Raw genomic sequence first — 72,089 nt, 5'->3', positions numbered from 1 at the left:
GCTAGTCTCGACACGGGTTGCGAGTCGAGAACCCACAGTCTCGACTCGAGACCACATCACCAGCACACACAAACAACAAAGCTCGAGACCACGGTTGCGAGTCTTGTTGCGACTCGAGACCTGAATCGAGATCACCCAGTCACGAGTGATAAAAGCATAAGCCGAGACCTCCTTAGTTGTGACTCGAGAACTCCAAGGCTACAACTCGAGACCGCGCAGTCTCGACTCGAGATCTCTAGTCTCGACTCGAGACCATATAACCGAATATACTGTTTGGACTTGCACACTGTTACGAGCCTAGGTAGTTGAGCCGCATGCTTGGACTTTGCTTATTTACGTAAATGATACTATTGGATGTGTATGTGCACTGTTGATTAACTGAAATATTGATAAGTGTGTGCCATGATCAATACGTGTATGCAACTAGTTAGAATATGTATAGAAAACATACGTGCACTACCTGAATACGAACCTGACTTGTATGGTAAATATGTTAGGACGTGGGTGACCACAATATAGCTTGATTGACCTTTCTGTGTATCTTCCGAGCAAACCAAGGTGAGTTCACACTTTTCCAAGGCATGGGATTACCGGTGGGTTGGGAATAGGATTTGTATGACTACCCGTACTTTCATCACTACTAGACTACTTACCATCGTCCTCGGTTTGGGAAGGACACAAGTGCCAAAACCTATGTAAAACCTACGTACAAATGTCCTCGGTTTGGGAAGGACACCAGTGTTAGAACCTACGTAAAACCTGCGTACAAATGTCCTCGGTTTGGGAAGGACACCAGTGTTAGAACCTACGTAAAACCTACGTACTAATGTCCTCGGTTTGGGAAGGACACCAGCGCTAAACCTACGTACTCGCTACGTACTGTCCTCGGTTAGGTAAGGGCACTTACGTAAAACCTACGTAAACTCATACTTACCACTGTTCTCGGATTGGGAAGGATACCTATAGATACAACTAGTCTAGTACATACAACATGGGAAGCCCCCGCTTATTATTGTAAAGGTTGGGAAATAAAGATACTGGGTAACGCATGGTTACGAAATGAATTTACAATTTCTGACACGAACTCATTAACTGAACCATCAACTGTGAACTCGCTCAACTTTGTTGTTGACTCTCTGCTGCAGGCCTCGCAGGACGTTAGGTACTCATGGAGCTTGCACTGGGAGGCGCAGTCATTGTGGAACATGGATAGTGATGCCATACTAAAAACATTATGATATTTTAGAACTTGATACTTATGTTTGGGTTTTCACATTTATGCTTCCGCTAAACACTTAACTATGTTTTATTTTGAACACCTTTCGTATTGATGGGTTGAACTTTATTTATTACTTACAATGTTCAATATGATTGGTGGCTTGATCCTGTTCATGTCACGCCTCCAAGCGGTGATACTCCGCGTGTGGATTTTGAGGGTGTGACAGCATTTTGCACACATCAACCACCACGGAGAAAGAACTCTTAGCCGTAGTTTTTGCTTTCGACAAGTTTCACTCGTACCTCGAGCTATCCAAGACCATAGTTTTCACCGACCATTCTGCGTTGCGTTTTCTTTTTCAAAAGAAAGACGACAAACCCCGACTCATTCGGTGGATTCTATTGCTTTCCGAGTTCGACATCGAAATTAGAGACAAGAGAGGGGCTGAAAATGTAGCAGTCGATCATCTTTCACGTTTAGAGGACCCTAGGAGAGAGGAGATTCGTGAGGAGGAGATACATTTCCTCACGAGTCTATTGAGTTTGTAGAGGCCGAGAAGGAGGGATTGCATTGGTTTTGTGATTTAGCAAACTATCTTTCTAGTGGCAATATTGTGAAGGGGATGACCACACAACAAAGGAGGAAGTTCCTTAGTGAGTCGAGGAAGTATGTGTGGGATGATCTGTTTCTCTTTAGAATAGGGGGAGATAGGATACTTAGACGATGTGTCGTGAGAGGAAGGTTTGAACATTCTTAAACATGTGCATGAGGGTCTAACGGGAGGCCACCAGGGTGCATATGCTACCGCTCAAAAGGTGTTTGATTGTGGCTTTTATTGGACTAATGTACTTCGTGATGCCGTTGAGTTCGTGAAAACATGTGATGCTTGTCAACGAACCGGCAACATTTCAGCCAAAGATGAGATGCCTCAAAACCCGATCCAAGTATTGGAGGTTTTTGATGTTTGGGGCATTGATTTCATGGGACCCTTTCCCGTCTCAAAATAGAATCGTTATATAGTTGTGGAAATTGACTACGTATCTAAGTGGGTAGAGGCTCAAGCTCTTCCTACAAATGAAGCCATTGATGGAAAAATTGCTTGCACGCTACGGAGTCACTCATCGTTTGTCTACCACATACCATCCACAAACAAGTAGTCAAGTGGAGAACGCAAATCGTGGTATCAAATGTATCTTAGAGAAAACCATTGGTAAGAATAGGAAGGATTGGTCCGACAAGCTTGACGATGCATTGTGGGCGTTTCGAACCACCTACAAAACGCCTTTAGGAACCACGCCATTTATGATTGGTCCGACAAGTTGTTTGCGGGGAAGTTGAAATCAAAGTGGTCGGGACCGTATATGGTTCATTACGTGTTTCCTTACGGAGCGGTGGAGATTATGGAAGAGTCGGATGGCCAGAGTTGGAAGGTGAATGGCCATCGTTTGAAGCACTACATTGGAGGAGCGATAGACAAGAACGAGATGGAGGAAACTCCTCTCGAAATTTCATCAAAAGCCGCCACTTAGTGTTTTGGGTGAAAACCTAAGTGTAGAGTATGTACCGTTTGTAAATTTCGTTAATTTTCGTAATTTTTTCGTAGTTTTTCGTGTCTTTGTTTTGTGTGTTTGAGTAATTTTGCAGGAATCGTACCATCAAGGAGCTGAATTTGCGAAGAAGACGACATTCCAGGTAAGTCCCAACACTTAGAAAAATTTGGGATGGTTTGGGGAAGGTTTGGTAAGACTTAGAATTTTTTCTAAGGCGTAGAACTTAAATTTTCACGCAACCTTCTGTTATAAAGAGTCATTCACGTGCCGCCACCACAAAATCACCTCACCGTGGCGCTACGTGACCCCCAGGTCCAAAAATGCAATTTGAACTCACATGTGGCGTCACGCGGCCGTAAAGAACCTCACCCATCGCGTCACGCGACCCCCTAAACTGAACCCCCTCTTTGGCCATATCTGTGGCGTCACGCCACGGCTAAACCATTCCTTCATCGCGGCACACGACCGCATGCCAGGTCGATTAAAAGCCCTTTTTCATCAGTCTTCCCTAAAATTCACACAAACCCTTCTTCCCAAAACCCCATCGCCGAATACACCTCCACCCACCATTATTCCACCGTAACTCCACCATATTCCACCATTTTTAGACCCACGTGACCAGATTTCAACCCTTAACAAAACCCCCCCAACAAGAATTACCTTTAACAGCTGGAATCTCTTCGATTTGGGACCCTCCATTCACCAAAAATCTTAACTTTTCTAGCAAACTTTCAGCGATTCAGGTATGTTTTCCGCATCATTACCTTGTAGATATTGTTTAGTTTCTTGTTTGGGTCCGTAGGTTATTAGTCGAGTCATTTGGTGATGATTTTTGTCGGGTCAGTCAAGTCAATTTTGTCGATTCGTGTCGAGTTAATTTTGTGTTTTCTACGTTGGGTCAGTCAAGTTAGTAGCGTGTTGCGTCCGGTTGTTTCATGTCATTGATAGGGTGCGGGCGGTTGTGGTTTGGTTTTGTGATTGCGAGTTGTTAATATTGAAGGATATGTCATTGTTTAGGAATGAGGTTTGACCCATGTGTTTTGAGATTGAGTTCAACTGTTTTTAGTCTAATACATGGGTGTGGTGTGGATGGTTTGGTTTGGGGCTTGATTTGGAGCTTGTTAAGGTTACAATGCCGGTTATCATTTAAAAAGTTTCGAGTCTTGTTATGAAGAGGCTGTTTTAGTGTCGTATATGGGTGCGGGTGCTTGTCGGTTTGGGATATTGAATGAGTTTGGTTGTTGATTGATTGGTATGCTAGTATATGGCATAAAGTTTCAACCTTGCATTCCAAACGGAATTTTTGCAAATGATAAACCCTCCTTTAACTAGGCGGACTTTTTCAAGCGTGAATAATTTTGTTTTTAAACTAATAAACGGTTGATTTCTAAGCAAGGTTGGACTTCAATGTGTTGGTTACGCACTAGAGTTTAATTGCGGACAATTAATGTGCCGAGAGGGGTAGTGTACACTGAATCCAAGTTAGGGTCTTTTTAGTCATTTTTTGTCTAGTTCAAGTCGTATTTTATCGGTCTTGGGTTTACTTGCACGTACAAGTGAATTAGGCTCGCTCGTACTCAAACTCCATTCGGGCGAGTTTAATTATCACTTAGCATTTGTAGAAAGGTAACCCGGTTTTTAATTCAACTTTATTTTTCAGAATTAACCGCAAATGAGATGCTATACGGCTATTCTAAATTTTAGAAAAATTTATAAAAATCCAAATATATATATCTATATATATATAATTTCAAAAATTAAAAAAAATAAAAAAATTAAAAATATAAAAAAAATAGTTTGTTATTACTGATTATCTGCTTGTTTTGTCTTGTTTAATATCTATTTTGCAGACATGGCAGCTGCAGGTAGCAGCTCACGTAGTGGTAGGGCCCGGAAAAGGGGTGCGGATCAGACAGCACCACAGCAGGATCCGATTCCACAGGAGACCCCGATTCTACAGATAGGTGCTAATGATCCAAGGTTGAGAAAAATTAAGTATCAAAGGGCTCATGAATGGATTCCAACAAGCAAGGTGATTAGACTCGACCACCCGTTATTACAGTTCGAGCCGAGTACATCTGAGTGGGATAAAGATGATAAGTTGAAGGATACAGACTTGCTTCAGCATAGGGGGATAGATTGGACTTGGTTGGAGGAAATAGGTTCAAGGCAGGTAGTGTTGGACCTCTTGGATCCAAAGTTGTCTGAGGCACTGGATTGTGGGCATGAGCAGTATGAGGAGTTGGTGCTGGAATTTCATAACACATGGAAACACAAGGAAGGAAAGTTTGATAATGACAAGGTTGTGTCTTTCAGTTTGGGGAGGCAAGTGTTTAAGATAAATATGGTGAGGTTTGCTATTGTTTCGGGTTTTTATACTGAGGAAGGTGAAGCAGTCGGGGTTTATGACTAGTCTAGAGGTGCATATACTACTGATAGGGAGCACAGTGTTGGAGGGGCTGAGCTACGTCGTTTCTGGAAGACGATTACCAACCATCCATTCACAGTTACGAACCTGTTTACTTCGGTTTGTAACCCAATTTATCAGTATGTTTTGAAGATTTTGTCGACTATGTTGGTGGGGCGGAAATCGGGTGAAAATAAGGGGAACTAGATTGAGTTGTTCATTCTCATGTGTCGGGTGGAGAACAGGGAGATGAACTTAGCTACGGTGTTAGCGGACTCATTCAGCAGGGGGCGTAGACTAGGGATGGAAATGGGTCGGGTTTGGGACGGGTTTAGGTAATCCTAAACCCAAACCCGGTTAGATAAGCTTGTCCCAAACCCGTCCCAAAACCCATCGGGTTTCTAGCGGGTAAATACCCATCGGGTATCGGGTATAACTGCGGGTTTCGGGTAAACCCGTTAATTTAAAATGATTACTCGTTGTGTATACTCATCTCAAAACCCATTGGGTATCCATCGGATAACTGTTAACCGGTTACATTTTGTATTGTCATTATAAAAATATATATCAAATAACTACAACGTATACGGAATACAATACCTATATGTGTAAAAAAATGGATGTATCGTATATATACATCTTTAATAATATAAAAGAAATTATATCGGGTATACAATTGGATAAACGGGTACACTTTATCGGGTAATTGGGTTGGGTAAACGGGTATATCACTAAATCCCAAACCCGTCCCAAACCCATGAAAAAAATTAAAACTATTCCCAAACCCGATTAACAGACCCCAAACCCATCCCAAATGTGTTGGGTTTCGGGTTTACCCAATGGGTTCGGGTTTGATTGCCATCCCTAGCGTAGAGGTGGTCATCGAGCTGGGTTGGCTATGGGCCCATATATTACTCGTATTGCACTGAGTTTGGGGGTATGTGACACGTATGTTCCCCAACTTCTACATGAGGGGCCGAAGACGATGACGTTTGGGATTAAGGAGTTGCAGCAGGCTGGGATAGTGTCGTATACGGAGCCCAACAGCTGGGAGCCAATTAGGCAGGGCCCGCAGGAGCAGCCGCCAGAGGGACATCCGGCTGAGGATGTGATGATTCAGATTGACCTTACACACTGCCAGCGGCTACCACAGCGACACGAGTGGCCAGCGCCTCAGTACCCGCGTAGGTAGCCACCACCTGAGCCTCTTACTTTAGAGTCGTTCTCTGGCTATGTGGAGCAGAGATTCGACAGGCTGGAGCACCTCATTCAGATGGGTCAGGAGAGGCAGGAGGAGGCTCTCCGGTACATGATGAGCACGCATAGTATGGGGATTCCAGACTTCTTTCAGCCGAGACAGCAGGGTGGCTCGGCTGGTGCTAGAGAGAGGTTTGATCCGGCTCCCCCGTTTCGTGTATTTGGTGAGGGTAGCTCTGGTGCAGGTGGACGACTTGAGGGCAGTGAGGAGACTGCCAGCGAGCATGGTGAGGATTAGTGTGGGGATGATGGGGATGAAGCAGCAGCATTGATGGACCGTATCTTTTGTTTATTTTTCTTTTATGTTGTCTTCATTCTCATATTTTGGTCTGTACTGATATACTTAAAACAGGTTGGTGGGCTTATGGGGTTGGTTGATATACATTGCTGGATGGTTTATGTTTGAAACTGATATTTTGATGATATATACTTTGATATTTTGGTAGTTTGTTTATGATGAGTGATAGGTTGATGTTTATGCCGCTTTCGTTCGCGTGTCCGAGAATAGGAGTTGTTTGCTGAGCGCGTTTCGAATTGGAGGGCTTATGTGGAAACGACTGGCACTTTGACAGTCTCACATATTCAGCTAAGTCGTTTCCCTTATATTCTTTTGTATGTATTTATTTATTTAGTTTTTAGTTTTTCATTTTTAGGTAGTTAGTGAGTTGTATTTCCGTTCTTGCATTACGGACAATGCAATCTTTAAGTGTGGGGATGGGATACATGTAAATAATCGACTCATAATATGAAAAATACAAAAAATTAAAAAACTTTAAAATCCAAAAAATTGAAAAACCAGAAAAATGTGTTTCGATTAAAGAAGTTTGCAAATTAATATGGAAAATGGTAGAAAAGATGAGTTTTTGCTCGGGTTCAAATAATAATGATATGAGATTAAATAAATTGAGCTTGTGTCTAGTTAGGGATATGTGAATAGGCCCGTGTTTGGTTTTAAGTCCCTTTGAGTTAATATACCTTAATTGTCGGTCTACTAGTGGGTTTTCGCCTGGGAAATATGGGAAATTGAAACCGCCAGTAAGAGTATAAGGAACACCGTTATAAGTTAAAACCGCTAGAATTTGTAATTAGGAAATAATAAAAAAAATGAGCTAGAAACTGAATGAAAGTAGCGCAGGCCTATGTAATCTTGGTTGGGGATAGCGACTCTCCAACTGGAATACCTCTAGGATGTGTGAAATCGAACTTGCAAATAAAAAAGTACCGAAGCCTAAGTAATCCAAGTTGGGGATAGTGACTCTACAACCGGAATGCCTCTGGGTTAGGGAAAGCAACGTCTATGCTCATTAAAAAGAAAAAAAATGAAAAGAAAGAAAAATGCTGAAAAAAATGGGAAAGGGGGGTTTGATTTAAAAATTCTCTTGGTTTTGATATAAGACGGTTGGGAATTGGTCCAGTGGTCGTTCCTTTTGTTCTATAAGCTTGAGGTGGGATTAGGTGGACCGTTGATGCTAGCGTGTGACCCTAGGTAGATTGACCGCACTTAAACTAAATTCACATGATAAGGGCTTAAGATTGGATTTGGGTTTAAATGGACAAATATATTCGCAATCGCGGCTAACGCAAGCTTTGATTTTAATAAAATATAAATAATTTTTTACCCGAGTTTCTATTCATCTCTGATTCCATTGCATAATTCTTTTTCGAGGACGAAAAAAGAGTAAGTGTGGGGATATTTGATGTATTGCAAAATACATCTCTTATTCGTGTACAGTTTGTATAGTTTTCCTTTATATTTAGTTCTGTTTTCGTTAGAATGTGCATACTATTGATTAAGTTGAGTTTTGCAGGTCATTAATGTTGAAAATGTTGAAAAACAAAGAAGAATGAGCTGATTTTGGGAGTTAGAATTATTTCTGGGATTTTGGAAGGCTGAAGCTGATCAAAAAACGAGACAGTCTGTGAAAAATAAGTTGTCGCGTCATGCCACAACCTAACCATCATCATAGTCGCGCTACGCCACAATTAAAATATGAATTTCTGGAACATTAAGGCGTCGCGTCATGCGACCTCAAGACCATATACCCGCCGCGCGATGCGACGGGGTAGTTTGACAGCAATTCTTCGTTTTCAGCTAGGGTTTGGTATAAAAACTTAAGAAATCATAATTAAAACCCTAATTACGAATTAAGGACATTGAAGGCGATTTCCAGAGCAATTATTGAGCTTATCGGAGCGTTTTTGATCACCGGAATCATTGGTACGAGTTCGGGAAGAAGATTGAAGACTTGCACGGTTTTCCAATTCCTTGTTTGTTGATTTCTCTTTCGAAACTCGTTGTCATGAATTCTTGTTTGAACATTTTTGCTTTGTTTTCATTCGTTAATTGCATATCTTTTATGGATTGATTAGGTATTGTAAAAGGTTTAGTTTATTAATTTGACGTGTATGCGTACTTTAATGTAGTTCATTATTTTCAATTGCTTCGTGTGAATCTTGGTGGTTGTCTGCTACGGAATAGGTTCATGCTAGATCTTTGACCTTGTGTCTTTGACCTTTAGGGATAATTGGCCAATAAACCCTAGAAGTGATAGTTAATAATTTGCTAGATTTCAGTGTTCTACTAGTCCTAATAGCTGGAAGGTGCAGGGCTATTGGTAGGTCTTACCCAGCGAATTGCTTTAGACAGTCTTTGGAAAAAGTCATGCCTTAGTTGCCCCATCGGTTTATTATTCTATCAAGTCAAATTAAGAAACCCAAACTACCCTAGATCTATAATTGGAAAGGAGTAGATCAATATAGGGTACTTATACAATAATTAGATAACCGGAAGGAAGTCTAATAACCGATAGGATTAACGGCCTAGGTAGTGCCATAAGTTTCACCTCGAGAAGGGTTGAGGGGCTTAGTTGGTGTCTTTATAGGTTTAGTACCATAAGATCCCGGTTCCATAAATCATGCAGTTAACTTAATTGGTAAATTCTTAAAATCAATCCAGGATTCTAGTCTAGGTGGTCTTCGTTATCATATAAGAAAAGTCTTCACCTTAGTTCGTGTTAGCTTAATTCTAGGTTAATGATTAGTTTAAATAGATTACCTTAGATTTTCAGTAACCCCCCCCCCCCCAAAAAAAAAACAATTAAACAAGTTTGAGTCGTGTCTGCCAGCCTCTGTTAGAGTCTAATTAACGGGATTAATAGAGTCTCGTGGTTCGATATCCGGACTTCCATAGGTCATACTACAGTGATCAGTACACTTGCTGATTGTGTGGTTTAGGTCGAGTCTAGATTTAAAGCTTTTTAGTGTCTAGCTTAGAGAGTCTAAAGTAGTTAATTTCAATAGTTTGTTTAGCACACATCAATTAACTTTTGTGGATTAAATGCCTAAGAAAGAGTCTTTTCCGTAAAATGTCTAACCGAAGGGTAAAATTTGGAAATAATTGGTTTACTATGTTAAATCCACCACAAAGCATTTGTGGTGGAATATAAGTAGTCATTCAAATATAGGAATGCGAAGTGTGAAATGAAAAGAATGAGTTGGATGCTTAATGCATAAAAATCCTCCAAATGGGTCGAAATGAAATATTGCGGCACAACTTGGTTATTAGCCGTGTAATTCACAAAAGTTATGAATCCGGGATAATGATTTTGAGTTAATTACATTTGTGCATGAATTATGATTAATCAGAAACAAGTTTGAGGTTTTAACATGAACGGGTCAAAAGTTTGATAATTGAAATTTAACCCGAGGGCTTAAATTATAATATTTTATACATTCAGATGTTAAGTTTTGAAACCATTTGAAGGGAAATAAAATTACGATCACGTAGAAAGAAAGGGATCGTAAAACGGATACGTAGTTCGAAAGATATGCACGTTTTTGTGTCTAATAGGATTGAGTATTAGAGCTGGGAATCTGCAGCTCCAAAATAAATAACATTCTGTCGAAATGAGTCCGTCGTGCCCCGCGACGGAGTAGGTGAAGGTTGTTGCGCCCCGCCACGGGTTGTCCGGCCCGCGAGAGATTAAACCAAGTCTTTCGCGGCCCGCGACAGACTACAGAACTGGATTTTTTTTGTTTCTTGTTCGATTTTGTATTCGGACTTGATTCAAGTACGATTATAAGCTCCTATAAATAACTATTTCATGGTTATGAAATGCAGGTCTAACTGTGGAAGCCGGATGACGATCAAGCTCAACGAAGAACCGAACACCATCAAGTTAAAAGCTTCCGAACGTTGTTTTGTCATTATTTCTAAACGATGTACTTAATCATATTATGAAGTATATCTTTTAAATTGTAAAAGATTTTAATAAACCCGTATTTTCATAAGTATGTGTAGTCGTAAATACACATTTATTCGTCGGTATTTATATGAAAATCGTTAAATATTAGTAAGGGTGTTACAGTCAACCACGTCCTATTATGGTTACCAATATTGGTCAAGTTTTGTATGCAAATAGTATCACGTATACACGTATTAACATGTAGCACATAAATCCATGTTTCATCCATACACACATAGTCTGAAAATGTAACATTCAACTGTGTGGCCCAATAGTCAGTAGCCCAATAAGCTAATTGGACTATATCAGTCGAAATCGTGAGGTCTCGACTCGAAATCAAGAGATCTCGAGTCGGAACCAAAAGGATCTCGAGTCGCAACTAGAAGGTCTCGAGTTGTACATTGTTAGTCAAAACCTCGTGGTTTCGAGTCAGGCTTTGAGTCGAAACCATGAGATCTCGACTCGCAACCACTGTCGAAACTTCTAGAATCTTATCCAATTCATCATAAGCCAATCACAATACATTAACATGTATTTTATCCGTACAGTTCCCAAATCAGATCAAATGCATCATATTTCAAATATTTTTATAACATTCAAACAGTTCATCAGGGTTTTATCATAACATTATCCTCCTAAACAATTCATCAGGTTCATCATTCGTCAAATAGATCTACTCATGATGATATCTAGCACTGTATCCTTAGAACATAATGACACATTCACTTTACACTAAAACAAACATCACAACAGATGTAATCTTTTCATGATAATGTGCGGATTGTTTTATGGAGCTGGTTTACTAACCGGTACAAGTAGAGCGAGAGGGGTGTAGTGTCACACCCCAACCGATGGCGGAATCATCGGGGCATGGCACTGAGCGAAACAGATTGTCCAGAAGTTTCCACAACAACTATTAATACTATTTAGTTAAATGATACATCCCATACCGTATCCCAAATAATACAATAAATTATTACAGATAACAACTAGTCAAGTAATTCCGTTCCGACAACTCAGATTTAAATAAAATATAAATATTGTTTGTTTGCTTCTAAAGACCCCTATCTTGACCAAGACAGACAACTATTTGTTGGGGGCTCTAGACGCTTTATTCTAGCCTCGCTTCCATAGCAAGAATGCATCTTAAACACCTGTCACATACGTTAAAATAAAGTCAATACATATAATGTAAAGGTGAGCATACAAGTTTGATATTAGCATATAGAGTTCGAAATGGTTTACGCATAACCAGCACGTACACAGAGGAAAACGAAGCATGTTAATTACCGAAATGGATCTATCGATACCAATGACTGCGGTTTGACTGTCCGAGACAGTTCGCAATACATGATTACCACCGTAATCCATGCAAGTAATTATCCTTAACAACCCCCGTGTGAACGGGTGCTGAGTCCAAACTATAGTACTACGTCGTTAAGGCAGGTAGACAGCATTCCACGTGTAAACATAACAACAAGCATTCATTTAGTCACGTAATACATGCAGAACGGTTAGCGCATAAAGTATTGAGTAGTGTGATCGATTGTGATTTTGATAAGTAACGTATGTAACACCCAAAAGTGCTAAAGCAAAACGGGTTCGAGTATACTCACAGCGATTGATTGATGGATTGAAGGGAACGCTTGAGAGTAGGGTTAGCCTGAATAGTTCGATAGCATAACGGTGAGCAATGCGTAAAATGGAAGCAATGTAATTGGGTCGAACAGCCTGGTCGATCGAACTGCAGGTTCGATCGATCGGGTCGTTCGTTCGGTTTGAAAGTCCGTTTGGACAGTCTGTTCGATCGGCCGGTAGGCTCGATCGGCTGGACTGTTCGAGTGGATTGTTTCTTCCTTTGAGTAGGATGTGTTTGTGTATGATGGTTTGACCTTTTGAAGTTTTCGTTGTAGTATTTGAGAATATTGAAGTGTTCTTACGTTTCAGGTCGTTCGATCGGCTGGCTTAACCGATTGGAAGGATTAGTGAGCTGGCTCAAGCTCCGTTTCTACCGGTTTGAAGGCATTGAGTGTAAAAGAGTTGAAAGAAAGTTGAAAATCATCTTTCAATCCTTCACATCATGCAATTGTTTAGATCTGAAATAGATCTTTGTTTGTTTTATGTGGAAACCGGTTAGATCCAGGTGATTCTTGGTGGAATGAGGCCAAAACATGGAGTTCTTGAAGAACACCATGATGACATCATCCTTGAATACTTAGATCTTGATGATTTCACGGTTAGAATTCAAGTTTTGAAAGATAGAAAGGGGTAGGAGCATGTATTGATAAAAAACGTACAAGTTTTAGGGCGAAATCTTATCGGGATTGAGAGAAATCTGAGAAAAGAAGGGGAGCACGAGCTGGTCGGTCAGAGAGTTTCCAAAAGTGGAAAGAATGATAATAACAGGCCTATTTATAGGCTTCCCAAAGAGGAAAGGGCTGGCCGATCGGCTAGGCATCCCGATCGGACAGCCTGCTCGATCGGACAGCTTGTCCAATCGGTTGGGCTGTTCGATCGGCTAGGAGCCTGATCGATCCACAGCCTGTTTCGAGCGTTCGGTGCGACGAGTTCTGATATTTCGATTTCGATTGAAGACGATACGAATACGATTGAGTTCCTAATCAAATTACTTTCAGTCCCAACCGCTATATCTACATACAAGCATCTATATTCCGTATTTGATTTCGATTGAGATTCGAGTTTCGATTGATTACCACACAAAAGATAAAGTAAGCACGCACAGGTAACACATAAGGCACACACACAAGCAATATAATAGCAAATTCGCATGATTCGAGTTTCGAGTTTGATTGATGATTCGAGTAGCTTGATTATTGATTGATTAACTTTATCGCATTGTTACTTCCTACTATTCAAGGTCGATAAACATTCGTATTGATTAAACATTCGATCACTTTGATTAGACAACACTTACTCCACATAATACAAATATGAAAATAGACTAAATAGAGTCAAAGAAGTCAAACTTTGACTTTGACTTTGACATTCGAAAACACGGGGTGTTACAGCCTCCCCTTGTTTAGGGAATTTCGTCATGAAATTAGGCTGAAAGCTGCACAACACCGTGAATTATTTTACCAATTTGATGCTTCAGATCTTCATTTAAACAACTGCGGGTACTTGGCCTCCATGTCGCTTTCGAGTTCCCAAGTGAACTCTGCGCCTCGTTTGCCTTCCCATCGGACTTTTACGATAGGGATGCGCGAGCGTCTGAGTTGCTTGGTTTGGCGATCCATGATTTCGACAGGCTTTTCCACGAAGTGTAGCGTTTCGTTCACTTGAAGATCGTCGAGCAGTACGATTAAATCATGGTCAGCTAGGCATTTTCGGAGGTTAGAAACATGGAAAGTCAGGTGGACATTACTAAGTTCCTCCGGTAGTTCTAGTCTGTAGGCGACTTTTCCAATCCTTTCCAGAATCTTAAAAGGTCCCACATATCGTGGCGCTAGTTTCCCTTTCTTGCCGAATCTGACCACACCCTTCCAAGGTGATACCTTTAGGAGTACGTAGTCGCCAACGTCAAATTCAAGGGGCTTGCGTCTTCTATCGGCGTAACTTTTCTGTCTATCTCGAGCTTTGACCAAATTGTCTCGAATTTGGAGGATTTTGTCAGTCATTTCTTGTAGAAGCTCGGGACTGGTTAATTGTGAGTGACCGATCTCGTGCCATACAATAGGTGATCGACATCTTCTTCCATATAAGGCCTCGAATGGTGCCATCTGAATGCTGGCATGATAACTGTTGTTGTACGAGAATTCGACTAGTGGCAGGTGTTTGTTCCAACTACCACCGAAGTCTATGACACACGCACGGAGCATATCTTCAAGAGTACGGATCGTTCTTTCAGTCTGTCCGTCGGTTTGAGGATGGAATGCGGTACTTAGATTAAGCGATGTACCGAGAGCCGCTTGAAACGTTTCCCACAATATCGAAGTAAACCGAGCGTCTCGGTCTGAAATGATGTCACGAGGCGTACCATGATTACAAATGATCTCGTCGGTGTAGATTCGGGCTAGTCGTTCTACCTTGTAGTCTTCCCCTATTGGCAAAAAGTGGGTTGATTTGGCGTGAGCGGAAGTTTGGTTATGAAATCCATAGCTATACTTTCTCACTTCCATATAGGAATTGGAGGTTGTTCGAGTAAGCCAGAGGGTCGTTGATGTTCAGCCTTAACTCTTGCACAAGTCAGACAACTTCCAACATAAAGAGCGATATCCCGTTTCATGCCCGGCCACCAGTACTTGTAGCGAAGGTCCTGGTACATTTTATCGGCACCGGGATGAATAGAGTATCGGGACTTGTGGGCTTCGGTCATTATAATCTTTCGCAAATCGGTCCGCTTAGGAATCCATATTCGGTCCAGATAATAGAAAATCCCATTTGCTTTGCTTACAAGCTGAGCTCCGTCGTGGTAAATCCTCTCTTTCTTCAAGGTGCGCTCGTTAAAACAAGCATGTTGGGCTTCGCGGATGAGGGTTTCGAGATTATGCTGGGCTTGAGTATTGCGAATGTTGAGCATGTAACTCCGTCTGCTGAGCGCGTCGGCCACAACATTTGCTTTGCCTGGGTGATAACGAATCTCACAGTCGTAATCGTTAAGAAGTTCTACCCATCGGCGTTAACGCATATTAAGTTCCCTCTGATTAAAGATGTGTTGTAAACTCCTGTGATCGGTGAAGATCGTACACTTGGTACCATACAGGTAGTGTCGCCAAATCTTCAATGCAAAGACAACTGCGCCTAGATCGAGGTCATGGGTTGTATAGTTCTTCTCTTGGATTTTGAGCTGACGAGATGCGTAAGCTATAACCTTGTCTCGTTGCATAAGAACACAACCAAGACCAAGGTTGGAAACATCACAAAAGACAATGAAATCTTTGCTTCTGTCGGGCAGTGTGAGAACAGGAGCATTGCAAAGCATATGCTTGAGGGTTTGAAAGGCAGTCTCTTGTGTAGTTCCCCAAACAAAAGACTTGTCTTTATGAGTAAGGGCGGTAAGCGGCACAGCGATTTTAGAGAATCCTTCGATAAATCTTCGATAATAGCCCGCTAGTCCGAGAAAAGAACGAACTTCGGACGGGTTCTTAGGCGTAATCCAGCTCTTAACTGCTTCAATCTTCGTGGGATCAACATGAATACCTTGACTATTAACAATGTGTCCCTAAAATTGAACCTCCTCCAGCCAAAATTCACACTTGGAGAACTTGGCATAGAGTTGATTCCCCTGGAGTAACTCGAGAACCAAACGTAGATGTTGCTCGTGTTCGGCTTTCGACTTGGAATAGATCAAGACATCGTCGATGAACACAATGACGAAACGGTCTAGAAATGGCTTACACACGCGATTCATCAGATCCATGAAAACCGTGGGTGCGTTGGTTAAACCAAAAGGCATAACAACGAATTCATAGTGGCCGTATCGAGTTCGAAAAGTGGTTTTGGGGATGTCTTCCTCTTGAATGCGCAATTGATGATAGCCTGAACGTAGATCGATCTTCGAGAAACACTTAGCACCTTGCAGCTGATAAAATAAATCATCGATTCGAGGCAAAGGGTAACGGTTCTTGATGGTTAACTTATTCAACTCCCGATAGTCGATGCACATCCTGAACGACCCATCCTTCTTTTTAACGAAAAGGACTGGTGCAACTCAAGGAGAGGTGCTCGGGCGAATTAAGCCTTTTTCAAGTAACTCCTGGAGTTGATTCGAGAGTTCCCGCATTTCGGATGGAGCGAGTCGATAAGGGGCTTTGGCAACAGGGTTAGCTCCAGGAATAAGGTCGATACGGAAGTCAATATCACGACTTGGCGGTAGTCCAGGAAGATCATCAGGGAACACCTGAGGAAAATCACGAACCACTGGAACGTCTTTGACTTCAACCTTCCTTTTCTTTTCCTTCTCCGTTACTACAATGTTGGCCACGAAAGCTCTATATTCCTTGCGGAGATACTTGTTGGCTTGGATACACGACATGAGCTTGAGACCTTTCGAAGCTGTTTCACCGTACACACATAATAGATCACCATTCGCGAGCGAGAATCGAATCATTTTATCAAAGCACACAACTTCAGCATGGTTTTCGCGAAGAAAGTCCATGCCTACTATGACGTTGAAACTTCCAAGTTGCATGGGAATAAGGTCGATTGGGAAAATATGATTGTTGAGCTCGAGAGTACAATCACGGAGAACAGAGTTAACGGCGACAGTTCTTCCTGTAGCGACTTTGACTTCGAATGTCGAGGGGAGATAAGAGCGCTTACGACTAAGGAGCTTCTCGAATTCAAACGACACAAAGCAGTTATCGGCTCCAGTATCAAATAAACATGATGCATAAATACCATTCACAAGGAACGTACCATTAACCACGTTGTTGTCAGCCTGAGCCTGACGGGCGTTGATCTTGAAGGTTCGGGCACGGGCTGCTTGCTGCTGTTGTTGAGGCCGCTGCTGCTGTTGGGGCTCTTGTTTCACAACCCTGTTCGGGCACATATTTGCAAAGTGGTTAGGATCACCACATGCAAAGCAGACTCGAGCATTGACCGCGGGTGCTTGAGCTGCAGGTTGGCCTTGCGGGGCTGGGAGTAGAGCTTGATGAGCAGTGGCTTGAACTGGGGCTTGACGAGGACCATAGCGACAATTCGCAGTGAAGTGACCGTAGAGGTTGCAGTGAGCGCAGAAATGACATGCGAGTCCCACCGGATGATGATATGAGCATGTTGGCCAGAGCGGGTGGGGACCTGTGTATGCGCGCTTTGCTGGCGGCGCTTGAGTGGTCGGTGTTGGTCGGTGGTGCAACTGCTGCTGAGCCGGTACGGCCTGCAGAGGGGCAACAGTTGTTGTGATAGCACAGTTCTTGTTGCTGGAGCTGCTGTTGTTGTGCTTCTTCTTGCGGCGTGATGACTTGGATGGCTGAGCAGATGAGTCGGTAGTTGTTGCTGCGATAGCTAGATGCAGAGACTTGGAGGGCTTATCCCAGAAACCAGACTTTACCCCCTTGTCATTGATCTCGGCAGCGAGCAAGTAAGTTTCTTCAATCGATGCGGTTTTGGAGGCATGAACAAAATCGGCTACACAATCTGGCAGAGCTCGAATATACTTCTTGATGGCCATGTCTGGGGTCTTGACTTGATCGGGGCAAATAATGCTAAGCTGCTTGAAGCGAGCAGTTAAAGCGGCGTTGTCTCCGTCCTTCTGCTTGATGTTCCAAAACTCGTCCTCCAACTTTTGGCGTTCATGGGGAGGGCAGAATTCGTCCATCATAATGGCCTTTAGCTCTTCCCAAGTCAGCTCATAAGCTGCATCATTTCCGCGTTTGTTTCGTTCGGCCGTCCACCTGTCGAGAGCTCGAGACTGGAAAACGCCGGTTGCATTGAGGGTGCGGAGATTTTCCGGACAGCCGCTTTGGTGCAGAGTAACTTCGACCGAGTCAAACCATTGGAACATAGCGGTAGGGCCATCTTCCCCGGTAAACTCTTTGGGTCCGCATGCTTTAAACTGTTTGAAGCTGAAGACAGTCTTGCTAGCATCTTTAGGAGCGTCGGTTTGGGATTCCTCCGACGATTTGCTGACATTCTCATACACTTCACTCAAGGCTTTAGCCACTTGCTTGGCGATGATGGCAGCAAGACGACGGTCTCTCTTTTCTTGGCGGGTAAGAGGGGTTCGGTGTCTAGATGACGACATGGTCTGAAATAGACATCGTCGTAGGTCTCAGACACAACAATTCGAATCTCACCTCACACGTCTACTACTTACTAAAGCTCAGGAACACGATAAGGCATGAATCACATAAACGCATAGGCACAAAACCACAGATTCACGTAATCTCAGAAACACAGAAGCATATAGAGCACAGAAGCACATAAACACATAAACACATAGACATTTAATCACAGATGCAGTCAGAATACAGAAACCTATTATTCAAAGCTCACGCGTCGTTCGTATGAGTAGCATAGTATAATCGTATAGCGCGTCGAATAGTTTGGCATAATTGTATATAATGTTGTCTAGATCGCATCGACTTGTTAGCGTATTGAGATAGAATAGCAATGCGAGTCGTGTGTGTTGATCGAAGCGATAGCAAAAATCGAGCGAACATCAAAATTAAACACATAAGCAGGCAAACACACTTAAAACATATAAAATCGACAAATTTATCAGAGTCTGCGGTTGCGGGCTCAGAATCGAAACACGTAAAATCGAGAAATAAATTGTCTGCGGCTATTAGACATCGACTACCCAAAGCGGTTCGACCATTCGCAGTAGACTTGTCGTGACTTTTCGACTTTCGGGTTCGTGTTTCTGCCTCGATTCTTGGGCATTCAACACGTATTCCCTAGGTCATACTCGTGAGTTCAGGTCGTTGGAGTCCGTCGAGGCTTTGGTGAGATGAGTAAGGGTTGGAATAAGTTGCCAAGGTTTGGGTTTCACCCCTGGCTTAGCAATTTCTTCCTTGTTTTAGCAAAATTTGAGGAGATTATTCATCAAAATAGGGATTTCACTCCTGATTTGGTATAATTCTCCTCGTTTGTTGTCGAAAATAATGAGGAATTCATTGATAAATTAATAAAATCAGCATTAATCAAGCAATTTGGTCAAGAGTTTGCGGTTTTCACACCTAATCTTGACTAAATAGCTTGACTTCAATTGGAAATTTCGAGTGCTGTGATAGTGCAGGAAATGGCGATAGGTAACACATAAACTTGGTCTGTTGGTTCCTAACTATAGTCTAGGTCTCTAAGACAGCGACCCGGACTAGGTCGTGTCCAGCCTAATTCCCTATAGTTATGGCTCTGATACCAATTTGTCACACCCCAATCGATGGCAGAATCATCGGGGCATGGCACTGAGCGAAACAGATTGTCCAGAAGTTTCCACAACAACTATTAATACTATTTAGTTAAATGATACGTCCCATACCGTATCCCAAATAATACAATAAATTATTACAGATAACAACTAGTCAAGTAATTCCATTCCGACAACTCAGATTTAAATAAAATATAAATATTGTTTGTTTGCTTCTAAAGACCCCTATCTTGACCAAGACAGACAAATATTTGTTGGGGGCTCTAGACGCTTTATTATAGCCTCGCTTCCCTAGCAAGAATGCATCTTAAACACCTGTCACATACGTTAAAATAAAGTCAATACATATAATGTAAAGGTGAGCATACAAGTTTGATATTAGCATATAGAGTTCGAAATGGTTTACGCATAACCAGCACGTACACAGAGGAAAACGATGCATGTTAATTACCGACATGGATCTATCGATACCAATGACTGATGGTTGACTATCCGAGACAGTTCGCAATACATGATTACCACCGTAATCCATGCAAGTAATTGTCCTTAGCAACCCCCGTGTGAACGGGTGCTGAGTCCAAACTATAGTACTACGTCGTTAAGGCAAGTAGACAGTATTCCACGTGTAAACATAACAACAAGCATTCATTTAGTCACGTAATACATGCAGATCGGTTAGCACATAAAGTATTGAGTAGTGTGATCGATTGTGATTTTGATAAGCAACGTATGTAACACCCAAAAGTGCTAAAGCAAAAAGGGTTCGAGTATACTCACAACGATTGATTGATGGATTGAAGGGAGCGCTTGAGAGTAGGGTTAGCCTGAATAGTTCGATAGCATAACGGTGAGCAATGCGTAAAATGGAAGCAATGTAAATAGGTCGAACAGCCTGGTCGATCGAACTGCAGGTTCGATCGATCGGGTCATTCGTTCGGTTTGAAAGTCCGTTTGGACAGTCTGTTCGATCGGCCGGTAGGCTCGATCGGCTGGACTGTTCGAGTGGATTGTTTCTTCCTTTGAGTAGGATGTGTTTGTGTATGATGGTTTGACCTTTTGAAGTTTTCGTTGTAGTATTTGAGAACATTGAAGTGTTCTTACCTTTCAGGTCGATCGATCGAACGGGTCGTTCGATCGGCCGGCTTAACCGATTGGTTAGACACTTTGGTAGTAAGTCCTCAGCTGGGTGTCACCTGATCGAATAACATGTTCGATCGAATGGCACTCCATACTACGAACGAGTTGTAAAATTGATTTATGGGTTGAAGCATAGTATCTCACGATGAGTAATGTTATCAAATAGCTCGTTCGATCGAACATCACCTCGTTCAATACTATACTTCATGAAATTGTCAAAGTGTGGGGCCACTTGCTAGCCGATCGGCTGGCCTGGTCGATCGGCTGACATGTCCGATCGGTTGGGCTGTTCGTTCGAACAGCCTGTTCGATCTGTCAGCATCCTGACATGGTCGGCCTGTTCGTCTAACACTTGGCTGCTCTGATTGTTTGACGTTATTTCGAGATATTTTGACAACGAGTTGAACAATGGAACCTTCGTTCTTACCTATTCCTCCTGCTCGGACAGGAATCACCCAAGTCCGGCCGGTGAACGGTTCGAAACGGTGGTTTAATGTTTAACCCGAAATCGGTGAACCTCGTGGATAGAATCCGAATCTTGAACCACACAACCATTAGAAGGATTAGTGAGCTGGCTCAAGCTCCGTTTCTACCGGTTTGAAGGCATTGAGTGTAAAAGAGTTGAAAGAAAGTTGAAAATCATCTTTCAATCCTTCACATCATGCAATTGTTTAGATCTGAAATAGATCTTTGTTTGTTTTATGTGGAAACCGGTTAGATCCAGGTCATTCTTGGTGGAATGAGGCCAAAACATGGAGTTCTTGAAGAACACCATGATGACATCATCCTTGAATACTTAGATCTTGAAGATTTCACGGTTAGAATTCAAGTTTTGAAAGATAGAAAGGGGTAGGAGCATGTATTGATAAAAAAACGTACAAGTTTTAGGGCGAAATCTTACCGGGATTGAGAGAAATCTGAGAAAAGAAGGGGAGCACGAGCTGGCCGGTCAGAGAGTTTCCAAAAGTGGAAAGAATGATAATGACAGGCCTATTTATAGGCTTCCTAAAGAGGAAAGGGCTGGCCGATCGGCCAGGCATCCCGATCGGACAGCCTGCTCGATCGGACAGCTTGTCCGATCGGTTGGGCTGTTCGGTCGGCTAGGAGCCTGATTGATCCACAGCCTGTTTCGAGCGTTCGGTGCGACGATTTCTGATATTTCGATCTCGATTGAAGACGATACGAATACGATTGAGTTCCTAATCAAATTACTTTAAGTCCCAACCACTATATCTACATACAAGCATCTATATTCCGTATTTGATTTCGATTGAGATTCGAGTTTCGATTGATTCGATTGATTACCACACAAAACATAAAGTAAGCACGCACAGGTAACACATAAGGCACACACACAAGCAATATAATACCAAATTCGCATGATTCGAGTTTCGAGTTTGATTGATGATTCGAGTAGCTTGATTATTGATTGATTAACTTTATCGCATTGTTACTTCCTACTATTCAAGGTCGATAAACAGTCGTATTGATTAAACATTCGATCACTTTGATTAGACAACACTTACTCCACATAATACAAATATGAAAATAGACTAAATAGAGTCAAAGAAGTCAAACTTTGACTTTGACTTTGACATTCGAAAACACGGGGTGTTACATGTAGAAAAGAGTATGAGATGGAGCTCCTGATCGATGGTTTCCGGCTGCCTTCACCAAGTTGTTGCTGCCGCAAAAGGAGGGGATGTGGTGTGTGTGTTTTAGGGTTATTCCTAGAGAGAGAAAGTGGATAAAGGAGAGAGAGAGGGGGATGAGAGAATGTTTGGGGATTGATGGATGATGATTGCTGCCAAAAATGGAATGTCAGCTGATTGTGAGGGTTTTATAACACCCTCATGGTGCCACATCCTCAGAGGGTTTCAAGTGGTTTCGAGTGGGCCTGTTACATTAGGCCAGGTCATGAATGCATGACCCATTAGTCTAGGAAGGAGGGGTGTCGGAACTAGGGAACCCGAACTCGAAACTATGGCGTCTCGACCCGAAACCTAGGGGTTTCGAGTCGGAACCGAACATACATTCATACTTACGTCACTATACATATATTATCACATAATAATTACACATTATCACATAATGCACATAATACACGATAATTAAAACATATGATTTCATTTAGTCATACAATAAAGTTGTGCAGGAAAACCCAAAGTGTCACATTATCCCCAAGAACTTTCGTCCCGAAAGTTAGAGCGCAGCCACTGACAAACTAGTCTGTTAAAATGTTTTCGCAGGGTGTCACATCATCCCCGTGTTAGTTTGGAATTTCGTCCCAAAACTCAGCTATAGCCTCAGTGTTAGAAGTATTATTTGCAAACAACTGGAAATAAAATGAAACATCAGAGAGTAAAATGATTATTTTTAAAGAATTGAGTCAAAACCGTTAAAACGATCGAATACATCGAATACAGGGAAGAAAACGGAAGTATACTGTTGGCATTATTTTATACTAATACGTCATCTTGTGGTCCTGCTTGAAGTGCGTGTGTGTGTGTGTGTTTAATCTATTTGGCATTATTTTTATACTATTAAGTACGTCATCCTGTGGTCCTGCTTGAAGATTCGTACCACCCACCCACCCTCTATAAAAATCAAGCAGAAGCGGAAACTTGTGTATGTCTAAACATTTCAGGATCAGTTTCAATTCCAAAAATTGAAATTGAAATTCAATTTCATTTTCTTTTTCATCTGGGCGTCCTCCTCATGTAAGTTAACATCTTGCTTTCATCTTCATCATCGATTACCTTTATGATTTGTCACGTTGAAATACTCGATCTTCTTCAATTATTTGTTAATAATACTTGCGCTTGTAATTCCTGCAGTTGTACGGAAAAAAAACAAACAAACGATGTTTGTGAGACACGGACACATCTGGTTTTTGAAGAAAGACGATAAGAACTCCTGGAAGTTGTTCTTTTTGTTTTACATATACGTTAACCTTCTTCGCTCTGGTTCCTGAGTTTGTTTCTCTCAAATTCCACTTCCCCCACCCCACTTGTTATTTAGTTATTGTAATTTTAATTTAATTTAATTTAAAGAACTGAAAAGGATGGATGATCATACCACCATTTTTGGATCCATAGAAGAAAACAATCTAGAATTCGTTGTTGTTGATGACCTTTCATCACCTGATGGTGGATGGTTAGAGAGTCCTGATCTCTCATCTTCACCCCTTTTGGACTTTTCGTCGTCTTACCTTGATACCGCCATAGGATGTTTCGATCCAAACATCTCTACAGATGATCGGCTGATTCAAGCAATCGAGTATTTGAACAAAAGATGCATAATGGACAAGGATCTTCTTCTTCAGTTGTGGCTGCCGGTTACTAGACAAGGCAAACGGGTCCTCACCGCAGAGGATCAACCGTTTATTATTACCTCAGATTGTACAGATCTGTCGAATTACCGAGAGATTTCCAAGAGCTGTAGATTTGCTGCTGAGTATGATTCCACAGAGATGATCGGTTTGCCAGCCGTTGTTTACTTGAACAAGTTTCCTACATGCGCAACAGATCTTCGACTCGTTGCACAAGGGAGCGATCCACGCGCGATTTATGCTCAAAAACTCAATCTTTATGGGTGCCTTAACCTTCCTGTATTCGATCTAGACGGTGAAACTTGCCTTGGTGTCATTGAAGTTGTGACGACTTCCCAGAAAGTAAACTTCCATGATCAACTCCAAAACATCTGTAAAGCTCTTGAGGTCTCTTTCTAACATAACTTTATTACGCATCATATTATGTTTCTTGGTGTAAAGTTTCATTTCAAGAAAATGTTTGATGACTTTGATTCTTAGTTAAATCTGTTGTGACTCGTCTTTCGCTTGCAGGCTGTGGATCTTAGGACTTCGGAGTTCTTGATTCATCCAAAGCTAAAGGTATAGAAGATACCTTAACAAACACATTGATCAGTCACTTGCGATTATAAACTAACTCGTTTTACTTGTATCAGGATTTTAGTGAGCCATATGAGGTGGCGCTTGCAGAGATTCGAGATGTTTTAAGATGCATATGTAACACGCTCAAACTACCGTTGGCTCAAACATGGGGCGGATGCAAAAGCGGATCGGGACACCCTGATACTACCATATCGATTATTGAATCCGCTTGTTATGTGTTTGATCCCCGAGTTTTGGGCTTTTTCGAAGCATGCTCGGCGTTGCAGCTTGTAGCAGGAGAAGGTATTGCTGGTAAAGCGTTGGGTACAAACCAACCTTGCTTTACTGACATTAATGATTTTTGTAGGGCTGATTATCCTGCAGCTCTTGAAGCTAGGATGTTTGGACTCGAAAGTGCTGTAGCAATACGCCTTCATAGCACCTACACAGGACCGTTAGATTTCATCTTGGAGTTCTTTTTACCTCGTGACTGCAAAAGCGATGTAGAACAAGAACAGATGAGAAGCTCGATAGCTTCTATGATAAAAAATCTTTCTTGGAGCTTGCACGAGATACAAGATGAAGAATTAGCGGAACAAGCTTCGTTTCCAGTCGAAGAAACAAATACCCGCGATGAATCTTGGATTTCCGATATGCTGGAAGCCCAACGCAGGGGCGAAAACGTCGTTTTGACCATGGGGTGTCATAAGGAAGAACCGCAAGACGAGTTTCATGCCATAAACCAATTCTATCATGGACTCGCATTTTCCGATCCTGAAAAGCAAACTTATTTCGGATGGGGATCCAAGTCAAAAGGTCAAACATTGGGCACCAAACGGTCAACCGAAAAGGGTCGGGCCAGAACAGAGAGAAACATTAGTTTGCAAGTTCTCCAGCAACATTTTCGGGGAAGTCTTAAAGATGCTGCCAAGAGTATCGGCGGTTAGACACTAGACACTACACCTTTTATAGTTCAATGTACTTGCTGACATAAATACGTCGATATTTCCTGAAAATAACCATGGTTCTGTATTATTTTCCTCCTCAGTGTGCCCGACAACCTTGAAACGGATATGCAGGCAGCATGGAATCATGAGATGGCCGTCTAGAAAGATCAAGAAAGTAAGCCATTCGCTTAAGAAACTGCAACTGGTTATTGATTCAGTGAAAGGTGCTGATGGCATGATTCAACTCGGGTCATTCTACACAAATTTCCCCGAATTAAGCTCCCCTAGTCCCAAACCAAAAGTCAAAGACCCGGTCAACCTCCTGAAAAGTCAAACAACGCCAACCAATTCTTCATCATCTTGCAGCCGCGGGTCCAGTTGTCCAACAGGAACAGAAAAGTTGGTTCATGAGCTACAAGTAGCATCTAATAACGATGATAAACCGAAGAGCATGTCACAAGAGAAAGGTGTGTTTAGAGTGAAAGCTAGTTATGGACATGAGAAAATTCGATTTAAAATGACGAAAGAGTGGGGATTTGGAGAGTTGCAGCAAGAGATAGCAAGGCGTTTCAGTATATACGACATGGGAAATGTGATACTCGAATACATGGATGATGAGTCTGAATGGGTATTGTTGGCATGTGATGCTGATCTTGAGGAATGCATGGATCTACATGATACATCTAGCAAGAATCAGACGATTAAACTGTTGATTCATCAGCCGTCGTCCCACCCCTCATTCCTCCATTAAAACGATGACATTCGCATGTGGTAGTTTTTCTGTTTATCATGTTGGTGTCCCACATGGGCGGTATTATGTTTCCGTTTGGGGCTTTTCCCATTTGATATGTTTAGAAATTGTGTTGAGAGTTCAGAAGTTGTTCTGTGCAGTTAAAAGTGTGAATGAATCATATTGTATGATGCTCGAACTCTTTTAAAAAATTTGAGATTGTAATCGAACCCAAGTATTGGCTAACCATGAGAATCTGAGCCAAGGCATGTCTTTAATGATAGAAAAGTAAAAAATGTTATGTCATTTCGTAAACATCCCTACTTAATATGCACACCAAACACATTAAGGGTTATACCTTAAGCGTTGTGATATAACCAAAAGAAACTGGCACATTGGCCTTTGAAAAACAGTCACAGGAGCGCAGATTATCCAGATACATTACATTACAACTGCTGAAATTTCTTCATTTTTTCGTATCAAAAAGGAGAAACTTTTGGGCAAGTCAGAAAAAAGACATCAATCCAACTATTAGGCGTGCAATCAACTGATCTAAGGCTGCAACTCGCCAAGAGTTGTAACCATTTGATGTTTTGATCGACATCCATTTTATGTTATAAGCGATGTCCGCTCACATCAAGAAGAATAATAATAAAGAAAAAAAAAATCACAAGCATGCTTGAATAAAGTATTTATTGTTTGCCTTGAGAGTTCCATAATAGATTTACAGGCAAGTTCCTTTTATCAGCATGACTATAAATGTTAGCTCCACCATGTTTTAGCTAGATATAAATTACGTATGCTTTAAAATAACCAAAAAAGAACTCATCATGCTACCCTCTATTAGTCATTAGAGGATACTAATTATATTGAAATCATAAACCAAATTTTCGCTTCGACTACTCACCTACAACGAGATTAAGAATAGGTATCGTCTTTAACCCCACCCGATGGACCAGAACCTCAACGCTGACTGCCAAACCCACCTGAACGATCTGAACCAAATCCACCAAAACCACTTGAACGGCCTGAGCCAAACCCACTTGAGCGGTCGGAACCAAAATCACCAAATCCACTCCTACGGCTTGAGCGACTTGAATCTTCACCAAAGCCACTAGAACGCCCAGAGCTAGGACCTCTAAACTCACCATAACTAGGTCTACCAAAACCACCACGAGATGATGAACCAAAACTACTATTTCGACCACCAAATCTTGAATCGCCTTGTCTACCTCCAAAACCAAACCCGCCACCCAGATCAACTCTGGATGCGGCATCCACAGCAATTTGAGGAAGCTTTAATAAATCACAAAAGAAATTAGTCAGCACCCAAATAACCCAACACTTTTAGATGCATAGAAAAACGACATCATCCATGTCTAGGCCTGTAAACAAACCTAACGTGAACGGTTCGTAAACTATTATGCGAGAGGCTCGTTTATGTTCACTTATTTCATAAATGAATGAGAACATGAAAAAATGCCCCGTTCCTTCATTTATGTTTGTGAAAATTCGTTTAGATTTGTTCCTTCAACTTATTTAGCCATGTAATGGTATTTAGAATTTATGTTTGGATATTCACTTTACTTTTGACTGGTATTTGTTTACGTCCATTCATGTAAGTTGGTTAGCCGTTCATTTAGAATATCAACTAATGAACAAAAACAAACATGAACAAGAAAACCTTTTTGTTTTATTGTTTGTGTTCGTCCATTTGTTAGGTAAAAACTAAAACAAACGAACACGAACATTCACCACTCTATGTTCGTTCGATTCGTTTACAGGGATAAAAATAATTATATAAAGTAATCACCGTTACCTCCGTAAATTTGCATCCTACTTCGCGCTCGTATCCTTTGACATCCCTCCATTGCTGAGAAGAATGCATTACTATTGCCCTTCCTTTCTTGCCAGCACGACCCGTACGCCCGGTTCGATGAACAAATATTTCAGAGTTGTTAGGTAGCTCATAATGTATTACCTGACCACCAATAAAATCAAGCTTCCAATAAGAAAATGAAAATTCAAATCAAGGCTGCACAACTAAAACAGACAGACAAATTTACCAGATCAACATTAGGAACATCAAGACCACGAGCCGCAACATCAGTGGCTACTAAAACATCAACCCGGCCGTCTCTAAACCCTGCAAGAGTTCTCTCCCTTAGATTTTGTGAAATATCTCCATGCAAAGCTTCACATCTGAAACTCTTCTGCAGCGCATTCGCCAATCGATCAGCATCGCGTTTTGTTTGGGTAAAAATTATAGACTTCCCACCATTTGCATGCTCCTGAAGTAAAACAAATAACTTACCCATATTCAGTATCAACAAGGTTAAAAACATAAAATTTTACCATATATCCGTACCGTTATTAGCGGCCCAATAACTGATGGTCTATCACGCATTTCCGATGTAATAGAATAGAGTGTGATTCCATCAGCCAACTTTTGGTCTGAATCACCAACCTACAATCAAAACTCTGAATTAACCGATTGTAAATAATGAAATTAAATATCATTATATAAAAAGTTTGTACAAAACCGACTTACAAGATCAATAGTTAGAGGCGTCTTTAAGTACTTCTGGGTAAGTTTCACAATCCAACTTGGCATAGTGGCTGAAAACATCATGGTTTGACGCTGTTTTGGCAAATATTCTAAAATGGTTTCAACGGCTTCAGCAAAACCGACATTCAGCATCTGATCTGCTTCATCAAGAACCGCAAATTGAACTTCTGATAGATTCAAAGCACCTCTTTTAAGCAGATCGATAACACGTCCTGGGGTGCCAACAATCACATCAACACCGCGATCAAGAGTACTCATCTGGCGTTGAATGGGTGAGCCACCATACACGCACAGAGTAGCCAAATTAGGTGCTGACTCGTAGAACTCCTTTTCAACTTGTTTAGCAAGCTCTCTGGTAGGAGCCATAACAATGGCTAATGGGTTCCTCCCTCTTCTGTTAAATTTTTACCAGATACGTAAGATTTTAAAAGATTGTTAATATAATAATAATAACAATAATAATAATAATAATAATAATAATAATAATAATAACAATAATAATAATAATAATAATAATAATAATAACAATAATAATAATAATAATAATAAAGTGAGTATTTACCCATGCTTTTCGTTGTATTGAACTATTTTATTCAAGATAGGGATGCCAAAAGCTAGAGTCTTCCCTGTTCCGGTTCTAGCACGGCCGATCATGTCCCGCCCCTGCATCGCTGGCTCTAGTACGGCTCTCTGACCAACAACAAGAAACTTGTAAATCATTCATTCTCCAAATTACATACATTTCACCCTATGCAGTTAATCTATGTTGTCAAAGACGCAAGGCGCAGGCGAGGCGCATCGGCCTCGCCCGGAGCCTAGGCGCAAGGTGCAAAAAAAGCGTGGGCTTTTTTAAGAAAAGCGCACATAGAGAAAAAAAAATACTATAAAAAATATGTTATGCTTTGATAATAAATAAGATTCCACGTATAAAATTAAAAAAAAACTATTATATATGCCATTTAAGATCATGTAGCTAATAGTTAGTAGCAAAAAGTTTAGGACTTATATGTTGTAAGTTTTGGGCGTGTGAATAAAAGTCTCAAAAATGAGTTTCTGAGCTGGAATTTGGTTGAACTCGTGTGTGCCCGCACATCCTGCGGACACGAATGCAGCTCCGAAAACCCGGGCCCGCGTGAGGCAGTTTTTGCACGCACTCGGTTTCGTTTTTAATGGTCATTTGTGCTGTTTTACCTTTTTCCATGCGCCTCAACAACGTTTTTTGCGCCTAGGCGCGCGCTTTTTGCGCCTCAGTACCGTTTTTTCAAAAAAATCCCATTTTTGCGCCTAGGCTACCACCAGGCGCTATAGGTGCGCCTCTCTGCGCACGGGCGCCTAGGCGCGCGCTTTTTGCGCTTTTGACAACATAGCAGTTAATGCAATGCAGTAAAATATCGGATATCGGTCAAGGCCCGATATTTGAAATATAGGTTATCTCGGTGAGATATTGGTGGGATATCGGTAATTTTAATATAATGCAAAATTTATATATATAGCAACTTAACACCAATAATTCAGTGATATATCGGTGATATATCGGTTATATCGGTCAAATACCAGTGATATATCAGTCAATATCGCAGATAATATCGGTACCTATATGACCGATATAACCCGATATATCACCGATATTAGCTGCATAGATTTCACCATCACCATAACATATTAAAATTTGACAAATTACATACATTTCACCATCACCCTAACATGTTTGAAATATATACCAAAAACCTATATAAACTCCAATCAGAAACATAACAATCTCATTCAGTGATGAATTACCTGTATGGGAAAGAGTTTGGTAATACCCTTTTTGGCTAAAGCGGCAACAATCTCTTTTGAAATCCCAAGTTTAGCAACTTCAAGACCATCGGAAGACGAAACCCTATCCTCCTCCTCCTCCTCGTCGTCGTATTGAGGAACAGCAGCAGCATATCCGGCGGCCTGTGTTGACACAACGGATGGTCCGACACTCACCCACCGAGACCCATGAAAATTCCTTAAAAACCCAACATTTGTTTGAGACTGGTTAGATAATAAACGCTGGTGGATTGCAGCAGGTGAGGGTTGTGTAGATGAGGGGATTAGAAGATGGTTGAGTGAGTTGCAAAGAGTGGTGAGTGTGAGTCTCTTGGAAGAAGCTCTGAAGAGGATGAGACTGTTCATTTCTGAATGGTTTGTGTGAGTGTGGTGGGAGACGAAGAAGTAGAGGAGGTGTAAAACCCTAATTTGGGAAAGGAAGGAAGTAGGGTTTATGGAATGTAATAAAATACCTAATTTCTCCTCTTTCTTGTTCTTTACGGAATGTAATAAAATAAAAATAAAAATATATATATATATTAATCTATAATCTATACTAGTATATAAATCAAATGTGAGGGTGTAAGGGGCACTCCCCTAAGAGGGGAGTCCCCTCTCTTACGTATAACCAATCCTCGTGTGCCACGTCAACTCCCCTCACACCCTAAATTGATGGCGGCACTCCCCTCTTAGGTGACTTGGTTTTTTATTAAAAAAAAAAAAGAAGAAAATTTATCATTGGTTGATTGAATGGGGCCCACCTTCTCTCTCCTCCCCTCTCTTCGGTGCCTCCTCACCGATCATCCCCCCCCCCCTTTTTTGGGTCACCGCTAGGCCGGCGGCACATCCCCGATCGGGGAAATCGGTCCCCGCATGGGGTCACCGATTGTGCCCCGGGCACCCTGATGACAAAATTGTAATTTTATCATGCTTACAAGTTATGAAACACCATGTACAAGGACATGTAAACTATTTTAGAAGGGTTAAATTTGTATTTCATCCAAAGTTTTAAGACACCAGAGGGGTAATTGCGGGATTTCATAGATACTTTTCATTGACTGACTGACGCATGCTCTCCTTCACCGCCCTCACAATCAAGTCATGCATTGAATATCTCGTCTCTTCCTTCCCCTAACGGATCAAAACCCTAACAATTCATAAACTTCATCTCATCAGCTCCTATCTGTGATTATTTCAATTCTTTCCCCCAACAGAGATACACTTGAAATCGATGAATGGGTGTAGAAATCGATCAAATGGTACCTGTAATTGCACTCGGTTTGGGTTAGTTTCGAGAATGGGAGAAGAATTGAAGATTGATCCGTTTCGTGGGTGACTTGGTGCGCATATCTAAGGCCCGTGACAACCGGATCAACTACTGTTCAAGTTGAGAATATTGAAAGAGCAATCGAGAGGCAAAGAGTCGTTCAAGAGCACCTTCATCTGTCGTCCTTCGATTTTTCAATCTCTGTAATTTTATTATCACCAAGCTGCTTCTTATATGTTGTTATTTTATTCAGCAATTAGCATTTACGATTGGGGATTTCGCTCTTTTCTTCTTCTATTGTTGATGATTTTCTTCGTTATCCATATCCATACTGTTTATAATAATCGTTAATTTGTAGTTTCCAATTGATCGTGACGATGAACAGAAGAAACTGTTGATGTTGAATGATGATGAGTCCACACCAAAAGATAAAGGTTATGGTTGGGGACCAAAATGTCGGAATTATTGGATTAATCAGGTTAGTATGTCATAGTAGTATATGTTATGTTCTTGAGATTTGTTTATTATTCTAAAAGTCAATGTATTTACAGATTTTTAAAAGGGTTGCTACATAAAAGTTAATGGCAACTGCAGACCTCAACACACTTGCATAGAAGTTGTTCGTTTCGGCTCACACTATCTGAGAAAATCCAACATTCAACATTAATCAATAAAAAGGTAACTTTAACAACTTACAAGCAATTGAACATCAACAATTTTGCAAACGATCTTAGGAGATAGTCCAAAAGAAGGAACAATTTTACATTAATTATAATGATCGACTTAAATTGATTCTATATGTGAATTATTTCTATCCAAGTTTTTATTTATGGTTTGTTAAAAATCATCATGTTCCCCGCTGCGGAGTGCAAGTCCTCTCGGCTCTGGACCAGTTCCGTGCAACTGAACCCAACGTTTTCTTTGCCGACTTCTCTTTTGTTGTTCACAGGTTCTTTGTGTCTGACGATGCCAAATCAACAGTGACGATGGCAACAATGCGACCAATGGCGATGACAGTGTTGTTGTCATCAAGGGGGTTGTATCTCTGTATATACATGCCCGCAACCTCTGTATTTTCCTGTCTTTGTTCATAGCAGGAGCTTTTTTATCCATTATTGTAATTGGTGTGCTCGATCTATATCCTGTCTTTGCATTAGATAACTTCACCACTAGGTAAACGTCCGTATCCTGCTAAATCAATTGATGTTGTTTTACAATAGCAATTCTTAATTGATTTGTAGGAGTTTTTTAGATTTGGGACTAAGGGCTCTTGAGTTCCTACAATAGCAGTTCTTTGTTTATACAAGAGTTTGGATTCACATCAAGTTGGGTTCTTTTAGTTTGTTTTCTGCTTATTCATGATAAATATGATATTTATGGTTATGTCTATGAAAGGTCAGTACTCTTTAGTTCAAGATTCTAAGTGGAAAATTTAAATTAACCAATGGCAGTGTAGTAGTGACAAACCTAAGGTTAGGATACTTGCACAAATTTTGTTGATGAGTATGAATTAAGCATTTGCTTGAAAGTGTATTTGATATTCATTTGTTGCCACTACCATGTACCCAAACAAAAATAACATGAATATGCTGTTTGTATAACAAATAACAACTTACAGATAGCACTTTTTTTAGTTTTGATGTCGAATTCAATTACATTTAGAGGGGGCAATCTTGACCCAAAGCCTTCCAAGTGGGTCAGTTTAGGTTGCTTTTAACATTATATGGGTTGGTCTGCGTAAGATATTTTAACTAAATAGGTCACAATGGGTCACTTGAAATTCCATCTTGTTATTTTCGGGTCAAAGCGGGTCGACAACATTAAATAAATGGGTCGATGTGGGTTAGTGTCTTAAAGAAACGGGGAAGGTTTCGGATCGGAATGGGTTCGAGCCGACACAAGTATCCGCACGAGACGGGTTAGGCACGAAACGGGTTTGGATCGGAACGGGTTCAGTTCAAATTGAGTTTCGGGCCGAGACGAGTTTCGGCACGACGCAGTTTTTGGATCGAAACGGGGTCGGTTCTGTAGATGCATATGTCTGTAGCTTTCATATGTATTTAGTCTATATTAACCTGGTTGTTGTCTTTGTATAGTTTTTGTATATGTTTCATATAATATCCGGGACGAAACGATAGTTAACCTGTTTTGTAAAGTCCATCCGGACGGATGGAGGCCATCCGATCGGATGGACATGCTCATCTAGACGGATGATCATCCAAATGGATGATCATCCGAACGGTGTGATGGTTTCTCCCGGATGGAGCGCGCCTATAAGGGTGAGAGGGGCACTCCTCTCTTAGGGGAGTCCCCTCTCTTACACACACACCCAATCAACACGTGCCACGTCAACTCCCCTCTTAAGTCCCCATTTTGCACTCAAACGTTGGCATCACTCCACTCACACAATTATTTTTTTATAAAAAAGAAGAAAAAAATATGATTGGTGGAAAAAGGGTGGACCCAAATTAACAACCAATCACCCCTTCTCTCTCTCTTCTCTCTCTCAATCGGTGACCACTCACCGAGCCAACCCATCCCTGCGCGGTAAAAATTGGATGGTGGCGGTGTACCCGCACGGTAACTTGGGTCGCCGCATGGGGTCACCGCATGTGCCCCGTGCACCCTAAATAGGATGTCCTGGTTCTCATTTGAGACAATCAGTTTTTACTCCTGTGGCGAAGCTCTTGTAAAAATTCTCTAGAACCTTGTACTTTTCTACTATTTCAGTGAGAATGTATACTTTGAACGGTGTCTACGTTGTTGATCTTACTCCTACACCGCAATTGGATTCCGCACAATCGTGGTGATTACAGATCTGACCTGAGCGAGTTCAATCAAACCGAATTCCCTGTCCTCACAAGTGGTATTAGAGCTTGGAGGTCGGATTTGGAGAAGATCTACAGCAAATTTAAAGAGATTCGACCGATTTCAGAGATTTACAGCCGATTCTGCTCGAGATTTCATCATTTTATTCATCTATTTCTCTGATTCATCTTATTTCAGACTTTTCTCATCTTAAACATCTTAAAATTCAAAATTAACTGAAATTTCACGGATAAAATGGACTAAAATTCACACATACTGTGCGCGATACATCATAGAACAATCCTACAAAGTTTCATAGCTAAATTCGAACAAAATCGCATCAAAATCTGTCAAAAACCATGAATTTTCAAATGAACTGTGTTGACGTCACTACCCATCCGATCGGATAGCCATCCGAATGGATTGTGTTGTTATTGTTTCAAGTTCTTGACTGTTGCTGACGTCATTGCCCATCCGATCGGATAGCCATCCGACCGGATTGAGTTCTTATTGTTTGAAAGTTGAGACAGTTTGCTAGTTGGTGTCTATCCGATCGGATAGCCATCCGACAGCTTGACCCATCCGACATTTATCCATTCGATCAATCTCATTCGGATAGCCATCCGAATGATTGGTCATTCGTTCAATTGTTTTTGTGTTAATTTAATCAAGTTTAACCGTGTGTGATATTTTCAGGAAATCGCAATCATGAGTGACGAATTTCTAAACCCATTTGGTGACTTTTTCGCTTACAACAGCACCGGAGCCACATCGTCAGATGCAAATCCTAAGACGGCGACAAAAGCGATATCAGACTCGCTTAGTGTGGAAAATGCCTACGGGACGTATAATAAACCACCTAAGCTTATGGCTATTAAGGACTACAATCGTTGGGCTAAACAATTCGAGAATTGGTTAAGAGCCTTTGCTTTTGATAGTTGGAAGTGTGTTAGAAATGGATACAACGCTACAAGATCTGATTTTGAAAATTTACAAGATGATGAGCAAGAAGAATTCATTGCAGAGCAAAAAGCCATAGCTCTCTTACACCAATCTGTACGAGATGATATTATTTCTCTAATCGATTACGATAATTCAAAAAAATTGTGGAGTAAGTTGGAGAAAAAGTGCACAGGAGGAGAAGAGATCGTTAAGAGCAAGAAATCATTGTTGAAAAAGGAGTTTGATTTGTTTGCCTGCATGAAAAACGAAATTGTTCATCAGATGATAGAAAGGTTTTGTCACTTGAAAGCCGAACTGGACAGATTCGGTATTAAAAAGGACCAAGAGGAGATAGTTGATAAGTTGTTTGAAGCGTTACTAAACGAACACGATTCACAATATTTTGCATTGGTGCTAAAGAACACAAAGCCCATAAAGGATATTATACTCAACTGGTTGATAGAGAAGCTAGAAGGGCACGAGCGCGAGATTAAAAAGCTGAACAAAGTGAATAATATAAATTATCAACAGAATGTGGATTTGTACTACATGGGTAGCATGATTTCAAAAGCTTCATCGCCAAAGACAGCTTTCAGTGCTGAAAGTTCAAATATAACTGCAAAAGAGAACTCAGGTAGTGGGTCCTCATCAAGTGGATACGATTATCATGGTACCGGATCGAGCACACCAGTATCGTCTGCATCAAACACGCAACAACCTCAAAATGCTCCAAATGCTAATGTTTTTCAGTGTAATATCGCCATCAATCTTAACAACGCCCAAAACTTCAACGAAGAAACAGCTAAACAACAGATGGTTTTTCTTGCATCGGTCTTAGAGTCATATTAGAGTCTCGTAGCGGGGAGGATCGGGAACACGAATCTTACCAAAGAAGATTATGATCAGATCGACCCGGAGGAAATGAAGCTCATAGATATCAGATGGTGCATGGCAAGTGTTATTCGTCGGGCGCAACGATTAATGGAAATCACGGGACGACAGTCTATTTGGGGGGCGTCAACAATATTGGGATTTGACAAGTCAAGGGTGACTTGTTTCAAATGTAAACAAAAAGTTCATTTCAAGCGGGAGTGCAGAAACTCGGCTGCTGATGAAACTGCAAACCTATTTCATGATGACTACTACCGAAAAGCAGTTTATCACAAAAACCGTGAAGAACCGCCAAAGATGAAGCAAATCGAAGATAATCCAAAAGAGAAATCGAGGGCTCTTGCGGTTATTCAAGATGACGAAGATTTCAACTGGAACGATTTTCTTCTAGAAGAAGATGTTGTTGGATATGCTTTCATGGCACAAGTTGAACCGGAACCAGTGTATAACAGAGAAAGAAGTCAGGCACAGAGAAAATTGAAAAGAATTCGTGAAGCCTACAAAGAGGCAGTGAAGGTAAAAAGGTGGGATTATTGGTGCACTGAATGTCTATTTACTACGTCTTAATCGAGTCTTAGGTCTAGATAGGTTAGATTGGAGCATGGAAATGAAAAGTGGATCTTAGAGTGTAATTCCGCTCGAAATGACTGGTATGTCATTTCAAGCGAAATCAGGGCTTTTATGTAATTCCGCTCCAGACGTCAAAGTGGTGATTCCGCTCCAAAGTGTTCATGGTGATTCCGCTCGAAACATTATCATGGGGTTCCGTTTGAACCATTTCAAGCGGAATCAGACATACTATATATATGTGTGTGATGATTTCATTCGTAATAGTTGGAGCGGAATCAGGTCATGCTGTAGATGTCGAATTGCTGTCAAAATTTACTCAGAAAGCGTTAATAGAAAAGGAATTGAAAGGATAAAGCTGTTGTGACTTTGTTTACTTTGATTCCGCCTCTGTATTTAAAGATGAACTGCCTTTACTGACTATTTAGGGTCACACACGGTCCAACAAGTGGTATCAGAGCTCAGGACGAGGAGTTCATACCATAGCAGCTTGATTCTACCGGATTTTCTCATTTCTACTCTCTTCTTCTCATACTTTTCTAATTTGAACTAGTTCCAACGGTTGACTCCCTCTTGGATGTTGACGAAGTCTTCGGCGTCGAGTCTTCAGTCTTGGTCTTTTTCAACTCTGTCTTCTCATAGCAAAAGCTCTTTCTTCACACAGATTCAGGATCTCTTCCTGGCTCTATCTTCAGTCTCCCCTTTGACTGTTGATCCAGAACTCTAGACTCACCCTTTCACAGACTCCCCCTCTCGGTATGCTGGGATCTAGGGTCTTGGTCTGGTTCAAACTTTGACTTTTTTAGCCATAGAGATGATAAAATCCACAAGCTGTTACTCAATCAATAACATTACAATCTATCTTTTCATAATAACAAAATCTATCAGTTTAGAAATCCACTCAAGTATTCAGGTCCAACTTAATGACCCTGATTACTTCATTAATCTACCAAGTTTAACTTAATGACCTTGGTTGATCTTGTAACAAAACAAAACTGATTGTTGTTTAACATTTTCAAACATTTTTCTGAAAATAACAAGCATCAAGTTAATGAACTTGTTTTGACTTTTTCAACAACCCAATCTTCATCAAGATAAGCTCTCCTCATTCTACAGTCCAGAACTTTCCTGCATCTGCTTCAACTTCGAGAATCCAACGATCAACTCTCCACTTTGGTTTGTCGGAAAATAAAGCAGAAATGAAAAATCTTTTTGGATTTTAATAAAGTCTCTAAACTAGGAAATGAAATACAGAAACTTAAATTGCAGAATGTAAAGAAAGTAAACTATTTACAAACATATTTTTGGTGAGCGTGTCAGGGAATCATATCAGCTATCAGACAAGTTACTAGTACCGTTAAGCTTCAATTTCATACTCAGAATTAAACAATTCACGTAGATTGTCGATATACTGATCCACTTTAAATTCAGAAAGAGGGACCTTTCAAACGAGATTTCAGGGGTTACCTATATATCCAAGTAGTGTTCCCCACAAATTCGCAAGTTTGAAATTTTAAGTTTATATTCCGAACAAATCTACTAAATGTGTAAAAACCTATCGACACATCATCAGTGAGACTGTTTAACGCTTTTAAACTTTACAAATCTTTAGCGTACTGTAACTGTCAAGCCGATGTACTATCATTTTCCCTTTTTACACAAGTTCTTTTTCGGTTTTTCTGTTGGTGCACTGAATGTCTGTTTACTGCGTCTTCGAGTCTTAGATCTAGATAGGTTAGATTGGAGCTTGGAAATGAAAAAGTGGTTTTAGAATGTAATTCCGCTCGAAATGACATAAAGTCATTTCAAGCGAAATCAGGATATTGTGTAATTCCGCTCCAGACGTCAAAGTGGTGATTCCGCTCCAAAGTTTACATGGTGATTCCGCTCGAAACATCATCATGGGGTTCCGCTTGAACCATTTCAAGCGGAATCAGGGTCACTATAAATAGGTCAGTGATGATTTCAGTTGTAATAGTTGGAGCGGAATTAGGTCATGCTGTAGGTGTCGAATTGTTGTCAAAATTTACTCAGAAAGCGTTAATAGAAAAGGAATTGAAAGGATAAAGCTGTTGTGACTTTGTTTACTTTGATTCCGCCTCTGTATTCAAAGATGAACTACCTTTACTGACTATTTAGGGTCGAACACGGTCCAACAAGTGGTATCAGAGCTCAGGACGAGGAGTTCATACCATAGCAGCTTGATTCTATCGGATTTTCTCATTTCTACTCTCTTCTTCTCATACTTTTCTGATTGAACTAGTTCCAACAGTTGAAATGACCTGAATTTCGAGTATATTGTGTAAAACATAGTATTAACAAACCCTAGAAAGAATCAGGTTAAAATTCAGATTAAAAATGGTAAAAATGGCCTAAAAACTTGATTCCGCTCGAAAAGTTTTTGGGTGATTTCGCTTGTAATAACATAAAATTCAGATTCCGCTTGAAGTTTTGTTTGTGATTTCGCTCGAAATCAGATAAATTCAGATTCTGCTCGAAAGTTTTTATCTGATTCCGCTCGAATTCTGAATTGTTCTTATTCCGCTTGAAAGTTACCATTTGATTCCGCTCGAAATCAGATCAGTTCTAATTTCGCTTGAAAAGTAAAATCTGATTCCGCTTGAATCAGATTTCTTTGATTCCGCTTGAACACTTTGTGTTGATTTCGCTCGAAAGCTGATTTCGCTTGAAATTAGCTGTTTCTCAAAATTTCGAAAAATTTTCTAAGTGTTTGCTGATTTTTCAGGTACGTGCAAGATGGATGATATATTCATGAACCCGTTTAGCAATTTATATGCTTTTGCTGGAAATTCTGGAGACGATACTTCTTCTAGCAACACCAATGAGAGCATGCCAAATACAAAGAAAAAGTTATCGGATGCTTTGGAAGTTGATAGCGCATTTGGAACATATAACAAACCCCCGAAGTTGATGGCTATTGAAGAGTACAGTCGGTGGGCCAAGAAGTTTGAAGATTGGTTGAGGGCCTTTGCTTTTCCTAGCTGGAAGAGTCTAAAAAATGGATACAATGATGGAGGCAAAAGTGGCGAAAGCTTAACATCACCTGAAGAAATAGAGGCATTTGCCGCTGAGCAAAAATGCATTGCACTGCTATTTCAGTCTGTTCAAGAAGATATAATATCTTTGATCGAGTACAGCAGTTCTAAAGATCTCTGGAAAAAGTTAGAAACCAAATGTTTAGGAAGTACAGAAATAGTGAAAAACAAAAAGAAACTACTTAGAAAAGAGTTTGATTTGTTTGGGTGTTTAAAGAATGAATCAGTTTCTAAAATGATTGAGAGATTTGGGCACTTGAAGCTGGAACTGGCGAGACATGAAATCGTTTATTCTCGAGAAGAGCTAGTCGACAAATTATTTGATGCGTTTCCAGATGAGATGGATTGGCAATATTATGCGTTGATGCTGAAAAATACTATCAAGCCGCCAGAAGTGTTGACTGTAGATTTGCTGATTGAGAGACTAGAGAGTCACGAGTTAGAGTTAAAGAAAACACACAAAGTAAATCATTCGTCTTACCAGCAGAACTTGGATTTGTATTATCCAAAGAGCATGATGCCAAAGAGTACATCTCCCAAGACAGCTTTTTCTGCGGAGAGTTCCAACACTTCAAACAAAGAAAGTCAAAGCAGTGGATTTCACAGTGGATCTTCGTCATCTGCAAACCAGTCAGATGCAAAGAATTTATTTCATTGTAACATCGCTGTAGACTTAAAGAACACTCAAAACTTCAGCGAGGAGTCGGCAAAGCAACATATGGTTTTTCTAGCATCGGTGCTAGAATCATATGAAAGTCTTGTGGCAGGGAAGATTGGCAATACCAACCTAACTAAAGAAGATTATGATCAGATTGATCCCGAGGAGATGGAATTGATCGACATAAGGTGGTGTATGGCCAGTGCAGTTCGTCGGGCACAGTGTTTCATGGAGATAACCGGGAAGAAGTCTATTGGTGGACCTTCTACCAAGTTAGGCTTTGACAAGTCTAAAGTGACGTGCTTTAAGTGCAAGCAGAAAGGTCACTTTAAGCGTGAATGCCGAAATGCGTATGCTGATGAATCTGAGAACCCGTTCAAAGAAGATTACTATAAGAAAGCGATTTATCATCAGAATAAATCAGAGCCGCCAAGATTGAAGCAGCTTGAAGAGAACAAAGAGAAGTCTAGAGCTCTTGCTGTAATTCACGACGATGAAGGTTACGACTGGAGTGAGTTGTTACCTGAGGAGGATGCGGTTGGATATGCATTCATGGCAAAATCTGAACCTGTTCCTTGGAAAGACAACAAAACTGAAGAACAGAAGTATGGTCACAGAAAGCTATTGGCCATGAACAGAATAATCAGAATAGCTGGTATCTTTTCTGAGGCAAAAAGAGCAAATAGATGGGATCCAGACAGAGAATGTTATCTTGACCCCCAGGGAAACATTGCTATTGATCATAACACTCTTGATTTGGAAACCATAATTAAAGAGTTTAAAGAAGAAGATGATTATTGTAAGAGGAAATGGTGGGGAAGCAGAGAAGAGAAGGAGAAAGAAGAGAAAGAGAAGTCAAAGAAGATTGACACCAGAATCATTGACACGACACAGGAGTTGAATGCTGAAAACATGGGAAAGATGGCTGACAAGGTGCTGGCTGCTAAGGCGCTTGAGGTAGATTCTAAATCCGTTTCTGAGTCTAAAAGCCAGGTCAGTTCAAACGCGTCAATGACTGAGTCAGGTAAGAAAGTCAATGGTGATGTTGACTGCAAAAATTGCATCAAGGAATGCAAAGTTTGTAGCACAGTCACTTATCTCAACGGTAAGAAGGTTGAAGATCTGACTGCTAGAGTCAAAAGTGTTGAGGATCAAATTCTTGATCGTGATAAAATGGTGAAAGCTTCAACTGAATGGTTAAAAGAATTAACTAACAAAATTGAAAACGATAAAATTGACCATGAAAATGTTAGGCAAGAAAATGAAAGGTTAGTTCTTGAAAATTGTCAGATCACTGAAAAATTTGAGAAGCTTAAAAGCACAATGAAAGATAATGATGACAGAAATGGTAAAACTTATAAAGAAAATGTTCATCTGTCGACAGTGCTTCAGTTAAAAGAAGAATTAATCAATCAACAAGTGGATGAAATCGCAAAATTAAAGCTTAAATTTCAAGAAGCTGAAATTGAAAATGAGCGAATCCAGTTGAATCTTAAGAGCTACAACTCCGCAAGCTTTGTTTTGCAACACATTGTTCCCAAACCCATCAGGAAAAACAAAGCAGGCGAAGATGTGTACTCTGATGGAACCGGGGTGGGTTTTCATCAAGTTCCACCACCAGTTCTTGACAATTATTCGAAAAAGCAATCTGGGTTGGTTGAAATTGAAGAAGAGAATGAAGTTAAACTTCCTGATTCAATAGATGTTACATTTTCTTCTACATCATCTGATGATAGTGTTCAGACAGAGATTGTTAAAAGCACAGCTGAAAGTGTTTTGATGTCTGATTCAGCTGAAGATGATGAATGTTCTTGGACAAATACATTCCAAAACAAAAGTCCAAAAACAACTTAAATGATGAACCTACTCTTGTCATGTACAAGATGTCGGGATCTGATAAGTTGTTTTCGGATTCTGAGTTTCCCATTGAGAATGTTAATATGAACAAGTTAACAAATGTTTTCAAATTGGTTGAAGTTGAGTTGTCAGAAGTGAACAGTTTGAGTCAAACAAAGAGACAAATGAATTTTGAAAAAGATAAAGCTTACTATAAGAAACCTGTTGTTCCACTGCGTTTTTACAACAACAACCGAAACAGATGGTCTGGTGGTTATCAGGGTGGTAAGAATTATCAGAGAAGGAATGTTCAAAACAAAAAGTTTGTTGAGAAGAAAATTTTTGTGAATAGTTCGAGTTCATTGTTTGATGAAGAGAAAAAGATTTTTTCGAAATCGAATGAAGAGTTCTTTGAAAAGAAAGCTTTACAACCTCAGTCTGAAGGCACAAGTCGGGTAGCTGACACTCGAAAATGCTTCAGATGCAATGAAGTTGGACATATTGCATGAAAGTGTACCAATGTGAAGCCTAAGACTGAAGTTGTGAAAGCACAAAAGAAGAAAGATGATGTGAAGGGAAAAGCACCAATGTTTGTTGAGAAAAAGGTTTTGAAAAACCAAATCACCAAGATCAAAACTGAACCCGTAAAGAAGTTGGTAACTAAAAATGACAAATTTTACAAACGGGTTGCATCATCTCAACAAACTTGGAAGCCTAAAACAGAGAAACAAACTTCAACTTCACAAGAGAAAAAGGTGGTGAATTTAGTCCCAATTGTGGATGATACAAACTTTCCACCACTTCAAGCTAAAAATTTTAAGAAACAAAATGGGAAAGCTAAAGACAACAAGGTAACACCCAAGGCTGGTCAGGCTTGGGTGGATATTTTCTTCGTTGAATGAAAAACCTGACTTGCCGGAGCTTCCTTGATCGCGAAGCATGAATCGGCATCTTTATTGAAATGAGTTTTTAAATCAATTTATGATATGTGCAGGATCTTCCGAGATTAGTTTCACACTGGATTATGGACAGTGGAGCATCTCGACATATGACAGGGAAGACTGCGTTGTTGTACGATGTGAGGAATTTCAATGGAGGATATGTTGGTTTCGCGGGTAATCAAGGTGGAAGGATTATTGGTGAAGGAACGTTATCCAATGGGATTGTGACGTTTGAAAGAGTTAATTACATTGCTGAGCTGGAGAATAATCTGCTGAGTATCTCACAGATTTGTGACAGAATGTATACCACTCACTTCACTAACAAAGAATGTTTAATCTTGAAGCCAGGATTTGTTATCCCTGAGGAATGGATTATCATGAGGGCACCAAGAGTTAATGATCTGTACGTGTTGGATATGAGCGTAGCTACTACAACCACGGGTCAAGCTCATTGTTTTGTGTCCAGAGCAACTGAAAAAGAATCGAGATTGTGGCATAGGAAAATGGGTCACATTCACCTACGGAAGATGAATCACCTGGTTCATAACGATTTAGTGTTGGGTGTTCATGTGAAAAGTTTTCATCTGGAAGGGGAGTGCATTAGCTGTGTTAAAGGCAAGCAGAAGAAAAGGTCACACCCTACAAAGCAAGTCAATTCAGTTTCAATACCTCTGGAAAGACTTCACATGGATTTATTCGGTCCTGTGAATGTCAAAAGTATTACAGGAGACTACTACTGTTTGGTCGTTACTGATGATTATTCCAGATTTTCGTGGGTATCGTTTTTGAAGTCAAAAGATGAAACTTATGACAGTTTGATGGCGTTGTTAAAAAAGATTGAGAATCTGTACCAAAGGTGTATCAAAAGAATTCGAAGTGATAATGTTACTGAATTCAAGAACAACAAGATGGAAGAATTTTGTGATGAAAGAGGCATATTGCATGAGTTTAGTGCTCCGTACACTCCGGAACAGAATGGAGTCGCAGAACGCAAAAACCGGACACTAATCGAGACGGCTAGAACAATGCTCGCAGATTCAAAGCTACCGATAAATTTTTGGTCAGAAGCTGTTCCGCCGCATGCTATACGCTCAACAGAGTTCTCACTGTCAAGAAGTTCAACAAAACATGCTTTGAGTTGATCAATAACCGCAAACCTAATTTGTAGTATCTTGAGCCATTCGGGTCACCCTGTACTGTTCTAGAGCCTTATGGAAAGTTTAGTCCGAAGTGCATTAAGGGTATATTTGTTGGTTATGCAAGTCCTATGCGACGTGTCTTCGTTCCAAGTGAGAAGCGGATTATTGAAGCTGCAAATGTTGAATGTCAAGGTTATACAATGCCGCAGCAGAATCCAGGAGATTCATGGCGTTATCATTATGACACTTTGTGGAATTCGTTTGACATGAGGGAAGAATCAGAGGAAGAAGAAGATTTATTTGATGAGTTGGATATTTTGCGAGAGTACGAATCGCAGCAAAGGTTCCCAGCTGAGTATTCTAGACGACCACAGGAAACTTCAAATGACGATGAAGCAGGTCCAAGCAATGCTGGTGAACACGATGATGTCCAACAAAATGAAGTTGCTCAAGATAATCAGCGGTTCAGAATGATAATCAAGAATTTGAGAACATGCCGATATTTGATCATGGTAATTCAGATTCTGAGGGGGAGCAGATTCGGGGTTCAAGACAATCAAACCAAATTAGTGAACAAGGTGCAAATCAAAATGTTACTAATCTGGAAGGCGATGTAGATGTTCCAAGCGAAGTAATGCCACAAACTCTTTCATACCATCCAGAGGAGTTGATCATTGGAGAGTTGCAATCGGGCGTTCGCACGAGACGTCAAATTGACCAGGGCCTTACATGTTTTTATTCTACAGTAGCACCTTTACAAACTGATTTTTCATTAAGTTGTTTTATTTCGCAGATTGAACCGCGAACTTACAAAGAGGCGCTTACTGGAGATTCTTGGGTCAATGCGATGCAAGAAGAGTTGAGTCAGTTTGAAAAGTTAGGAGTGTGGAAGCTAGTGGATTTGCCGGATGGTCACAGGAAAATCAATACAAAATGGGTATTTAAGTGTAAGAGAGACGACAGAGGAGTTGTTGTACGGAACAAAGCTCGACTCGTTGTTCAGGGCTTTAGTCAATAGGAGGGGATTGATTTTACTGAAGTCTATGCTCCTGTGGCACGACTAGAAGCAATCATAATTTTCCTGGCATTTGCATCTTGGAAGAACTTCAAAGTATATCAGCTAGATGTAAAATCGGCGTTTCATTATGGGAAGGTTAAAGAGGAGGTTTATGTCGGACAACCACCGGGCTTTACCGATCCAATCCACAAGAACAAGGTCTACTTGCTGGACAAAGCGCTGTATGGTTTACACCAGGCCCCGAGAGCTTGGTACGAGACTTTGTCTCAACACCTACTAGCCAACAGGAAAAGTGGATGCCACTCTCTTCACTAAAGAGGTCGACGGTCATCTTGTGATAGTTCAAATTTACGTGGATGACATAATATTTGGGTCAACAAATGAGAATCTGTGCAAAGATTTTGAACAAGTGATGAAGCAAAAATTCGAAATGTCATCAATGGGGGAGATGAAATTCTTTTTGGGACTACAAGTTGAACAACTACCTGAGGGAATTTTCATTCACCAGACGAAGTACGTTCATGATATTCTGGAGAACTTTGGGATGTCAGGTTCTACTCCAGCTGCTACCCCTTTAGCAACAAATCATGGGATTCACCCAGATCTCACCGGAGATAGGGCTGATGAGACGTTTTATCGTTCCATGATAGGTTCATTGATGTACTTAACTGCTTCACGACCCGATATCATGTACCCAACGTGCCTCGCAGCAAGATATCAATCTAACCCAAGAGCTTCGCACATGATTATTGTGAAGAGGATATTACACTACCTGAAAGGAAGTCCAACATTGGGGTTGTGGTATCCTAGAAAAGGCGACTTTACGCTCGACGGTTATTCCGACTCGGATTTCGGATGCTGCAAAGTTAATGCAAAATCAACAATTGCAGGATGCCAGTTTTTTGGACCTCGCTTGGTTACCTGGCAGTGTAAGAAACAAACGTCTGTGGCGCTATCCACATGTGAAGTAGAGTACTTGTCTGCTTGCAGTTGCTGCTCTCAGATCCTGTGGATACAGCAACAGATGCGCGACTACGGTTTGCAGTTTCTTAACACACCTCTTTTTGTTGATAATGAGGCCGCAATAAATATAACAAAGAATCCAGTACATCACGCTAAAACTAAACATATAGAAATTCGACATCACTTCATTCGAGATTGCTTCGAGAAGAAGTTGATTCGAATTGAGAAAATCCACACTGACGAACAGAAAGCTGATTTACATACCAAAGCTTTTGACAACACTCATTTTAAACATCTTTTAAAACTGAACGGTATGAAGCTTCTTTCGGTGTCGGATGTCATTATTGGCGTTGATGAGGATACTGTTGTGGATGAAGATGAGAAATAATCTGCAATGGTTTGTTGATTTTTTTACTTGTTTTGGTATTTAGGGGGAGTAGATATATTTTTAGAAAATACAAAAACAGTAAAAAATACAAAAATCCAAAAACAATAGAAAACCGAAAAAGAGCTTGTGTAAAAAGGGAAAATGATAGTACATCGGCTTGACAGTTACAGTACGCTAAAGATTTGTAAAGTTTAAAAGCGTTAAACAGTCTCACTGATGATGTGTCGATAGGTTTTTACACATTTAGTAGATTTGTTCGGAATGTAAACTTAGAATTTCAAACTTTCGAAATTTGTGGGGAACACTACTTGGATATATAGGTAACCCTTGAAATCTCGTTTGAAAGGTCCCTCTTTCTGAAATATTAGGTCTTTATACTCAGTGATATCTGGGGTATTATTCAGGGACTTCTGCTGAATGGAAGTTCTGACCTAGTCCCCGAATAATACTTTCCGCATTGCTTGAAAAATAGCACAACCCTCAGCAAATTGATGAAACAATAAAATTGATAGTCATTGCTGTTGAAACAAAAGATCCTCTAAAGGGGACACACCGAAAGTCGAACCGTCATCTCTCTGCTGAACGGAAGTTCTGACCTGAGCTCTCACGGTTTCGCATCTAACCCCTTACAGATATCATCTGTGGTATACTCACCTGTAATACTGAATATTGGGATTCTGGATACGGGAGTATATTCAAGAGGTGGGACACATGAATGAGTTAAGTTCCTAAAACACTTAAATCGTATCCTGAATAAATTGAAATTTGTGTGAAAATTTAAAGTGGATCAGTATATCGACAATCTACGTGAATTGTTTAATTCTGATTATGAAATTGAAGCTTAACGGTACTAGTAACTTGTCTGATAGCTGATATGATTCCCTGACACGCTCACCAAAAATATGTTTGTAAATAGTTTACTTTCTTTACATTCTGCAACTTAAGTTTCTGTATTTCATTTCCTAGTTTAGAGACTTTATTAAAATCCAAAAAGATTTTTCATTTCTGCTTTATTTTCCAACAAACCAAAGTGGAGAGTTGATTGTTGGATTCTCGAAGTTGAAGCAGATGCAGGAAAGTTCTGGACTGGAGAATGAGGAGAGCTTATCTTGATGAAGATTGGGTTGTTGAAAAAGTCAAAACAAGTTCATTAACTTGATGCTTGTTATTTTCAGAAAAATGTTTGAAAATGTTAAACAACAATCAGTTTTGTTTTGTCACAAGATCAACCAAGGTTATTAAGTTGAACTTGGTAGATTAATCAAGTAATCAGGGTCATTAAGTTGGACCTGAATACTTGAGTGGATTTCTAAACTGATAGATTTTGTTATTGTGAAAAGATAGATTGTAATGTTATTGATTGAGTAACAGGTTGTGGATTTTATCATCTCCATGGCTAAAAAAGTCAAAGTTTGAACCAGACCAAGACCCTAGATCCCAGCATACCAAGAGGGGGAGTCTGTGAAAGGGTGAGTCTAGAGTTCTGGATCAACAGTCAAAGGGGAGACTGAAGATAGAGCCAGGGAGAGATCCTGAATCTGTGTGAAGAAAGAGCTTTTGCTATGAGAAGACAGAGTTGAAAAAGACCAAGATTGAAGACTCGACGCCGAAGACTTCGTCAACATCCAAGGGGGAGTCTGTTGGTGCACTGAATGTCTGTTTACTACGTCTTAATCGAGTCTTAGGTCTAGATAGGTTAGATTGGAGCTTGGAAATGAAAAGTGGATCTTAGAGTGTAATTCCGCTCCAGACGTCAAAGTGGTGATTCCGCTCCAAAGTGTTCATGGTTATTCCGCTCGAAACATCATCATGGGGTTCCGCTTGAACCATTTCAAGCGGAATCAGACATACTATATATATGTGTGTGATGATTTCATTCGTAATAGTTGGAGCGGAATCAGGTCATGCTGTAGGTGTCGAATTGCTGTCAAAATTTACTCAAAAAGCGTTAATAGAAAAGGAATTGAAAGGATAAAGCTGTTGTGACTTTGTTTACTTTGATTCCGCCTCTGTATTCAAAGATGAACTGCCTTTACTAACTATTTAGGGTCGCACACGGTCCAACAGGGATCCAGACAGAGAATGCTACCTAGATTCGAAAGGAAATATCTGCACTGATCCGAAATCAATCGATTTTGAAGCTCTTGTAAGGTCAGTTCCGTCAGTAGAGGAGCAGATAAAAATAAATGCAGAGAAAAGGGCTAAAAAAGAGAAACTACGAAAGGAGAGATATGAAAAGTTTGAGGAGTCTAGGAAGTCTGAGAAGTTGGATGAAGGAATTATCGATGTTAAGGCAGAGATGACAGCCGAGAACTTAACGAAGATGGCTGACTAAGTCATGATGGCGAAGGCACTAGAGGTAGATTCCAAATCCACTTCCGAGTCTAAGTCATCGGGAAAGGTCAGTTCTATTGGTTCAGATGATGAACCAAGTAAGGTTGAGAAAGCAAAAATGGAAAGTGATTGCAGAAATTGCATGAAAGATTGCAAAGTCTATAATACACACGAGTATCTCTCAAGATCTCAAATCTAGGAGCTGACAAATAAAATTAACATTCTAAATAGAGAAGTGGTTAATCGAGACAAACTTGTGAGAAGTTCAGCTGAAAGAATCAATGAGTTAAATGAGAAAATAAAAAATGATGAAAATGATGTTGAACGCTTTTGAAAAGAAAATGAAAAGTTTGTGCTTGAAAACAGAAAACTCACTGAGGATTTTGAAAAGTTAAAAAGAACGATTAAAGACTCAGATGAACGAAACACTAAAACTCGTAAGAAAACTCAAATTTGTTAGGTGTTCTTCAAGCACAAGAAAAATTGATAAATGATCAGCTGGATGAGATTGCTAATCTCAAGCTTCAGTATCAAGAAGCTAAGAGAATGAGAGAATTAATTTGAAATTGAACAGTTACACTTCTGCCAGTTTTGTTCTCCAACACATAGTTCCCAAACCAATTGGAAAGAATAAAGACGGTGAAGATGTATACTCTGATGGAGCCGGGGTTGGGTATCACAAGGTTCCACCACCCTTGAGCAATAACTTCACTAAAAAACAATCAAGGTTGGTTAAAGAATCAGATCTGAGTGAGAAAAGTGAAGCTGATAAGTTACCTGATAACATTGATGTCACTTTTAGCTCACAATCCGATGAAGAAAGTATCGAATCTGAGGTTGTGAAGAATGTTGTTGAAAAGGTTTTAAAATTTGACAGTGATTCCACAAATGAAGACGAGGATTGTTTTCTGAACAATTACATCCCGAAACCTAAGTCCAAGAACAACTTAGAGGACGAACCGACTCTTGTCATGTACAAGATGAATGGTTCAGATAAGTTGTACTCGGATGAAGAGTTTCCGATTGAAAATGTCAATGTGGATAAGCTGAAGAAAGTTTTTAAGTTGGTTGAAATTGATGTTTCTGAGGTCAATGGTTTGTCGAGTTCGAAAAGATTTTTGAATTTCCAAAGAGATAAATCTTACTATATCAAACCCAATGTGCCATCACGTTTTCACAATAACAACCAAAACAGAGGGTTTGCTGTGCAACAGGGTGGTAAGAATTATCAACGAAGGAATTTTCAGAAATCAAAGTTTGTGAAAAAGACAACTTTTGTGAAGAGTTCGAGTTCAATGACCGAACAAGAATTTGAAATCTTTTCGAAAACCAATGAAGAGTTTTTCGCAAAGAAGGTCTCACAACCACAAACTGATGGTCAAAGTCGGGTTGTCGACACCCGAACGTGCTTCAAATGCAATCTGATTAGACATATTGCACAAAAGTGCACCAATCAACGACCTAAGTCTGTGATTGTCGAGGATTCCAAGAAGTTAAATGATGCAAAAGGCAAGGCGCCTATGTTTGTTGAGAAGAAGATTCAAAAATCTGAAAAATGTTAAAATTAATTCTAAACCAATCAAACAACCAGTCAAGAAAACTGGTGAATCTTCCAAACGTTTCCCCTCACAATGATGAACATGGATGCCTAATTCTCAAGTCAAGGCATCAACTGAAGCAAAACCAAAGGTTCCTGTTAGTGTTGCAAAACAAACATATCCAACGAAACCGGTTGCGATGTCTGTACCTTTGGATTTGTATCAGAAGATGGAAAAACAAACTTCTTCGACCCCACCGGTCAAGAAGTATGTTCCCAAAAAGGTCCAACCATCTGGTCAACCTGAAAAAGATGGATTTTTCTTATACAAAGAGGTTGAGGTTGGAACCAAGAAGAACTTGGAAATGAACGATAAGAACTTCCCACCACTTTACACCATGAAAACACACCTTAACGTCAAGCTACCCGAGTCAAAAGAGGCTTGGGTTGCTTCATTTAACTGAATGGTATTTGAAATGTGCAGGAGCTCCCGAGATTGATCTCAAAGTGGATAATGGATAGAGGAGAATCCAGGCACATGACGTGGCGGAAAACCCTGTTATATGATGTTAGAGGGTTCAATGGTGGATACGTTGGTTTTGCCGGAAACCAAGGTGGAAGAATTATCAAGGAGGGCACTTTATCTAATGGTGTTGTATCTTTTAAATGAGTCAAGTACATTCCGGAACTGGAAAACAACTTACTGAGCATCTCTTAAATCTGTGACAGAATGTACACAACTCATTTTACCGACAAAGAATGTCTGATTCTGAAGCCGGGGTTTGTTGTCCCCGAAGAATAGATCATCATGAAAGCGCCGAGGGAGAATGACTTATACGTTCTAGACATGAGTATAGCTACAACAACTTCGGGCCATCCTCAGTGTTTCGTGTCCAAAGCTATCGAGAAATAGTCAATATTGTGGCATCAAAATATAGGCCACATCCACATGCGAAAGATGAATCACCTGGTTCATAATGATCTAGTCAAAGGTGTGAATTTGAAAAGTTTTCATTTGGAGGGAGAATGCATAAGTTGCCAAAAAGGTAAACAAACAAAGAAGTCTCACCCCAAGAAGATGGAAAACTCGATTTCGAGGCCGCTAGAAAGACTTCACATGGATCTCTTTGGTCCTGTGAACGTGAAGAGCATAACTGGTGATCTATATTGTTTAGTGGTTATGGACGACTACTCGAGGTATTCGTGGGTTATGTTCTTGAAGTCAAAGGATCAAACTTATGAAAGTTTGCTGAATCTGTTTCGGAAGATAGAGAATTTGTACCAAAGGCGTATATATCGACTTCGAAGTGATAATGGTACCGAGTTTAAAAACAACCAGATGGAAGAGTTCTGTGACAGAAAGGGCATATTGCAAGAGTTCAGTGCTCCGTACATTCCGCAGCAGAATGGAGTAGCAGAGAGGAAAAACCGGACACTGATAGAGACAGCACGGACAATGTTGGCCGACTCAAAGCTTCCTGTGAATTTTTGGGGAGAAGCCGTATCTGCTGCTTGCTATACTCTAAATCGGGTTTTAACTTTGAAGAAGCATAACAAGACGTGTTTTGAGCTGCTTAACAAACGAAAGCCAAATCTGGAATATCTGGAGCCGTTTGGGTCACCCTGCACGGTTTTGGATACTGATGGAAAGTTTGGTTCTAAGAGTTTCGAGGGAATCTTCGTGGGTTATTCTAGTCCACTTAGACGAGTATTTGTTCCGAATCTTGGAAAATTATCGAAGCTCAGCATGTTGAATGTCAGAGTTATACTATGCCTCCACAGAAACCTGGTGACTCCTGGCGATTCAACTACGAAAAGTTATGGGAGTCATTTGATCTACCTAAAGAGCCAGTGTTTATTGATCAGATAAATTTATTTCGTGAGTATGAAGCTTCCCAGATGAACAAATGGTCAACTAAGTCTTCCAAGCGTCAACAAAATATAAATAATCATGAAGCTGGTCCCAGTCACAGTGATGCAGATTTGCAGCAAACTCAGACAACTTCAGAATAGGAGCTTGCTCTAGAAAATCAGACAACAGTTTTTGATGATTCGAAGTCTGACTTGGATAGCCCGACCTTTGATCGAGGTGATTCAGAACCTGAGGGGGAGTAGATCCAGTCATCAGATCAGACAGTCCAAGTTGATGAACAAGTTGCAGATCAAAATGTCACTAATTTGGAAAGCGAGGTGAATGTTCCTGGTGAAGTTATGCCGAGGACTCTATCATATCACCCCGAAGAGTTGATAATTGGAGAGTTGCAGTCAGGAATTAGAAGCAGACATCAAATTGACCAAGGCTTTGCTTGTTTTTACACTAAAATTGCACCATTACAAAATGATTTCTCACTCAGTTGCTTTATTTCATAGGTTGAACCGAGAACGTATGAAGAGGCACTGACATAGGAGTCATGGGTTAACGCTATGCAAGAAGAGCTAAGTCAGTTTGAAAAACTTGGTGTGTGGAAGCTGGTCGATCTTCCTGATGGTCATAGAAAGATTAACACGAAGTGGGTGTTCAAGTGCAAGCGGGATCATAGGGGAGTAATAGTTCGCAACAAAGCTCGCCTAGTTGTTTAGGGTTTTAGTCAATAGGAGGGTATAGAATTCACGAAAGATTATGCTCCGGTTGCAAGACTAGAAGCCATTAGAATCTTTCTTGCATTTGCTTCATGGAAAGGGTTTAAAGTCTACCAGCTGGTTGTTAAATCGGCGTTCCTGTACGGCAAAGTGAAAGAGGAGGTCTACGTCGGTCCGCCACTGGGCTTCACCGATCCGATTCACAAAGACAAAGTCTACCTCTTGGATAAAGCGCTATACGGATTGCACCAGGCCCCGAGAGCCTGGTATGAGACGCTCTCTCAACATTTGCTATCCAACAGCTTTTAAAGGAAAGGTGGATGCCTCTCTGTTCACAAAGGAGGTCGCTGGACATCTTCTGATCATGCAAATATATGTTGATGATATTACCTCCGGGTCCACAAACGAGGAACTCTGCAAAGAATTCGAGAATGTGATGAAGCAGAAGTTCGAGATGTCTTCGATGGGTGAAATGAAGTTTTTCCATGGGCTACAAGTTTATCAACTGCCGGAGGGGGTCTTCATACATCAAACAAAGTATGTCCACGACTGTTTTGGTAAAAAATTACCTAAGTAATTAAGTGATCAAATTAGTTTTGTGAGGTTGTGTGCTAAGAGAATGTGTTCAAAAATATGTTAATTAAGTTGTTTGCAAAAACAGTTTCAGGATACGGCTCAGGATATTGAGCTGTATCTACGATCAAACGATGAGCAAAAAGTAAAGGAAATGACACGAGATGTACGAGGAAAGCCCTTGATCAATCTAGATCGCCGGCATAAAACCTCGGGAGCTGACAATCGCAGCTGCCTAGTTCTTCTTATTGCTTTAAACGTCGGGATACAGTGCAGGATATGGCTCAGATCAATGCTAAGTGGTACAACGATTACAAGTGGTGAGTGTTTGTGCATAATAGAAAGAAAAAAGAAGTGTGAGTTCGAGAGTAGAGAGTGAAGTGTGTGTTCCTATTGATCTGGCCTTCTATTTATAGTTACAAATAAGAAACTAACTCTCCTATTATTCCGGGATGCTGGGAATATTCCATTCTGAACGTTGGGGGCTGTTCTACTTGTTTTCCACGTGCTTATTGACTATAAAACCGGGTCTTCAGCTCATATAACCGTTACAATGTAAATAAAGTTGACCAACATCCGATATTCTCGCGGAATATGCCTTTCTTCTATTCTGACCGTTACAAGACCCATTCTTCCACCATCAACGTCCATTTTTCAACCACCTTGAGCGAATCTTCTGGTAGATCAAGTCTTTTAACGTTGGTACCTTGCAACCAACGTTTTACAAGCCAATCGTTAGTAATAGTCAGGATACTGCCTCAGGATATTACCAATATCCTGCCCCGATATCCTGATATGGTATCCTGATCCGGTATCCTGATCCGATATCCTGATCATATACAACTAATAAAAAATCAAGATACAAAGTCAGGATATGGGCTAAGAATTTCACCCATAACAATTGTCCCCAAAAATATAACTGTTGGATATCGTGATTCCAACGGATATATTTTTTTAGTCATTCCAACATGTCTGGTAAGGATATCTGTTAAATATTCCTGCATAGGTTTGGTTACTTCATAATACTATCATGTAACGAAATTAGAATTACTCCCTTTTACACAGATTCCATCAAGGACCCTGCTACTTTTGATCTAGAGGAGCTTGACAGCTTTTCTAAGCCTGCCTTGGTGAAAAAGGAGCCATATGTTGCCATCAGCTCTAAGCCCTCCGCTGCTGCTGCCAAAGGTTTCTCTTATGGTGACCTTGGCTTCATGGAATCCATCGAGCCCATGATCTCTTTCCCTAATAAGGTAAGCATCCAGATCCTGTATCCCGTACACATATACTGAACCTGTATTTTATCTTTAACGATACCTGTACTTTGTAGGGTCTAAATCATCTGGTCGTCCTGCACTTAGAACAATTTTAATTTCCTGCAAGTAGAATAGTTTGACAGTTGAAGGTGGAGGGATCCTGTGTTTTCAGGACAAAGCTTTCAACTGTTTATGTAAATATGCTTTAAAAACTTAATTGTGTTCTTGGTGAATGGGTCTCTTTTGAGATGAAACCAAGAATACAATCTTTTGGACTGATAATAATAAATTGACCTTTTAGTCTTATTTATTATGTTTTTATTTTGAAAAGTATGTTTTGAATATCCTGATCAAATATCCTGGTCAGGATACTGATGAAATGTCTTCTAAATGTTAGACAAAACTTGGTTGAATATGACTTTTTAGAAAACTTAGATAATTTAGATAAGGTTTTTGAGACTTGAAGAATAATAAATCATACCAGAAACACTTAGGCAATAATTTCCAACCTTAACCTTTGAATCCTTTGCAATGTCCCCGGCATGGATGTCCCCTGTCTGTGCAGGATATTGCATCAGTGCATGACATACTTGAGTATTTCTTCACTTACTGATTAAACTTCGTAGCTTCTTATCCGCAAAAGAACGTGTGTAATCACAGCTTGTCATATCTTTGCAATCTTGTTAAAAACTTTAGTTTTACTGGGAATAAACCCTTAACGTACTGGGGATAAACCCTTAGTATCCTGGGGAAAATCCCAAATTTTTCGTGCGCTACAGATGGGGATGTGGAAACCCCAAAACTTAGAAAGGTGAAAACCTTTAAACCTTAGAAGAGTGTGAAAACACTCTTGTGTTCGTGCGCTACAGGCGGGAGTGTATAAACTCCAAGACTTAGACAGGTGAAAACCTTTAAACCTTAGAGAGTATGAAAATACCCTTTCACGAGAGAGGGTGATTAATCCTCATATACCTTAAGGATCCAGGGTATAGCCAACAGTAACGAAATTGTCAGCCACTTTTACATGAACTGGTCCCGCCACCTTGAACTATCCCTGGATAACTTGTGCTCCAGGCGGGGTGTTTAAACCCAATTCGTGAGAAAGGTGAAAACCTTTAAACCTTTGAAGGGATCAGGATCCCTTAAACGTGAGAGAGGGGCCAATCCTCTAATCTTTCGAGTTATCCTGAGTGCATATCCTGGAGCATATGCTGCAAAACAATTGTAAACTAAGGTGGGTGTTAGCTTGGCTAACACCCCTCCGATGCCTAAGTCAGTATTGGGTTCAAGATAATAAACAAATATATTTAAAAGAGGTAGAATACATACCATTCTGGGATAGAAATTAAATTCTATTCTTACTTGAAATAGAGCTTTAAGTGTATAGCATTCCAGGATCTTGGTTGCATATCCCCTTCCATATTCTTGAGTCGATATGCTCCTTTCCCTGCTTCTGATTCGATTTCATAGGGTCCTTCCCATTTTGGAGCCAATTTTCCATCGGCAGGATTAGTAGTATTCTAAAAAGCTTTTCTTAACACCCAATCCCCAACTCAAAACCTCCTAGTCCTTATATTCTTGTTGTATGCTCTGGATATCCTCTGTTGATATGCTGCCATCCTCAGTCTTGCTGCGTCTCTTGTCTCATCCACAGTGTCCAAGTCTTGGCACAAAGCTTCAGGATTCGGCTCAGGATCCCGGAGGATAGATCTTGCAGTAGGTATCACCATTTCCGTTGGGATCACTGCTTCTGCTCCAAATACCAAGGAAAACGGGGTTTGGCTAGTTGCATTCTTTATTGTTGTTTTATCAGCCCATAAAACAAAAGGTAGTTCTTCTGCCCATCTTCCTTTTTTAGCTCCTAGTCTCTTTTTCAGGTTGTTGACTATTATCTTGTTTGAGGATTCTGCTTGCCCATTTGCTTGAGGATGTACCGGAGTAGATGTGATCATTTTGATTCCCCAACTCTGGTCAGGATATTCTTCTTTATGAAGGATACTACTTCTTGGTCTCTTACTTGGACAAATGCTTCAGCTTCAACCCATTTAGAAAAATAGTCGGTCATTGCTAGCATAAAAACTTTTCCTCCTGGAGCTTTTGGCAACTTTCCTACAATGTCCATTCCCCACTTCATGAATGGCTAAGGGGAAGCTATAGGATATAATGGTTCAGCCGGTTGATGCAACATGTTGATATTCCTCTGACATGCATCACATCTTCGAGCGTATTCTGCAGCATCTTTCTTCATTGTCGGCCAATAGTATCCTGTTTTCAACACTTTTGAGAATAAAGATCTGCCCCCAGTATGGTTACCACAATCCCCTTTGTGTATATCCTGAAGCACTTCCATGGCCTCAGGATCCTTCAAGCATCTTAGGTATGGACCTGCAAGAGATTTCTAATACAAAATATTATTTATAATGGTGAATCGTGATACCTTCATCCTAAACGCCTTAGGATTTTCGTTGTCAGGAATGTGTCCTTCTTTGAGATATCTTATGATTGGAGTCATCCAGGATCCAGTATCCTCCTCAGGATCATGACCAGGATCCTGAATGCTTGTTACCTCTTTATCCTGAGCTCTGAAGGGATCCATGGCAGGATACAGGATATGAAGCATCGGTATTTGGGTTCCCTCCGGTATCCTGACTGATGATCCTAAGTTTGCCAAGGCATCCGCTTCAGCATTATCCTCTCTTGGTACCTGTTCAAGTGTAAAAACATCGAAATATCCTACTAATTTTTTGAGAATATCGAGATATTCAATTAACTTCTCACCTTTAACTGCATAGGATCCATTAAAATGTTTAGTGATTAATAAGGAGTCAACATATACTTGAAAACTTTTAATATTCATGTTCTTAGCCAATTCTAATTCTGCAATCAAAGCTTCATATTCTGCTTCGTTATTGGTAGCAGGGAATTCACACCTAATAGCCCGGGGTAATATGTCCCCCTGTGGCGATTTTAGTAGTATTCCCAGTCTTACTCCTCTAACATTAGATGCTCCATCAGTGTACAATGTCCAGGATCCTGAGGATTCTCCTAATTGTTGGACTTCTAGGTCTACCTCATCCTGAATGTCACTATTGAAATCAGCCACAAAGTCGGCTAGGGCCTGCGATTTTATGGCATTCCTAGTGTTTTGGTCAAAAATCACTTAAAGATAATGCAACCAAACTTTATGTAAACGGGGAATGATGCTTGGTATGATGAACAAAGTGAAGGATCACTCAAATGTAAAATGCACAAGTGACACAAGGATTTATACGAGGAAAAAGCCCTTGATCAATGAATGATCTCCGGCATAAAAAACCTCGGGTGATGGAAACTACCGATCACCAAACTTCAATATATCAAACAATGTTTACAACTTCGGATGGTAACGAGCTAGGTACAAGGATCACTATAGTATCGTATGCTAAAGCGTGTGAGAAATGTGTTGTGTCTTCCGAATGTTCAAGAGTGCCATTTATACAAGTGTGTGTGGTCGTATTTTAGGTAAATCACCTAACTACTAGCTCGTTACCCCTTTAGAAATAGAAGTAAATTTAGCCTAAATAATCGCCCTTGAATTGTGCTGAGTTTCCATATTTGTCATAACGTCCATCTTTGATTATGCATGTGCGAGATTAGCGTGACAGATTCCTTGTTTACGTTGCTATGACCGGATCCAACTCGTAATTCCTGCAAGATAATATTAAGTCCAAAGAGAACAGTCATTAGTATGAGGATCCTTGGAATGATCCGTGATCCTGATCCTGGAGCTCCTCTGAGGATCACTATCTGCCAAAGAAACAAGGATCACTTGTTAGGATCACATGTAAGGATCACAGGTCATAAAAATCCAGCCCTAACAATTGCCCCCAAAATATAAGGAGTATTTATGTGATATAAACGATTTATATTTTGCTGAATCTTATCTCTAACTAACTCAACGGATATATAGCCGTTAAGGTGGAACTATCCGTTATGGTCTGACGTCATGGAGGTGACAGCCCTGCACAATCATGATTATAAATAGAAATAGGGATAGGATCGAATGCATTTAAATTCAAAGCAACTCCCTTTATAACCGTATTCAGAAGATCAACCAGGTATTCTCCTTTTCATCTTCTTCTCTCTTGCTCTGTTTTTCTTCTTCTTCTTCTATTCTTCTGTAAAAGATGTTGCTCCGGAACTCCCCCTGCAAGGATCCTAAGAAGAACAGCCCCTTAAAGGGTCAAGGGATCATCAAAGATTCCCCCTCCGAGAGGTGTTGCTTCACCGACCCTCAAATCGATAAAATCCGTCATTGTTTCCTGGCGGAAACCCTTTTCAAGTCTTTTAGTCCTACCACTTTGAGTGATTTCATCTCTGAGACTTGGGTAGCTTTCCCGGTCACCCCTTTCTTGATAGGATATTCGTATCCTTTTCCTCAATTCACCCAATCTTTTTTTCTCCCTTACTGGCATCTGCTATATCCAGGCTATGCCGATGATCTGGAGGGTGTTATACACCCTTGAAAGGATCATTGAGCAAGAGGGTATTGACCTCGGTATGGCGGAGTTAGGTGAGATGTATGATCTCACAACTTTTGGATCCCACCGATATTTGTTCAAGCGAAAAGCTGGAGAGGATCACCCTGCTTTCAAAGTGACCAAAAATGACACGAACTGGAAGCGACGATTCTTTTTTGTTAGGAGAGATTCCATCCCTAATGGGAAGGATTTGCCCAAGGAGTGGGCTACCGATGGTAGGATAGAGGATCCTGGAAGGATCATCATAGAACTTGTTCCTTAGGATAAGGATCACTAACATTTTCTTGTTTATTGTGCAGCTATATCCGTTGCTCATATTAGGTTGACTCCTGCTGCAAAAGAGAGACTCTTGGCCTTTAAGAAGCTTGATCCGGAGACAAGAACTTTCCAGGTTGCCACCCAGGATTCTCAAGAAGTATCCTCTGCCTCTGTCACAATGTCAAGTAAGTATCCTCATTTAAAAAGTAATTATGTGTAGGATTCTCAAGTTTAATTAGAATACTTATCTTATTTTGGTTGTGTAGGTGCTGGAAAATCCTCTAAGTCTGCTTCAAAGTTCGGCATCGATGATCTTACCAATGTCAAATCCGCAAAGAAGAAGACTCCTGCTGCTAGCCCAACTGCTTCAGCCCCTAAAGCACCTATTAGGGGTACATGAAAGAAGAGAAAGGCCTCTGAGGATTTACAAGGTCTGCCCCTGCTCCGCCAACAGTTTCTGGACTACTTCAACGAGGTAAGGATCACTGCCCCTGTTTGTTATCCTGACAGTTTTGAGGATCACTTGTTTCTGACGTTATGCCTTGTTTTCCTTGCAGAAATTTGCTGAGATAGAGACTTATGTTGGCCACATCGAGGATCAAGACCGCCAAATTGCTGACCTCCAACAGATGGGTGTGCTGAAGGATCTTAAGATAGCTGATCTTGAGAAGGAGCTCCGGGCCACCAAGGATAATGCTGCCAGGATGCTGATCAATTTTGATTATGAGAAGCATGAGATCACCCAGGATGCCAAGGTCTCTGCTGCAATAACCATGTATAAGATCCAGCTGCAGATGGCTATGGAGGCTCAGGATCCTGCCTTCGACAAAAGCACATGGGATGTAGAGGGTTAAAAGGCGAGGCTAGCAGAGCTTGAGGATGATGAAGAGGCTGAGGAGATCCCGATGCTTGAGGGTGGAGATGCTGGCAAGGATCATGCTGGTGAGGCAAGTGGAGCTGGTGGTGATGGTGCAGCGAAGGATTGAGCTGCAGGATTGGGCGATGAAGGAAACTTCTAGACATAGCCGGAGCCCAATTTTTTTGTTTGGTGGTTGTGATGTTTTACAACAATTATGGTCTGTATTTGAACAATAGTTTAGGGTTGAGGATCCAGGATCCTGTGAACAATAGGTAGGATTACAAATGGTGGAGGGATCCTCTGTTTGGGGGATGAAGCCATTGTGATCCTGCCGCCTTTTAATTTCCTGCATGCTATGACCGCACAAACAATGGACACCCTTTGCCAACCCATGTGGACGGGCCACGTTTTGCTGGTAGAAACGTGGGTTGGCAATTTTGACAACTTTGAAGGGTTTTAAACCTTTGTTAATAAAATAACTCTAATCTTTTTGGCTTATCTCGTATTGTTATCCTTTTAATTTCCAACTGTTTTGATACATGTTTGTTTGAGTTAGAAAAGTTGAGCAAATTATGTTTAAGAAATTTAGGATATGATCCTGGATCAAATATCCTATAATCGAAAATTTTCAAAGTAGTTTATTTTAAGGACCATAGGTTCAGTTGCCAAAGTCTAAGGGTTTTTCAAATAAATAATGAATGAAATTGAAAATAATTAAGGATCATACCTGAGGATTCAAGTTAGGATCCTAACCTTTAATCAGGATAACCATAAGTAAAACTTTTATGGATAATAAGGATTAAGGATCCTTAATTGTTTAACTTTGAAAACCTGAAAAATAGGACATAACTTGGGACTAAGCCAATATAAAAGATAAGTTAGTAACTGGGGACATGCCCAAAGGATAACTGGGGATGAGCCCAAAGGATCACTGGGGACAAGCCCGAAGGACAACTGGGGACAAGCCCAAAGGATAACTGGGGACAAGCCCGAAGGATAACTGGGGACAAGCCCAAGGATCGTATGTAAACTGGAGTATGGTCCTCACTGGCGACTATCCAAACTTAGTGACATGAAAATGCCAAAACCTTAGCTAACGTGAAAACGTTAGAAACCTTAGGAACGGATGTATGGTACGTCTACCATTATACGTAGGATCCTGGGTATAGCCAGTACGATGAGGTTATCAGCCCCTAAAGCGAGTACTAGTCCCAAAGACGTGAACTATACCAGGATCATCGTGCGCTACAGGCGAAAACTGGGGACAAGCCCAAGGATAACTGGGGACAAGCCCAAAGGATCTGAGTTGCTTCTGAAGATTGTCGACATTATGCTAAGGATACCTGAACTTATCAGAACTCAAAATTTCGTGAGAGAAGGATGAAGGATACATGATCCTTATCCTTTAAATAAGAAGATATGTAAATAAGAGTTCAAGCTTAGGACATTACTAGAGTAAGGATCATTGATGCTTCAGGGATCCTTGAAGGATACTTCCAATGTAAGGATCACTCATGCCAGAAGGATCCTGCTTACATGAAATATTTTTTCAAGTGGATAGCATTCCAGGCTCTTGGTAACAGATTACCCTCCATGGTAAGCAACCTATATGCCCCCTTTCCTGCTTCGGCTTCGATCAAATAAGGGCCTTCCCATTTTAGTGCCAATTTCCCATCCGCAGGATTGGTGGTATTTTGGAATGCTTTTCTCAATACCATATCCCCAACTTGGAATTTCCTTATCCTGACATTTTTGTTGTAAGCACCAGCCATTTTTTGTTGGTAGCTAGCCATCCTTATCCTAGCCAGATCCCTGATTTCTTCGATAGTATCCAAGTCTTGGGCCAGGTTTGCATCGTTCTCCTCAGGATCACGGGTACTTGTTCTAGCAGTTGGAACCACCATTTCTGTTGGGATCACTGATTCTGCCCCAAATACCAAAGAGAAGGGTGTTTGACCAGTAGCATTCTTGGGAGTTGTCCTATCAGCCCAAAGCACATAAGGCAATTCCTCTGCCCATTTCCCCTTCTTGGATCCAAGTTTCTTCTTCAGATTGTTGATGATGATCTTGTTGGATGATTCTGCTTGACCATTAGCTTGTGGGTGGACTGGTGTTGATGTTATCATCTTAATCCCCCAACTGTCACAAAAGTTAGTAGTCCTGCTCCCAATAAATTGGGAACCGTTATCACATACAATTTCAGAAGGAATGCCAAATCTAGTTATAATGTTTCTCTTAATAAAGGATATAACTTCCTTCTCTCTGACTTGGGCAAAAGCTTCAGCCTCTATCCACTTGGAGGAGTAGTCAGTCATATCAAGCATGAATACTTTTCCACCAGGTGCCTTAGGGAGCTTGCCAACTATATCCATCCCCCATCTCATGAATGGCCAAGAGGATGGTATAGGATGTAGAAATTCAGCCGGCTGATGAAGGATATTGCTGTGTCTGTGACAAGGATCACACTTCTTAGCATACTCCACAGCATCCCTTTTCATGGTTGGCCAGTAGTATCCTGTCCTTAAGATCCTTGAGAACAATGCCCTGCCCCCAGTGTGGTTTCCACAATCTCCTTCAAGGAAGTCTTTTAACACTTCTTGAACTTCAGGATCCTCGATACGTCTTAAATATGGTCCTGCAAGAGATCGCTTATATAGCACATTATTTAAGATTGTGAATTGAGATACCTTAATCCTGAAAGCCCTAGGATTTTCTCCCATAGGAATCTCCCCGTGTTGTAAGTATCTCATGATTGGTGAGATCCATGATCCTGAATAAGATTGAGTATCCTCACTAGGAGTCATTGCAGTATCCTCCTCTATTTCCATGGCCACCTGATCTTCAATTGCAGGAGCCAGGATATGGATGATGGGGATATTTATATCCTCTGGGATCTTCAAAGATGATCCTAGATTGGCCAATGCATCAGCTTCTGTATTTTCCTCCCTTGGTACCTGTGTCAAACTGAAGGAAACAAAGGAGAGTGCCAATTCTTTGACTATCTCTAAATATTTGGTTAGTTTTTCACCTTTAACAGCATAGGATCCATTAAAGTGATTAGTGATTAACAATGAATCCACGTATACCTCAAGATACCTGATCCCCATATGTTTAGCAATTTGCAAACCAGCGATTAAGGCTTCATATTCAGCCTCATTATTAGTGGCTTGGAATTCACAAGCTATGGAATGGGGTATTATGTCCCCCTGTGGCGATTTTAGTAGTATACCAAGTCCCGTGCCTTTAACATTTGAGGATCCGTCAGTATGTAGTATCCGAGGATCCTTAGTTTCATCCAGCTGCTGGACTTCCAATTCGGCTTCCTTTTGTAAATCACTACTGAAATCAGCCACAAAGTCTGCTAATGCTTGGGATTTGATGGCTGTTCTGGGCTCATATCTTATATCATGGGCACTAAGCTTTACTGCCCACTTAGCCATTCTTCCGGACATCTCTGGTTTCCTGAGGACATTCTTAATTGGGAAATTAGTTCTAACAACAATAACATGGGTTTCAAAATAATGTCTTAGTTTAGTAGATGCCATAATCAGTGCAAGAATAAGTTTTTCAAGGTGTGAATACCTGGATTCAGCATCAAGTAAACTCTTACTTACATAATAGACAGGATATTGTGTACCTTCATGATCCTTAACAAGGACTGCACTTACTGCTTTTGAGGATACCGCAAGGTATAAGGATAACACATCTCCTTTTTCTGGTTTCATCAATGCTGGGGCTGAGGACATGTATTCTTTTAGGGCTTGTAAAGCATTCTCATGCTTTTCAGTCCATTCTAATTTCTTGTTCTTTCTTAGGATATCATAGAATTCTTTACACTTTTCTGAGGATTTGGATATGAATCTGTTTAGAGCTGCTATCCTGCCTGTTAGCCTTTGCACATCCTTAACGTTGGCAGGGGATTTGATATTCACCAATGCTTTGATTTGTTCTGGGCTTGCTTCAATGCCCCTCTGGGTTACCATATATCCTAAGAATTTACCTGCTTTAACACCAAAGTGACATTTTGAAGGATTAAGCTTCATGTTATAATTATCAAGGATATCAAATGCTTCCTCCAAGTCCCTTAGGTGATCCTCAGCTTTTTTGGATTTCACCACCATATCGTCTATGTACACTTCCATAGTTTATCCAATTTGATCTTTGAACATCATATTCACCAGCCTTTGATATGTTGCACCTGCATTTCTTAATCCAAAAGGCATAGCAATATAACAATATAAACCGGTTGGGGTCATAAAGGCCGTATCCTCTTGGTCAGATGGTTCCATCTGGATTTGTTGGAATCCAGATGATGCATCCATAAAGGTTAACAGTTCATGACCCGCTGTTGCATCCACCATGGAGTCAATGTGGGGTAATGGGAAAGGATCCTTGGGACATGCCTTATTTAAATCAGTGAAATCGACACATACCCTCCACTTTCCATTTTTCTTTTGAACAACAACCACATTGGCTAACCATTTCGGATACTTCACTTCTCTAATCATACCTGCTCGTAGTAATCTTTCTACCTCTTCCTGGATAATGGCATTTCTTTCTGGTGCAAACTTCCTCCTTTTTTGATGGATTGGTTTGACTGACCTATCAATGCCAAGTTTATGAGTGATAATATCCTTAGATATACCTGTCATATCCTCATGTTTCCATGCAAAGGTAGATTTTCTTCTTTTGAGGAAGGATACAATGTCTTCCTTCATTTTACCAAGGATCCCTGATCCGATGTAGATTTTGGATTCAGGATCATCAGGATCCAAGAGGATTTCATCCACATCCTGCTCTCTCGCCTCCAAGACATTCCTTGGAGGATACTGTAATTGCTATTGCTCCCTTGACTTCGAGGCTGGTTTCATTGATGAGGTGTAACAATCCTTAGCCTCCTGTTGATCACTATCGATCTTGATTATTCCCCATGGGCTAGGAAGCTTCACACACTGATGGTAGGTGGACGGGACTGCCTTCATATCGTGTATCCAGGGCCTGCTAAGGATAACATTACAACAAGACAAACAGTCAATAACACAAAATTTTTGATAATTATGTAATCCTTCCACATAAATTGGGAGTTTAATGTCCCCCAGGGTTTTCTTAGTTTCGCCACTAAATCCTACAAGCACGGAGGATCTTGGTGTGATATCTGATTCAGGGATACCCATTTTCTTCAGAACATCAAGCTGGATAATGTTTACTGAGCTTCCTCCGTCAATAAGGATCCTGCGGACAAAATGGTTAGAAATAAAAAGAGTAATAACTAAACTATCATGATGAGGATCCTGGATGTTAATTCTATCATCCTCATCAAAGGTTATGTTTTTTCCTTCCGAGACACTTGATGTTCGAATAGGTCTTTCTCCGTTATCCATTTTAGCTTCCTTTGCATGCCTTTTAGCTGCTGAGAAGGATGTACCACAGATGTCTGATCCTCCAGATATAAAGTTAATCACTTGTGCATCTACCGGAGGAGCTGGAGCTTTCTCAGGGATCCTTTCAGGATCCTGAGTCCTTTGCTTTTTTCTTCCCAACAATTCTTTCAAATGCCCCTTGCTCAGCAGATATCCAATTTCCTTTCGTAATGCGATGCATTCCTCTGTCAAATGCCCAAAATCTTCATGGTATGCACACCACTTTGATTTATCTTTAGTTGCGGCTGTTTTGTCATTTTTTCTAGGCCATCTGGCCTTTTCTCCTAGATTCTGCATTGCAAGGATTAGTTCATGATTATCAACGGAAAAACAGTATTCAGAAATTGGAGGATAATCTTCATCATCCTCTTTTTGGTCTACAACATGCACATTCTGATTGTCAGTTCTGTTATAGGATTTGAATTTGTTGCTTTTGAAAGAGGATCCTTGCTTTTCTTGTTTTGAGGATCCTACTTGTCTTTCCTGGATCCTCTTGTCATCCTCTAGCCGGATGAACCTGAGTGCCCGAGTTCTTACTTCGTCTAGGTTCCTGCACGGTGTCATAACAAGATCATCATAGAACAATGAATCCTTAAGCAATCCCATCTTGAAGGCCTCAACAGCTGTGGCCACATCCAAGTTAGGAATGTCGAAGGATTCTTTACTAAACTTGGTTATATAATCCCTTAATGATTCATTATGACCCTGTGTTATCCTATATAAATCACTAGTCAATCGTTCAAATTTTCTGCTACAAGAAAATTGAATATTGAATAAGTTAACTAAATTAGCAAACGAAGTAATAGAGTAAGGGGGAAGACTTAGCAGCCATTTAAGAGCTGATCCAGTAAGAGTGGATCCAAATCCCTTGCACAGGCATGCTTCCTTTAACCTTTCTGGAATAGGATTGATCTCCATCCTCTCCCCGTATTGTGCTATGTGTTCCTCAGGATCCGTTGTACCATCATACAGCTTCATAGTAGGGATATGGAATCTTTTGGGTATCCCAGCATCACAAATTGGTGGTGCAAAACGAGATACCTTATAGCTTCCATCTGCAATCTCCGGGATAGGTTTGACTACCCCTGGAACACTTGATATCATATCCTTCAGTTTTTGTAGTTCTCTGGCCATAGCATGATTGATACCTGTATCCTGCATGAATCCATGGTTAGTGGTAAGAGAATTATTAAAAGTGTTACCTCCCATCGGGTTCAAGTTAGGAACATTGGATGTGAATCCATATTGCTGGGATTCTGGGATGATTGATGGACCAGTGGAAGCAATGGACTGCATCGGAATAAAATCTCCTTGATGGACATCTGGACTTCCTGTTTGCAAATTCTTCAAGGATCCTGGCATCTGAAGGGATCCCTGAATATGGGATGATCCTGGAACTAAGGAGGATCCTTGAACCTGGGATAATCCTAGAACGAAGGAGGATCCTTGAACCTGGGATAATCCTGGAACAAAGGAGGATCCTTGAACCTGGGATGATCCTGGAACGAAGGAGGATCCTTGAACCTGGGATAATCCTGGAACGAAGGAGGATCCTTGAACCTGGGATAATCCTGGAACGAAGGAGGATCCTGAGTTCATGAAGGATCCCATATGCTGAGTATAGGATCTTGCCGGTTGGAAATATGATCCTGATGCCTGAGTCACTACTGCTGGGCCGAAATGCACTCCTCTTGATCCACACATGTGTTGAACGTCTGGGACCTCTGATGGCTGAGAAGTAATCATCGGAGTATCAAAATTCAAAGATTTGGGCATTAGTGGGGAATGATCCTCTGCCGTTTTCTTTTGCCTTTTGAGATCTCCGATTTCCTTGAGGATCCTGTCATTAGTTTCATCCTGCTGCTACATACGATCCCTCATCTGCAAAATCAAAGTAAATATATCACTAGTACTGGGAATAGAAGAAGTTAGAGCAGAAGATGATGGTTTAGAGGAGATAGGAGTTGGTCTCTTCTCAGCATTTTTCTGAGATCCAGCTGGTGGTGGAGGCAAAGGTGGAATGCCATTAGATGAATTGACTGCAGACATCGCTGTGGAAGTATTCTTCAATGATGAAGCCATGCAACACTTCCGGAATGATCACCAACAGAAAAACTTTCTTATGAATGAAGCACCAATTGCCCCACGGTGGGCGCCAAACTGTTTTGCTCAAAAATCACTTAAAGATAATGCAACCAAACTTTATGTAAACGGGGAATGATGCTTGGTATGATGAACAAAGTGAAGGATCACTCAAATGTAAAATGCACAAGTGACACAAGGATTTATACGAGGAAAAAGCCCTTGATCAATGAATGATCTCCGGCATAAAAAACCTCGGGTGATGGAAACTACCGATCACCAAACTTCAATATATCAAACAATGTTTACAACTTCGGATGGTAACGAACTAGGTACAAGGATCACTATAGTATCGTATGCTAAAGCGTGTGAGAAATGTGTTGTGTCTTCCGAATGTTCAAGAGTGCCATTTATACAAGTGTGTGTGGTCGTATTTTAGGTAAATCACCTAACTACTAGCTCGTTACCCCTTTAGAAATAGAAGTAAATTTAGCCTAAATAATCGCCCTTGAATTGTGCTGAGTTTCCATATTTGTCATAACGTCCATCTTTGATTATGCATGTGCGAGATTAGCGTGACAGATTCCTTGTTTACGTTGCTATGACCGGATCCAACTCGTAATTCCTGCAAGATAATATTAAGTCCAAAGAGAACAGTCATTAGTATGAGGATCCTTGGAATGATCCGTGATCCTGATCCTGGAGCTCCTCTGAGGATCACTATCTGCCAAAGAAACAAGGATCACTTGTTAGGACCACATGTAAGGATCACAGGTCATAAAAATCCAGCCCTAACACCTAGGTTCATATACTAAGACATAAGCACTCAACTTCACTGACCACTTAGCCATCCTACTGGACATCTCTGGTTTCCTAAGCACATTTTTAATAGGATAATTAGTTTTAACATGAATCCTACGTGTCTCAAAGTAATGTCTAAGCTTCATTGATGCCATAACTAGAGCCAATATTAACTTTTCTAAATGAGAATATCTAGTTTCAGCATCTAATAAACTTTTGCTAACATAATAAACAGGATACTGCTGACCTTCATGATCCTTTACAAGGACAACACTTACTGCATTCCCTGATACTGCAAGATACAGGGATAATGGTTCACCATCCTCAGGTTTCATTAATAGAGGTGTTGTTGAGAGGTATTGCTTCAAATCCTGCAAGGCTGCTTCATGCTTCTGCCCCCATTCAAACTTCTCATTTTTCTTTAGGATATCATAAAACTCCTTGCATTTTTCTGAGGATCTTGAGATAAATCTATTTAACGCTGCTACTCGTCCTGTCAGTCTTTGAACATCCTTCATGTTAGAAGGTGATTTGATGTCTAGGATGGCTTTGATCTGTTCTGGGCTCGCTTCTATCCCTCTTTTAGTTACCATATATCCTAGAAACTTTCCTGCCCCCACTTCCAAAATGGCACTTAGCAGTATTCAGCTTCATGTTGTACTGATCCAGAATATCAAATGCTGCTTCAATATCCTGAAGATGATCCTCAGCCTTCATAGACTTCATTACCATGTCATCAATGTACACCTCCATAGTGTCCCCCAGTTTGTCTTTGAACATCATGTTTACCAATCTTTGATACGTTGCACCTGCATTTTTCAAACCAAAAGGCATAGCAGTATAACAATAAATACCCGTTGGTGTCATGAAGGCAGTATCCTCCTGGTCTGAAGGTTCCATCTGAATCTGCTGAAATCCTGAGGATGCATCCATGAAGGTCAACATTTCATGGCCGGCGGCAGCATCTACCATTGAGTCAATATGAGGAAGAGGAAATGGGTCTTTTGGACAAGCCTTGTTTAAGTCGTGTAATCTAAACTCTCCATTTCCCGTTTTTCTTCTGTACCACCACTACATTTGCTAGCCACCTTGGAAACTTGACTTCTCTGACCATTTTTGACTTCAACAATCCGTCTACTTCTTCCTGAATAATTGCATTTCGTTCTGGAGCAAATTTCCTTCTTTTCTGTTGGACAGGCTTATATGACCTGTCAATACCAAGCTTGTGAGTTATAATATCCTTGGAAATACCTGTCATATCCTCATGCTTCCATGCGAATGTTGACATCCTGCATTTCAAAAAGTTAGTCAATTGGTCCTCAATATCCCGAGGGATATTGGTTCCTACGAGCATCGAAATATCCGGATTATTCTGGTTCAGGATAATTTTCTTTACATCCTGCTCCGAAGCCTCCGCAATATCCTGGGCCCGTATCTTTTATTGCTATGCTGCATTAGGCTTGGTAGAGGATTTCATGGAGGATGAGTAGCACTCCTTCGCCTCCTGCTGGTCACTATCTACTTTGACAACTCCCAAGGGTGTAGGGATCTTGATGCACTGATGATAAGTTGATGGCACGACTTTCATATCATGGATCCATGGCCTGCCCAATATGATATTGTAGCAGGATAAGGAGTCCATCACACAGAAGCGTTGTATTGAATTGACCCTTCAACATATACTGGTAATTTAATCTCTCCCACGGTATTCCTGGCTTCTCCACTAAAGCGGACGAGTACAGTAGACTTTGAAGTGATATCCATTGGAGATACATTCATCCTTTTCAACATCTCTAGTTGGATTATGTTGACGGAGCTTCCATTGTCCACCAATATCCTGCGTACAAAATGGTTAGCCACATATAATGTTATTACCAGAGCATCATGGTGAGGATCCTGGACAGTATCCTTGTCATCACTATCAAAAGTGATCACTTTATCAGCTGTGGGGGTCGTCATCCTGGTTGGTCTTTCCCCTCTTTCGGCTTTAGCTTTCTTTGCATGACTTTTGGCTGCAGAATAAGAAGTTCCGCAGATATTGGACCCTCCTGAAATAAAGTTAATTATCTTGGCGACGGCGGGAGGTGATGCTGCTCATTCAGGATCCTTCTCAATATCATGACCCTTATTCTTCTTTCTGCCCAGAAGATCCTTCAGATATCCTTTGCTTAGTAGGTAGCTTATTTCCAATCAGCCTTTTGATGATTCTTCCGAGGCCACTGGGCTTTGTCTCCTAAACCCTGCATAGCATACATTAGTTCAGGTATATTAACAGAAAAACAATATTCAGATAACTCAGGATACTCCTCAGGATCCTCGTCTTCAACAACATTCACTTTCTTGTTATCATTTCTACCATACGGCTTAGAGCGGTATGGTTTGTGTTAGGGCAGGATTTTTAATGACCTATGATCCTCATGTGTTATCCTATTAGTGATCCTTACTTCTGTGACAGATAGTGATCCTCAGAAGTGTTTCAGGATCAGGATCATGGATTACCCTAAGGATCCTTATACTAACGATTGTTCTCTTCGAATTTCGTATTATTTTGCAGGAGTAACAAGTTGGACCTGGTCTTGGCAACGTTACTAAGGAATATTCCACGGCTATTTCGCACACGTTTGACTGGAAATGGACGTTGTGGAGAACGTGGGAGCATGGCACAAATTTCGGATAGTTAGTTAGCATAGTTAACTTCTATTTTTAAAAGGGGTAACGAGCTAGTAGTAAAAATACTTAGCTAATTTTAGCTACACACACTCGTACAATTGCACTCTCGAGCATTCAGCAAAACACCTAACAGTTTACACACA

The 72,089-nt window shown here is 40.6% G+C and overlaps 2 protein-coding genes and 1 long non-coding RNA gene across 3 annotated transcripts; 2 read left to right on the top strand and 1 right to left on the bottom strand.

Annotated features, from left to right (window-relative positions):
• The first annotated feature begins 23,209 nt into the window (after positions 1–23,209).
• Positions 23,210–26,462, top strand: LOC110919230 (protein NLP1). Its single transcript, XM_022163506.2, has 5 exons — positions 23,210–23,367; positions 23,485–24,365; positions 24,492–24,539; positions 24,614–25,481; positions 25,588–26,462. The coding sequence occupies exons 2-5, from the start codon at positions 23,712–23,714 to the stop codon at positions 26,235–26,237; spliced, it is 2,220 nt and encodes a 739-aa protein (XP_022019198.1). The 5' UTR covers positions 23,210–23,367; positions 23,485–23,711; the 3' UTR covers positions 26,238–26,462.
• A 419-nt stretch (positions 26,463–26,881) lies between these two features.
• On the bottom strand, positions 26,882–31,042 carry LOC110920462 (DEAD-box ATP-dependent RNA helicase 53, mitochondrial). The gene is made up of 7 exons (XM_022164682.2): positions 30,565–31,042; positions 29,348–29,475; positions 28,768–29,179; positions 28,585–28,683; positions 28,283–28,507; positions 28,036–28,197; positions 26,882–27,512 (listed from the first exon to the last, which is right to left on the bottom strand). Exons 1-7 carry the CDS (start codon positions 30,946–30,948, stop codon positions 27,180–27,182), a joined length of 1,743 nt encoding a protein of 580 aa, XP_022020374.1. The 5' UTR covers positions 30,949–31,042; the 3' UTR covers positions 26,882–27,179.
• A 540-nt stretch (positions 31,043–31,582) lies between these two features.
• On the top strand, positions 31,583–33,134 carry LOC110916529. The gene is made up of 3 exons (XR_002579822.2): positions 31,583–32,052; positions 32,208–32,327; positions 32,401–33,134. It is a non-coding gene; the product is annotated as an uncharacterized LOC110916529 (long non-coding RNA).
• Positions 33,135–72,089: the final 38,955 nt, after the last annotated feature.

The sequence above is a fragment of the Helianthus annuus genome, chromosome 17, assembly GCF_002127325.2.
Source record: "Helianthus annuus cultivar XRQ/B chromosome 17, HanXRQr2.0-SUNRISE, whole genome shotgun sequence".
Lineage (NCBI taxonomy): Eukaryota > Viridiplantae > Streptophyta > Magnoliopsida > Asterales > Asteraceae > Helianthus > Helianthus annuus.
The sequence above is the reverse complement of the archived record's forward strand: the minus strand, read 5'-3'. Positions and strand labels throughout refer to the sequence as shown.

Bases quoted from the DNA above. Each gene is read 5' to 3' on its own strand.
- LOC110919230 (XM_022163506.2), top strand. From the start codon at position 23,712: ATGGATGATCATACCACCATTTTTGGATCCATAGAAGAAAACAATCTA. The intron at 24,540-24,613 runs GTATAGAAGATA...TACTTGTATCAG, and splicing joins TGATTCATCCAAAGCTAAAG to GATTTTAGTGAGCCATATGA. The intron at 25,482-25,587 runs GTTAGACACTAG...TTTCCTCCTCAG, and splicing joins TGCTGCCAAGAGTATCGGCG to TGTGCCCGACAACCTTGAAA.
- LOC110920462 (XM_022164682.2), bottom strand. From the start codon at position 30,948: ATGAACAGTCTCATCCTCTTCAGAGCTTCTTCCAAGAGACTCACACTC. The intron at 29,180-29,347 runs GTAAATACTCAC...AAAATTTAACAG, and splicing joins CAATACAACGAAAAGCATGG to AAGAGGGAGGAACCCATTAG. The intron at 28,198-28,282 runs GTAAATTTGTCT...ATTGGTGGTCAG, and splicing joins ATGTTCCTAATGTTGATCTG to GTAATACATTATGAGCTACC.